General features: G+C 40.0%; 3 protein-coding genes across 16 annotated transcripts; 1 reads left to right on the top strand and 2 right to left on the bottom strand.

The window, feature by feature from the left end:
• Positions 1-1,362: 1,362 nt before the first annotated feature.
• Positions 1,363-30,302, bottom strand: ampd2a (adenosine monophosphate deaminase 2a). Of its 5 annotated transcripts, none has more exons than XM_077603522.1 (19): positions 30,168-30,302; positions 29,848-29,917; positions 14,937-15,067; positions 10,978-11,108; positions 10,550-10,618; positions 8,686-8,797; positions 8,388-8,574; positions 7,307-7,448; positions 7,144-7,233; positions 5,985-6,114; positions 5,489-5,683; positions 5,263-5,394; positions 4,765-4,928; positions 3,908-4,034; positions 3,672-3,835; positions 3,466-3,586; positions 2,543-2,716; positions 2,355-2,465; positions 1,363-2,265 (listed from the first exon to the last, which is right to left on the bottom strand). In XM_077603522.1, exons 2-19 carry the CDS (start codon positions 29,864-29,866, stop codon positions 2,050-2,052), a joined length of 2,415 nt encoding a protein of 804 aa, XP_077459648.1. In that variant the 5' UTR covers positions 29,867-29,917; positions 30,168-30,302; the 3' UTR covers positions 1,363-2,049. The 5 variants fall into 5 exon arrangements, with proteins under 5 accessions (XP_077459648.1, XP_077459650.1, XP_077459649.1 ...); XM_077603524.1 differs by having other exon boundaries at positions 29,848-29,901; positions 30,168-30,182; XM_077603523.1 differs by lacking the exon at positions 30,168-30,302 and adding an exon at positions 30,003-30,019.
• Positions 30,303-32,538: 2,236 nt separating this feature from the next.
• LOC144076015 (G-protein coupled receptor 61-like) lies at positions 32,539-41,876 on the bottom strand. 10 transcript variants are annotated; one of them, XM_077603535.1, is made up of 5 exons: positions 41,819-41,876; positions 41,249-41,530; positions 37,795-38,075; positions 36,094-36,180; positions 32,539-35,977 (listed from the first exon to the last, which is right to left on the bottom strand). In XM_077603535.1, the coding sequence occupies exon 5, from the start codon at positions 35,781-35,783 to the stop codon at positions 34,395-34,397; it is 1,389 nt and encodes a 462-aa protein (XP_077459661.1). In that variant the 5' UTR covers positions 35,784-35,977; positions 36,094-36,180; positions 37,795-38,075; positions 41,249-41,530; positions 41,819-41,876; the 3' UTR covers positions 32,539-34,394. The 10 variants fall into 10 exon arrangements, with proteins under 10 accessions (XP_077459661.1, XP_077459655.1, XP_077459659.1 ...); XM_077603529.1 differs by lacking the exon at positions 36,094-36,180 and having other exon boundaries at positions 37,711-38,075; XM_077603533.1 differs by lacking the exon at positions 36,094-36,180 and having other exon boundaries at positions 32,539-35,896; positions 37,711-38,075.
• A 2,801-nt stretch (positions 41,877-44,677) lies between these two features.
• Positions 44,678-48,204, top strand: LOC144076181 (amphoterin-induced protein 1-like). The gene is made up of 2 exons (XM_077603825.1): positions 44,678-44,876; positions 45,799-48,204. Exon 2 carries the CDS (start codon positions 45,837-45,839, stop codon positions 47,325-47,327), a length of 1,491 nt encoding a protein of 496 aa, XP_077459951.1. The 5' UTR covers positions 44,678-44,876; positions 45,799-45,836; the 3' UTR covers positions 47,328-48,204.
• Positions 48,205-51,370: the final 3,166 nt, after the last annotated feature.

The raw sequence follows: 51,370 nt of genomic DNA, 5'->3' as shown, positions 1-51,370 counted from the left end.
AGGGGTAATGTAATGATTATCTAATTTCACTCTATTGGTCCAAAGGATAGGGAGCGCTATAAATTGACCCTAGATATGAGTGTGGACGTGAATGGTAGTCTGTCTTGTGCCCTGCAATTGGCTGGCCACCAATTCAGGGTGTCCCCCACCTGGTGCCCATAGTTAGCTTGGATAGGCTCCAGCACCCCCCAAGATTTCTTGTGGGGAAAATGAAGGATCCAATAATTATTTACTCAATACTGAATGTTTTTCAACTTAAGCCATCTATGTATAAATGATGATTGGATTAGACATGCATCACCGTGAATGGCAGCCAGTGAATTAATTAGCTTTCACTAGAAGTCAGATCAATTAATTGTGCATTTAGTTTTTTCAAATATCAATAGTGTGAAGCATTACAACACCGCTACAGTGGTGCTATTGGTTTAAATGTCAATGACGTCATAGCTCAATACTAGCGAAGACTAAGCGGAAGCCCCATCATTTTGGTTGTGAGAGTATTAATAAAATAGCCTTTAGACTTATTTGTTGTACCTCCAAAGAAACGCTTGCCTCTTCTAAAACGTCAAAGTCAGGTCACTCGTATCTCATGGCATCGCTGCAGTTACTTTTCATCCTTCACATAGCTTGAATTACACTGAGCATGATTAGGGTTACGAGCCGGTGCGGCATACTTATACACGGTCAATGGTGTCATGGTGTCCCAGTCCACAAACTACAGCCTCCAGGTCCACTTCACCAACACATTTTTCCATTCAAAAGTGTGGTCATCACACACAATTATAGAAGGAAATGCAGCATCCTCATTTTCTTGTCCAGGGCTCTCTGAACAATTCCACATAAGACCACAGTGGGTGCAGGATTTCATTCTAATAAATAACCATCTCACTAGTCTGGTGTTGTGCAGTTGAAGAAGCACCAGACTGCCGTGACCAGACGTTTCGTCGAAAGACGTTTGGTCGACCGGACGTTTGGTCGACCCGACGTTTGGTCGAACGGACGTTTGGTTGAACGGACGTTTGGTAGAACATACGTTTGGTAGAACGGAGGTTTGGTCGCCGGGTTCGCTCGCTGTCAAATTATGACAGAGAGTTTACTGTTGATATTTTGATATTAGATATTTAGATATTAAACTCACTCTCTCTCTCATGATTATAATTTTAAGAGCTGGTTTCAACAGTAACAACCCGGCGACCAAACATCTGCTCTACCAAAAGTCCGGTCGACCAAACGTCCGGTCGACCAGACGTCCGGTCGACCAGGCGTCCGGTCGACCAAACGTCCGGTCGACCGGACATCCGTTCTACCAAACGTCCGGTCGACCAAACGTCTTTCGACGAAACGTCCAAGTACCTCAGACTGCAATCCACCGATTGAACTTGTAGGACATCAGATTGGTGAAAAGGTGCCCTTTCTATGGGTTGGAATGAAAACCCACACCCACTGCGGCCCTTCGTGGAATAGTTTGCCCACCCCTGGGTCATAACAAAAAACAGGACCCACAGGAGCCTTTGAAAACAGTAATTATCCTTCAAAAATAACTTTGAGAAGTGAGTCCAAACTTTAGACAGAGAGAGAGACCTCTCTTTAGGTTACAGCTTGTAAACAAACAAGTGGTTGACTCAACGTGCAGGCATGCAAAGAAGTAAATAACTGCTTCAGGTGGGTGCATGTCACTAGGTGGCCTCAGTTTGAACAACCAGCTCGCTGTCTACAAACAAGGCACTGAACTCGTGGTGCTTATGGGCAGCGCGATCGACGCATGCAAAGGAACAATAATAGAGCTTTAAGAAGAAAAAAAATCCTAGTCAATGAGGAATGAGCATTCTTCTCTCGCAGTGGAATGTTTCGAGGAATTCTGCCAGAAGTGCCAAAGGAATCGTAATTGTCACTGTGCTTTGAGCCACAAAACCTTTGCTTGTGCAGCGTTTCCGACATTGACGCAGAACGTAGATATACTAAGAGCGCGATAAAAGCGTGGATGGATCAATGGATGGATATTGCAGGTGGGACGAGTTCCTTACAACAAGCTGGCACGTCGAGCGCTCTTCAGCGGCACCCGGGGAGAGGCCCCATGCACAGGGAGTCTTCCTCGCTGATGGACTCCAGCTCCTCGGTCCGCACGGCGTGCGTGATGAGCTGCAGCTCTTCGGAGAGCGTCTCGCCACGGTACGCCACCCGGATGTCGGGTAGATTGGTGCGGCGGATGTCGTTGCTCTCCGGACCCTCCTTGTAATAGCTGGGACCCAGCCAGTCGCTTTTGACCTGGGGAGAAAGCAGCACTTTAAAAAAAAAAAAGACTTTCTGGGGCGTACGAAAGCCGCCGATTTCTTCGCGTGCGGAGAATCGTTTACTTTGTGTGAAAAGCCACTCATGAGAACACTGTTTCTTGCCAGCTCACACATGTCACAGGAGCTCAGCTTCCACACTTGAGTCGCAATGCTGTACTCCTCCATGAGAGGCTCCTGGACACACACGCAAAGACGCCAAACACCGTTAGTTAGTCCTGCTCATTTCCTGCGCCAACTGTACTCGTGCTGACCTTGGTAAAGTGGAACTGGAGAGGGTCGTCGGTGGACAGGGATACCATAAGACCTCTTGACAGATACTCTGGCAACGGATTACGGTGGTAGCTCAGGAACAGGCTGTTGTTGCTCAGAGGCGACATGGCGATGCCAATCTGGGCCAGATAGTACAAATACTGCAGCACAGGGGCCTGCGGGGTCAAAAACGTTTGTTAATACAGCTGTTCAACCATTTTTTCCTCCCTTTGCAGCCCATCACACAGTTTTGCAATACATCTGCATATGCTCAGCTTGCCAACAATAGTCCTATCAAAAAAAAACATACAACAACAAACAACAATAAATACTCTTATTTCAAATTGCATTCATTTTCAGAAAAAAAACCCTGTAAACTCTTGTTGGTAATTTATCTTTTTTTTTAAAATTAAAAACAAACTAACTGAATATTCTTTTAATGTATTTTATCATTTTTATTTAAAATTGAAAGAGGAAAAAACAGCATTTTCAGAAAAAACACCAGTAAATTCTTGTTGGTAATTTGTCTATTTTTTAAAATTAAAAACACCAACTGTAGCTGAATATTCTTTTGATGTATTTTATCTATTTTAATTTAAAATTGAAAGAGGAAAAAACAGCACATCTTTTTTTTCTTTTTTTTTTCAATTGAAACACGTAAATATTCACATATTTCTGTAGGTTACGACCCTTTATTGAGGACTACAGACTACATTTTTATTTGAGCTAAATTATTCTATGCAAATGATTAACTTCCTGGGCCACAGAAAGTGACGTAGTGGGCCGGATCTGGCTCCAGAGTCCTTGGGTTTGACACCTCAAGTACATTGAGATATAAAAAAACAGCAAATGTCGACTTTCTCACGTTCCAATGACGTCATCGATACACGATCCAGACATTCTAGCATACTGTTGTGCAACTGACCTTTCTGAGCAACAGACCATGAGAGATGTTCTCCGACAGCATGAAACCCGACACCAGGTGATGGATCGGCCCCGCCTCCCCGCAGTGAGGTCGCAGCACAAACGTATGAAAGTTTCGTCTCCTGCGGTAGACGGATTCATAGAAATTAAATCAACACAACGTCTCGCGAGGTCAGTTTAAATTGCAACACAGAGGCAAAATGTCACCGGCGGAGGTGATTGAGCACGGTCATGTTGGCGTAGGTGTAATAGAGGTAGTAAGAGTAGGGCGGGTTGTCCTCCTCTGTCCAGTTGGCTGGTAAAGGACTGTCTTGATTGAAAATGTGGTGCTCAGGTTTGGACTCATCATCCACGCTATCGAAGCCCACCACCTGGAGAAGGAGGAAAGGCAATTAGCCTGGCAAGCTAAGAGTTGCGTCTAAGCGCTTAGAATGGATGCTTACGTGCTCCAGGAAGAGATGCAGCTCGGGATGACTCTGGGGGTCGATGGTGACTTCAAACAGCGGCAGAAAGATGTTCTCTAGCATCTCCTGGAAATTAGCCAGCTGCTTCTTTGTGTGATACACGTCACTGAGGCGTGAGAGAAGAAGAATACAAAGAACACTTGACTCTCCGAGTAACAGCAACAGTAACAACATTAACTCACTGGCTACCACTGACGGCGCAAGACATAGTTTGAGTATTTTAGAAAAAAATATTTCGTGTGCGGTCGATTGGTCGCCGGTCTTTTGGTCGCCGGTCTTTTGGTCGCCGGTCTTTTGGTCGCCCCGACCGCGACAACGGGTGACCAAAAGACCGGCGACCAAAAGACTGGCGACCAAAAGACCGACGACCAAAAGACCGGCGACAAAACAAGGTAAAACAACACGGTCTACACATCAATAAAAGCCAACAATGGCCATGAGCAGTTTCACTGAGCCAACGTGTGAGTGTATAAGAGTTTGTATGTGCATGCGTTGTCCCTTTAAGAAGCTACGTCAGTCAGGGTCTTAACAAGTTCTCCAACAAAAAACAATAAAAGTCCGGGAAATTTGGAGCTTTTCTTTAGCCTAATAATTACTAGGGCATTAAGTATGACTAAATAGTCATTCGCAGTTTGTATTTAGGGAATTTGAGCAACGATTTAAATGGTAATTATCAATAGCCTTCTGGGCGACCAAAAGATCGGCGACCAATCGACCGTGTACCAAATATTTCAATGCTAATGTACCACATTTTGTGCAACGGATCAGGACTAAAATAGATATATATGCAGTGGCAAAAATATATGAAAAGGGTTTTCCATTAAAGTCAGACTTACAAAAGGCGTGGCACCTGCACTAGCCAGCGCACGTTATCTGAATACACCCGATGTTTGACAGCCCACTGTGCCAGCTTGTCCCATTCATCTCTGGAGCGACCATAGATGGACAGCCGCAGCTCAGAATTTTGGTACTTGCTCTCCTCCAGGTCGTACATAACCTCCTGCATAAAATACCAAAATGTTCATGTGGCTGTTTGCATTGAAAGTCCTTAAAAAAAAGTCTTATTGGGTAAAGGCTGAGATTCCAAATAAACATTAAATTGGATGTTGACACGATAAAAAAAAAAAAAATTGAACATACTAATGAAAAGGGTAAAGATCGTGGAGATTACTATATAGTTAACTCATTCACCACTAAAGACGTATAAACAATGTTTATTGTTTTCGTCGAATTGCTCAATGTAAAATTACATTAGTGCAGCCATTTTCGTTTTTTTTTACGTGGTCATTATTTCACCTTTAAAAAAATCATGCTGTAAGAGACTTCTTGCAAACCTTGACTATGTGTGCAAAATATTTCCCTTCAACATTATTGTCAGTCTTGATGAATATCTCTCTAAGAATGGACTCTCCAATAGGGTTGTATTTGGCATTGAACTTGTCAAAGCGATGGAATGTGTTGCGGTCCTGAAAAAGAAAAAAAACAACAACAAAATGAGTCAGTCAATTATTATATTCTCCTAGACTGAGATTTTGAGAATCAGTCGTCTTGATTTTTCACCGCATGCATGTCAAGCGTGTCGACGCTCAGGTCGAAGGCCGTCAGGTTCATGGTCTCGAACACCTCCTTGAGGGTTTGACCCCGGCCGTGCTCAATGTGAACAATCTCCTCAGGGTATTTCTTCATGGCCCTCTTGATGAAGCGCAATAGGTGCTTCTGGTTCATGCAGGACGATGCATGTATGTGTGTGTCTACCTGAAGTCACATTCAGACGGCATTATTTCAATTATTGACAAGGAATAAATTCTAGCAAAAGAGTCACATACCTGTCAACCTCTGCCGATAACTGCCCTTATAAATGATTATGATTCCCCTTACAAACCCCCAAAAAACCTTACAAACACCGTACGACTCGTACGGTGTTTGTAAGGTTTTTTGGCGGTTTGTAAGGGGAATCATGATCATTTATAAGGGCAGTTATCGGCAGAGGTTGACAGGTATGGAGTCATTTGGTTACGCATTGTGGATTGTAGTGCTATTGTAGTACTGATCTTACCTTGCGTATGTTGTAAAAGTCTCTGTGAGGAACTTTCTTCTGGGCAGCCAGTTCTTTCATCTCATTAAGGAGGATGTGCATTTGAAATTTAGAGCTTAAATATTGTAAGCGACGGTAGCAAAAAGACTTCCTGAAATGGAGAAATAAAAAGTTCAAACAGACGCCAAAAGCGGTTAATACTTCATTGGGCAAGAAAAGACATTTAACGCATGCTACTTCATACGGAAATGCATTTTGATTGAGTAATTATTCCATTTTGATAATGGACTAATTGTTTATACTTAATTTATGTAATGTTATAATTAAGTCACTTAATGTAAATTTTATTTTACACTGTTTCTGATCATGAAATGTCAATACCAAAATTTCACATTACCAACATAGAGAATAAAATATCAATATTATGAGGCAATGAGTTCAGTTGCAAAAATATAAAAATGAATAAACACGAAAAGTACCAAATAATAATTATGCAGGTACTGTCAGATATTATATTGTATTTATATTATGAATGGATATACTATTCTTGAAATATTTAAATATTACACTTGTCACAAACTTTTTATGGAAGATTTGAACATTCATTCGTTATAATGTAAAGCAAGGGTGTCAGACTCGGGTTGGTTCGCGGGCCGCTTTAACATCAACTTGATTTCACGTGGGCCGGACCATTTTAGATATAATATTTAGATTTTTTATTTTTTATAAATGGGTTAAAATAACTGCATTAAAAGCCCTGAATATTCAGTTTTTATAGATCTAAAACAATGTTTATTTTAGCTTTTTTTAATATATTTTTAGATTTTACAAAATGATTTTTGAACTAAAAACACAGAAAAAATTGATTAAAAAATTACAATTATTGATTTAAAAGGGGGGAAATCAGGAAACTTAATATACATCTATACTCTTCATTTTAATTTGATCCTAAAACAGAAATTCGGCACTCATGATTTACTTTCCCGGGCCACACAAAATGATGCGGCGGGCCAGATTTGGCCCTCAGGCCGCCACTTTGACACATGTCATGTAAAGAATTTAGAACTCCCTTGTTAGAATGAAATTACACAGTACAATCTAATAAAAAAGGCAAACAAACACATATAAACCCTGAATTCTAACACTATACTGAATTGAAAAAATAACAACTAATACTTACACTGGGCCGTTTATGATGAGAGCCATCATTACATTCATGTCCCCGATATATTCCTTCAAGTCAGGATACGGAAGATCTAATAGTGTCCCTCTGAAAGTAAAGATGTTCATTACATTTCAAACCCACTATTGCAAGTGCACTTCCCATATTAAAGAAAACATACTTTTCCATGGTGTTCTTTTTAGTGTAGACATGCATTATACCATCTATCATTTTGCAACCATATCCCATATCTGAAGGCAGATTTTTGGGGTCCAGATTGTCGTAAGGGTGTGTCTGAGAAACGGGAGGGTGGACAGGAGCATCTGTAAGAAAGAAAAAAATATTATGGTTGAGTTGCTCAGTCAGCTACAGAGGATTGTTGATCATCCTGGGAAGTTTCCGGCTATAGGTTAGATGCATTGCACTCCATTAGCACATTATTTCTTAGCGCTCCCAAATAGCAGTAATGTCATTTTAGTGCAGTATCGGTACCGATACTAGTATCAGTGCAACACAAAAATAGGGATGTAGGCAATGTTCCCTCTAAGCTGCACGCGTGCGCAATTGTGCACTACTCTCATCTTCTCTGCGCACAGCAAATCATATGGAGCGCACAAAATAAAATCCCTTTTTTTTTTAGCTGTGAGGCCAACGCGCAAACCACTCATCTGCCGGGCCGCCCATTCATAGATATTAATCATTACATTTTATAATTACTAAATCATTTATGTGTAGTAGACATACACCTGCTTATGGCAGGTGTAATACTGGTGTGTGCCCATAGCGAGCAATGATGATGTTGCTCACACCGGTACTCAGTGTGCTCAGGGAGGTTGTCTTTCTGCCCAGACAAACAAAAAATTAGAGGGAACATTGGATGTAGATCTATATTTCCTTTTGCATTAGATGCAACTATAAGATTTTTAACAACCCTTTTAAAATGAAACAGAATAGAACAGTAAGTAATTAGGATGGCTTGCAAGATGTATAAAAGAAATAGAAAAGAAAACATTTTTTAAACTAATGGGGAAAGACTATTCTTTGTTAGAAGAAAGCGGTCATGCGGTGTGATGAATACAGATTTGGCGGAAAGAAATGAGGTCAGATGACTAGATTATAAATGATCTCCTAAAATGACACGCATATTTCAAGATGCATTGGAGTTTAGTAAAGAGGAGTTCACTGAAATATTACTTCACAGATTTACTGCCAGTGTCAAAACTGAAACCTCATTGATGAGTCTTAAAGTATTCATGTGATACCGGCATCGACGGGAGTCTCGGGAAATCTGTCGTAGATTCCCATGTCCAGCGGCTTCAGGCCGAGGTCTTGCAAGGCGTGAGCCGTGGTCTTGTAAAAGGACTGCAAGGATCTATTGATGTACTTCTCCCGAATGAACAAAGCCTTCACCACGCACTTGGCAGCATCAACCAGGTCAGTGAAAGGCACCTGAAGAGTGAAAAACTATATTTAGGAGCATAAAGGTTAGCTGGAAAAACCTGTACGTGACCATACTGGTCGATTTCTTTAAAAAATGTAATGCTGCAAAGCCCTCCTCACCCCACATTTTTCTTCTCCAGATATTGAGACCCGCTGATACTCTCTCTCCATTGGCATTTCCCGTTCCTTAAAGCCATTATCACCAACATCGACATGCTTCTCCTTCATTAACCTTAATAGAGTCAGAAAGGGCAGTTCTGAGTTCAAATGTATTAATGAGAGTCCATTGCATATTACAATTAATCTCTGACAGAAGCCTTTTCCCCCTTATCTCATCAGATTGTAATATTTCGAGTCGCATAAACAGGGTGTACCCTTACAGCGAGTAATACCATCTATCAAGTTCCTAGTGAAGGGCAATAGGAGGTCAAAGGCATTATACGTTCAAAATGTCCCCCAGTGGCCAAACACTGAGCTTTGTAAGTAAAGTGTATTCCAGTATATCTCCTTTTACTATCATAAAAGTTATTTATCGCTATGCTACTCTGACTTTATTGCATCGGCGCACTGATTCTACACAATAGAAAGCCCGCCATGACACACTATCATAGAAGTGCTTCGGCTTATGACACCAATTGGTTTATTTATCCAATACCATTGCATTGAAGCCATTTAACTGCAGGAAGGTTATTGATGTGTTTCCTCAAGTGTTGTAAGTGGTAATATACCAAAGGAATAGTGTGGTCAATGTAAAAACTGTTCCTTTTTAGAGGAATTTTGGGTTGTCAATCACCGTCGATGAAGTGTGCGACAAGTTTGACTAAGTGTGTTTCATGTTGCAAAAATGATTTTTTATATAATACTGACTTTAAAAAAATATGCAGATATGAACAAGAATCACAATTGATTCATTAATTCACTAGAATGAGTTCTGTCCTACCCATAAAGAAGAGGGAACATTTAAACTGCAGATATTTTGACAGCGAAGTTAAAAATAAACCTACGATATCTGCAGTCAAACATGTTAGCACCCCTCATTTTCTCACTTTTCTGTGTTTATTTCTATTCTTGTCATTCACTGGTGGTTTGCCCCAACACCCTGTGCGGTCGATTGGTCGCCGGTCTTTTGGTCGCCGGTCTTTTGGTCGCCGGTCTTTTGGTCACGGTCTTTTGGTCACGATCTTTTGGTCGCGGTCTTTTGGTCGCCCGGACCGTGACAATGGGCGACCAAAAGACCGGCGACCAAAAGGCCGACGACCAAAAGGCCGACGACCAAACAAGAGGTAAAACAACACGGTCTACGCATCAATAAAAGCCAACAATAGCCCTGAGCAGTTTCATTGAGCGGACGTGTGAGTGTATAAGAGTTTGTATGTACATGAGTTGTCCCCTTAGGAAAGGATGTCAGTCAGGGTCTTAACAAGTTCTCCAACAAAAAAAAGTCTGGGAAATTTGGAGCTTTTCTTTAGCCTAATAATTACTAGGGCATTAAGTATGACTAAATAGTAATTCGCAGTTTGTATTTAGGGAATTTGAGCAACGATTTAAATGGTAATTGTCAATAACCTTCCGGGCGACCAAAAGACCGCCGACCAAAAGACCGGCGACCAAAAGACCGGCGACCAAAAGACCGGCGACCAAAAGACCGGCGACCAATCGACCGTGTACCGTCGATGAACAGAACAAATTCAACTGCTTTACAGTAATACTACCTAGTTTATCATGATTAATAAGTTCCAAGACCCTCTGCAATAGGTGAATACTTGTGATGTAAAGACAGTGTTTTCATGGTGACTATTCAATGTTATTATGAATTTTAAAACAATCTCTGTATTTTTACTTAATTCCAGAAGGCAGACAGTGGCCAGTGCAATACTCTACAATTTTGACAACCCACATCTTACCTGATTATCCCTCATGTGACCTACAATCATGCCGGGTCAATGATAGAGCAAAATCACAAAGTGAAGCAGAGCGCACTCACTCGAGGTCTGTAGCACTGTCGATTTTCAGGAAATCCTGTTTGGCGCGGACCAAGATCTCGGGCTCAAGCCTTGGGCGTGCGAGGCAGCGACGCAGGGAAGCGTGGAGGAAAGGACGGCGAGGGACAAGGAGCAGATTAAAAGTTAAGCACACTGACTAAATCATGCTATACGCAGGACACCCGTAACCACACAGAAACAGAAACACCCGGTCTGCCTAAAGCATTTTAGCATTTAAGTAATCAAGGTGATTTTCAGAGACATGATGACCCAAATCATTAGATTAGCGGTGCAAATGCAAACAGCGGCAACTCATCTCATTGTGTTTACGTCCAAGCGAGTAAAGCAAGCACGAGTGGGAGCCAACACTCGTCTGCTATACTGGAGAATGTGATATACTGCTTTTGTACGCATGCTTTAAGTTCCTCACTTAATGTCCTGGCTGATCTGCCTCTCGAGACGGTGCCGGCGCTCCTCCAGCTGCTCGATGGGGCTGTTCTCTGGGAACTCATAGGGGGCGCTGCGCATCTCGCTTTCCGCCATGCTGCGCGTGAACAGTTCCTGGCGTCAACAGCAGAAACACAGTCGTCAATATGAGGAACAACCATGCTCTCTTTTTGGAGCAAAAATAAACAATATCTCTGGCAAGGCTAAATTATCTATCACTGGCCATGTTGATATTGCCCAGAGTCAAGAACTGCATATCTTAAAGTTATCATCTAGATCAGGGGTCTCAAACTTGCGGCCCGCGGGCCAACTGCGGCCCGCGGGACGATAATTTGCGGCCCTCGTCTTAATATGAAAGATCGATATTTTTTTTTTAATTTTTTTTTTTTTTTATTATTTTTTTTTTTTTTATTTTTTTTTTTTTTATTTTTTTTTTTACCCCTTTCCCCATGATGGCGCCGTTTAAGTGGCAGCCAGTGGCAGTAGCTCTGCCCACTCATGTTTTTCTTGTTTTACAGCATGTTTTACATTAAAAATTAGAGGGAACATTGACATGCACCTGCTTGTAGCAGGTGTGATACTGGTGTGCCGATAGCGAGCAATGATGTCGTGACCGGATGATTCGCCTAAAGACGTTTCGCCGACGGACGTTTGACAGACGGACAGGTCGTACTAGTATTTGTTAGTTTAATGATTAAATACAAATACTAGTATTTGTATTTAATCATTAAACGCTGTTTTCAGCTGGATTTGACCGAATTTGAGAGCATTTTGAGCCGTTTGGCGAATGGACGTCTATAGACGTTTTTTTGCCTCCATCGCGATATCATCCAGTATTTGTATTTAATCATTAAATGCTGTTTTAGGATGGATTTGACCCGATTGCTGTCATTTTACGGCTCGGTTCTGCTACATCTGCCTGCCCAAGAGTGCTTATTCCCGGACTGCCATTGAAGGTAGACGAACATTGATTTTTACTATAATTTGGACAACACCGGCGGCGGGCCGGATTAAAAATCCTAACGGGCCGTATATGGCCTGCGGGCCGAGGTTGAAAAACTTGTACACACACGATCCGGCGGGGCGAGCGTTCGAATCCCGTTTCGGCGAAACCTCCGTTCGGCCGAATGAACGTTCGGTGGAACGTCCATTCGGCGACCTGCCCGTCTGTCAAACGTCCGTCGGCGAAACGTCTTTAGGCGAATCATCCGAGTACCGATGATGTCGCTCACACTGGTACTCAGTGCGCTCAGGGAGGTTGTCTTTCTGCTCAGACCAACAAAAAATTAGAGGGAACTTTGGTTCGGAGCTGAATGAACCAATCACGGTGAGGTATACGGCTCTGGGGGGCGGGACATCGGCCGGGCTGTCCAGTGCCTCGCTCACTCACTCATTCATTCCTCCAATCAGCTGGGCGGAGGAGAAGCCGTGAGGCCGATCACTCCGCTCGGCGCGCACACTCCTCCGCTGCTCTCAGCATAGAACTGAATGAGGCGCTATGATCCGTGATCCAGCCTGTGTCAGTGTCTGTAGCCATCTCCGCGATTGAAACGGAGAGCGAAAGTGCACATGCGCCACAAACCCGCACGACTGAATGTGAAAGATCAACCCGAGACTCATTCCAAGTGGAAAAACATATTACAGAGCCCCAGAGATGTCTCTTTCAAAGCCTGCCGTGAAGAGAAAGGTCGGTGATGAGCACAGACAGTTTCAAGAAAAGTGGGGAGTGCAATATTTCTTTGTTGAACACAGGGGCACCCCGACGTGTCTCATTTACACTGAAAAAGTTGCGGTGCACAAGGAATACAATTTGAAACGTAATTGTACTATGAGACATGCTGAGGAGTATGAAAAATACCAGGGAGATGAGAGAGCCAACCAGGTTGCCAGTCTTAAAACACGTCTTCTGAGGCAACAGGATCTCTTCAAGAAGGCTACCAAAGACAGTAATGCAGCAGTCAAAGCTAGCTACGCCGTTTGTGAGTTGATTGATCCTGTGCTAAGTGATCCCAAATGGCTCATGGACTTGGCTTTTCTTGTTGATATCACACATGAGCTTAATGTACTGAACAAGAAGCTACAAGGCCAGGGGCAACTTGTCAGTGCTGCCTATGACAACGTGAGAGCATTCTGCACTAAACTTGTGTTATGGAAAGCCCAGCTCTCTCAGACAAACCTTTGCCATTTCCCAGCATGCAAGGCTCTCGTGGATGCAGGCACACCATTCAGTGGTGAGAAGTATGTTGAGGCCATTTCGAAGCTACAGGAGGAATTTGATCACAGATTTGCAGACTTCAAGACACACAAAGCCACATTTCAAATTTTTGCGGACCCCTTCTCCTTTGATGTGCAAGATGCCCCTCCTGAGCTTCAAATGGAGCTCATTGACCTGCAGTGCAACTCTGCACTCAAAGCCAAGTTCAGGGAGGTGAGTGGAGAAGCAGACAAGCTTGGGCAATTTTTGAGAGAGTTGACCCCCAGCTTCCCTAAACTTTCCCGAAGGTTCAAGCGGACCATGTGCCTTTTTGGGAGCACATACTTGTGTGAGAAGCTCTTCTCCACCTTGAACTTCAATAAGTCCAAGTACAGGTCCAGACTTACTGATGAGCATCTTCAAGCTCTACTGAGGGTCTCCACTGCTTCCTCCCTCAAGCCAAATGTGACTGTGAGAAGAAGCGCTGCCAGGTCTCTAGCAGCAAAGAGTAGGCAAGAGAAGCCGTGTTCAGAATATTTCATGTTCAATGTTCCATTCAAGTTCAGAAAGTTAAAGGTTAAAGAGCTGTTAATACAGACATTTGAAACGGAATAAAAATAATTCATTTTCTCTACTTAGCCAGCCAGTGTATATCTACTGTATGCTCATTAGTATTATTTGGTTTTGTATTACTGATTGATTTATTTTTTATTCATCTTTAAGTTAATTTATTTAATTCATTATTTTTTGTTAAAAAATAAAGATATTTGATAACGTTGGAATGTTTTATCAGTGCTTTTCTTGTGGAAATCCGGATGCGGCCCAGTCTCACCCAGACTCGGCCTCTAGCGGCCCCCAGGTAAATTGAGTTCGAGACCCCTGATCTAGATGCAGAATTTCACAATATGATGAAGATGATGTGAAGCGATTTAATACATTTCCTCTCAAAATGGGAACAATTCAACATGAGCATATAACTTGTTTGTGAAGGCTACACATGTATCCTTTGAAATTGTCATTGGATAATTTTGTAAATCTTTTTCTATTGTAATATTTTGATGTTATTGCCATAACTGCAATTTTAAGATTTTTTTTTTTAATTCTTGAAGGCTTAGATTTTCTTTTTTTTAAATGTTCCCTTTTTTTAAAACTTGATTCACATAATAACATGTGAACACAATTAAAGATTGTTGTCGACAAAAATATTGTGACATTACACATGCATAAAAATGCCATACTTGATAATACAATCTACGTTCACTAATCTATTTTATTGAAAACAACTTTATTCTTTTCAATTACTTTTCACTAAACTGGATTAATATAAATTTATAATATCAGGATGCCCTCCAAAAAAACATGGTCCTAATTTAGATCCGTAATTTCTTAATTATTTTTTTCCCTGAATAACAGACTAAAATAACTCCTCTTTTTATTATGATGTTCTAAACTAGTTTTAGCTGCAGTCTCATGTTAATCAGAGGATAACTTAAAAAAATATTGTAACATGATCCTCAGGAAATGAAATGTTTATTTTCATGCCAATTTTAATTATTATAATTGACTTACAATTGTATTCCTGTAATTTTCAGACTTTATTCGCATCATTTAAAAATAGACCATATAAAACACTTTTTTAAAGAAGTATAAACAAAGCAATGTTAACTCATTCAATGCCACCCAAGGTTGATAGACATGAAATGCATTTCAATTTAATGTACCTTGATATAACAGAGTTGGATTCTCACCTCTGCAATCTCTTTGTATTTCTCTTCCATGGAGGTTCGTAGGTCAACCGGCAACTGTTTCAAAGAGACAGGTGTTCCTGGGAGGGAACGCTGAGGCTTGAGGGGTTTGGACCCAGACACACCAAAAAGATCTGAAGAAATTCAAGCAAATTTGATTAAGAAGACTGCTTTTAAATAGCCATACCTTCTTTGGTAATGTTATATTTGTGATATTATTATACAAAGACTTGAGGATTATAATCTTTGCAAAAGCAGGAATTTTGATGGATAGGGTTAGATCAGCTGAGGACATGCAGCTTGAATAACTAATGTTTTGGTCAGTGAGCATAAATAAAACTGAGTGGACTAATGGGGTGTAACAGCACATGGTGTGTTACAGTCACTGCCAAATCCTTCACAACGACTTTAATCAGTTAAATCGTGTCAGTCTGGAGTTAAAACAGCTGAAACAGACAACCATTCACGCTCACACTCATACCTAGGGGCAATTTAGAGCAAGGGTGTCAGACTCGGGTTGGTTCGCGGGCCGCTTTAACGTCAACTTGATTTCACGTGGGCCAGACCATTTTAGGTATAATATTTAGATTTTTTTAATAAATGGATTAAAAGAACTGGATTAAAAGCCCTAAATATTCAGTTTTTTCTAGATCTAAAACAATATTTATTTTAGCTTTTTAAAATATATTTTTAGATTTTACTAAATGATTTTTGAACTAAAAACACAGAAAAAATTGATTAAAAAATTACAATTATTGATTTAAAAGGGGGAAACTCAGGAAATTTTATATACATCTATACTCTTCATTTTAATTTGATCCTAAAACTCATGATTTACTTTCCCGGGCCACACAAAATGATGCGGCGGGCCAGATTTGGCCCCCGGGCCACCACTTTGACACATGCGATTTAGAGTGTTCAACCAGCCAACCTGGATTTGAACCCAGGAACCCAGAACTGTGAGGCCGACGCGCTCACCACTCAGTCGCAGGCCATCTCACTTGCATCTTTGAACTACAAAAAACATTTTCTTTTACTTGCTTGTGTAGAGTGAGCTGTATTTTTATTTATTTTTTGCCCTAAAACTGCCTACAGTAATCGACGTATGAACAATGTTCATGATCAAATACGCAATTATATTTCCCTTTTAACAGAATTTCAAAAGCGCCCTACAATGAGACACCAAGGGCCACTCCAATACAGCCTGGAAATCCATATAAAGTGACCTAAACGGCACTTATTAGACAGTAGTCCGCACTTATTAGACAGTAGTCCGCACTTATAAAAGAAAAGTGAGGCTGAAGCTGACACAGAGGAGTTTTCCATTACCGAGAACTGCTGAAAACAGATGACGGAGTGCACTCTAGTCTACTAATGTCAACACAACAAAAGGATACTAGTAAATGCCTTCCAATTTTGGTCTTTGCAATTCAAGAGAAACAAATGTTTCAAGGAAAGTTCATCCTCAGATAACTACTGTGTTACTGTGTATAGCTAATGTCTAAAAAGATGAGTAGAGGACAGTGACATCGTAAAACATGTCAACACACAGATAGTCCTCCTCAGTTTAGCATCCAGTAATCCCCAACCACAGATGACTCTTAATCCAGCAACCGCAACACTATTTATCTTTGTCACATCATGTTACTGTACCAGTGGGACACATCCATCTCAGCAACAGGCACACTAACTAAAAAAAAAAAACTTATTTGGGTAGTCATAATGCAGGACTGGTTGAATTTTCCATCGAAAAACAAGCTGCATGGTTTGTAAACAACAGAGTGATCTCATTGTTTTTGGTTCCTCCTCTTGGCGAGGTCCTGACAGACATTTTTTTTATTTGGGGTGTTCATATGAACAGGCTGTTACAGTTCGAGGAAGGTTCTCGCCTCAAAAATGTTGTTGATTCTTTAAAAGGTTGTATTTTCGAACAAAATTATCCGCTCTGCTGTTCTGGCCCATCTTAACCCATCTAATGCTCAACCAAATTCTAGCAGCTATTTTGTTTTGTCATAAACCAGAAAAGTATTTAATGACTGTTGTCAAACCACATTTTACAGTGTCTACAATATCAATGCAAAACACTACCATTCAAAGGTCTAATGCTATTGTATGAGAAACTGTTCAACTTGGTAGTGTATAAATTAAGCATGCTCCAAATTGTTGGCACATAAAGTACACTCTTACTCAAGATGACAAACATACTTCTTATCAAAAAATCTGGCGGTTAGGCCATTTGCTATGATGGGAAAATCATTATTTACAAAGGGTAAAGGCCACTATAGAGAAGAGCAGTGCTTCCACTCCAGTCTCAGTTATCTTTTTTTTCAGCAAGTAATTAGTTTATTGCGACTGATTCAATCAATGATTATCAATGGCGCAACATTTTACGCAAGACCTGTGTTGAGACGTACAACAGTGAATGTGTCACTTTGCTTAAAGTAGAAAATGTAGCTTTTAATATTGCACCAACATGTCAAGGAACTATAGATAGAAAGCAGCCAATGGCTATGATCTGACCTTTTTTTTACATTAATTTGCATTGTCCCATAAAACAAAACCAGCCCAATGCTTTTAATGATGTTAATTAGAGTGGCATAAAAATAAAAAGCATGTGGGAAATATTCTTTTATACACATGCGCCACAGTGCACCTTGGCACATACTAGATCATATTGTCACACCCTGTTTTGCAATAATACGTTAAAATGTGCACAGCAAAACATATTATTGCCTTTGCCAAGTTATTATTTTGTCAAATGCACGTCAGGATAAGGAAGAAACAAATTCTAGATTTGAAAGTTCAAGTAAAAATGTGAAGCGGGACTTGTTTTTCTTTATATAAAGCAAGCTAAAAGGCTGTACATGTGCTTCCCTGCAAAATGGATAAGGCTGTAAAGACAAAAGAACAAGTTCAATTCGCTTTTTTGAATATGGTATAGACTGTTAAATTTCAACTAGATAAAAAAGGGGAACATATACACTATGATTGTCATTTTTCCCCTTGAGAGATTTCTCTTTTCTGGCAAGAGGCCAATGGTAGTAATGGATGCTTCTTAGCAACCAAAGATGAGAATAAACCTCCACTTTGGCTCTTCGTCCTGAACCTTGATCCTACAGGCGAACAAATAGATGGGCGTTTGCCTGAAATGTTTCCAAAATGTATTTGTTAGTAGCAATTTTGTTCACAGTCAGGAGTTTGGTATTGCCACAGCCAGCGCGAGGAAACAGTAGACCACAGTCTGTCTGATTTTATCAGACTACCAAATGCAAATCACATGACAAGCTGCTCAGACAAAAACACTGCCCCTCAAAAAAAAAATGATGCCAACATTGGTGTCATAGAGAGCTGACTGGCATGTGTGTTCACCACACTCTGAAGTGGTAAAGGTACTGAGGGGAAAGAAACTACAGCACCATAGCAGATGCCCTTAATGTCCACCCACTGCAATAAACTGAAGCCCCATCAAGCTTTGCTTCGATCAGCATCATAGCAACAGAGCGGTTGAGCAAATGCATGACGCAGCCGCCTCTTCCCTGTCCTTCTCCGTACGGAAAACAGATTGTCAGCATATTATACACCGAGAAGAGTTTCCTAACACCTGATCTGGGGCTTGTGTAACATTTCTTGAGTCATAAGAACCTTCAGTGTCCACCATAAAGAAGATGTGTAAACTTGTAGAACAGTCAACCAAGCAGTGGTCATGATCGAGTGAGTGTAAGTTACGGTACCTCCTCTGCTCTGTCTTGTCCTGCTCTCACAGTTACTGTCGCAGTGGCCTGGTCTGAGCTCCTGCAGGATGCCGGGACATTTAACTAGGCCTGGGACGGTCGATGTACCCTCCCCCGCCGGCCCGATGCACAACAGAGAATGACAGCGGATAGAGAGCGTCAGAAGAGGAGAGACGGGATATTCTCTTTGCCAGATCGTGTGTTGCTGTATAGCACTGGGATTGCAAAATGTGCCCTCCTTTTCCTTTCGGCTTCTCTTGTGATGCTCTCAGTGTGGAGTTGGACTGGGCATTCCCCTCCTTTCAGTCCTCTCGCTCTCTCACGCTCTCTCTCTTTCTCTCTCTTGCTTCTGTGAGTCCCTCAGCTGCTTCCCGGATCATACCGGTTAGTTGATCACAAACAGGACTGTCTTGAAGCTACTGCATTTAAATACTGGGCTGGAACATACCACGTGGCATCAAAAAGGGGAGGGTGAGGGACCCAGAGCAAGCAAACCAGGCTTCATTGTGCATTAAAATGGAGGCGGTCCTAGTCATGATACACTCCCACTTTCCTCCACTTCCTAGCCCCTCCCCCCCATAACAAAGTTGCCTCGGGATTGTATTGGATTTTCTTTCTTGCAGGAAAAACATTCGATAACTTATTCTATTCATCCAATCAAGAAGTTGACTTTCCTGATGCATTTCACTAGTAACCAAGAAACATTTGTTTTTCTGCCATCCAAATATATTTTTGACTGATTTCAACCATTCCAATGTCATTGTCATCTTTAGCTTCTCGGGGTCATAAAAAACATCGCCTTAGAGCAAGGGTGTCAGACTCGCAGTTATGCAGGCCGCTTTAACGTCAACTAGATAAATTTAGATTTTTATATATAAATGGATTAAAAGAACTGGATTAAAAGCCCTGAATATTCAGTTTTTTATAGATCTAAAACAATGTTTATTTTAGCTTTTTAAAATATATTTTTAGATTTACAAAATGATTTTTGAACTAAAAACACAGAAAAATTGATTAAAAAATTACAATTATTGATTTAAAAGGGGGAAAATGAGGAAATTTAATATACATCTATACTCTTCATTTTAATTTGATCCTAAAACAGAAAGTCGGCACTCATGATTTACTTTCCCGGGCCACACAAAATGATGCGGCGGGCCAGATTTGGCCCCCGGGCCGCCACTTTGACACATGTGCCTTAGACAATCATTATTTTTACTCAAAAATTCATCAACACGAAGTGACCCATAATCACCCTAAAATCAAGAGGAAGTGATTCAAAATAAATAGGTGACCCTTAAACACCCCAAAATCCCCCACAGTTTATTGACCAGCATTTAAGTGTTCCCATGCAATTCCTCTAAAAATTGCCTTTTCTAAAAATGTGTTTTTATCATTACATTTGTGATGGCTGAAATGTTCAAGATTAATCCTTATGCAAGCACACACTTGATTCAGTCCTTTGCATCTATATGTTCTCCAATTCGTGCTTGTTTTCGAGCGTCGTCTTTGTTCTCCTGCCACATTCCAAAAACATTCATGTTAAGTTCATTTGAGGCTATCATTTCTCCTAAAATGTCAAGACTTGTTTGTCAATATGTGCCTTGTGATTGGCTGCCGACCAGTACAACCATAATGCAACCCAGCATGCATGCATAATCCAAACCAATGTTTAGATAAATCCCAATTATTTTCATTACTTGAATGATTAGACAAGAATTTTATTTTCCTTTGCATGTATTCAATGAAAACAAATGTTTCAGACCTCCAAAGTTCAATTTAATTATTGGTGTCAAGGTTTAAAAACATGCCATGCAACTGAAAATAGCATATAGTCAATAAACAAGCACCGCTTCTTTGCACATTAGAGGAACAAATATTTGATTAGCCCTAAGTTTGCAACTCAAACCATGTAACGCTAAAATACAAAAACTGTTACATACTACCTCCAATCTCTGTTATAGCCAAAAGATAACAAAAGACTGTTATAGTTAGATGCATTGCTAAACTATCTTACAAATTATTTCATGTCATTATATTATCAATAACGTTAAACAGTTTTACCTTGACAGTGATAGCAAACGCTTTATATATTATTTTTTATATTATTTTATGTTATTCCGTTTTGAAGGCAACCTCCAGTTGGCATATCTTGTAATGTGGGGTTTTAAAACACGTCCAGAGATGAGTTTTTTCCATGCAAGAGGATTCTCCTGGATGAAGTTACATTTATTTTACATTTAAAAACTCCCCTTGTGCACATTTGGAATGACATGCATGAACTGATGCCTCTTAAGATCACATAAACTAGATCAAGTCCAAGATATAGGCCAGTATCTCTCTGACATTCATTTGTTGCTTTGTATCTTTATGTCTATGATCATGAATCAATAAAATACTGTTGTCAAGAAGGCCATGTGTTATGTGACTTAAAATACTGTCCATCTCTGCTTTTCTTACATTTTTTTTGTAATAAGAATCGGCTACAAAATAAAATTGAACAGAGTATCTGTGCATCATGAACAATGAATCCCAAGCAGCATGCAATAAGAATTAATTCATGAAATAAAGCATTGCAAATATACTAAGAACAAATAGGGTTGGACCAATGCTCTTTTTTTCAGGCCGAGAAAGAGTAACAATTCTTACATTTTTGCCCGATGACATACTACACTTGGTCACAGGTACTGTTATTGTTTAAAATGGTAGAAATGAAGTTGAGCCGAGTTGGCTGCTTAGTTGGCTTATGTAACCAGTTGACAGACAAATAATCGCCTATTTTGACTTTTAATTCCTCAACTAAAAGTGTTGTGTGTGTGTGTCTTAAAAGTATTCCCACAAGGCTAACATTAGTAGTGGAACATTTTTACGGGTCCTCAGTGCTGTACTACATATGCTTACCTGCAGAATATGCATATTTGTTGAATTATCTATACTCTTAATGTATAATAGTCGACAAAATAGTTCATTTTCTTTCACTGGATCAAATAAGATCAATTTAACGTCATACCTTTAGCTTTGAGTTCAGCTCATGAATAGTTAAATGTGAGAAAAATCTTCATTTGGTGCCATTTTTATTTTGTCTTGTACCATGAGAATTTTCAAAGGTATGTGCCTTGGTTCAGATAAGGTTGGGAAACACTAATCTAGACCTTGTTTTGCCAGAGAGCTAATCAGTGGCACATGGGAATATAGCTGTTCTACTTCGTCTTCCAATACAAGGAACAAAAACAGGCATTGCAGCAGTGAGCTAATCTGAAAACTACCACAAAATCAGTGTGAATTTGCTACCAAATAATACATATTCTTTCCGGAGACGTGGAGTTTGCATTTAAAATTTTGGATCCAACACATCCATATGGCTCCCCCATAAAAAACAGGAAAGCCCCAAGTGTATTTACATCCAAATTATCTGAACATTTAGTATTCACAAGTTTGTTTGTATACAAGCCTGACACTTTTCAAAGGGCCAAAACAACAAACAGAGCAAACTTTTTCACATCACCATTCACACGATTTGGATGTATATACTGTCATATTACAGCTAAAGTCAGCAGTTAAAAAAATATATTTGTTGTTTCACTTGAAATTCATGTCGGAGGTGTTTTGAGCCAAAAAGGTGGTAATCGTGTCAAGGTCCCAATATTTATAGGCCTGGCACTATACTACACACACAAATTAACACTAGTCACACTGAGGGTCATAAAACCTTTGTCAAAAGTTGCGAGACCCTCATTAACTAAATGGTGAAATATCTTAATATTTATGACCGTGAGTGTACATTTTCTTGGTAACAAGTCAAATACCTTCTGCTTATGTTAGTGCCTCATTCACCACACCAGCAATTACAACCATGTTATATGACTTTCATTAAGTATGTGAAGGTACAAAGGTGGAAGAAATAAAAACAATGGTGCATTACAGCAAAAGACCAAGACTTGCACTTCTAATACACTTAATAAAGAACAGATTTATTAGTGGAATAATTATTGGAGGTGATATCAATCCAAACCTCAAAAACGGTGATACAAAAAAGTGTTTACTCATCTCTTATTTTCTGCGTCACACCTAAATGTCAACAGATTAAAATCTTAATAAAAGACTGGATAACACCCCAAAAATGTTTCACAACTATTTAAAAAAAGAGAAAAAGGATGCTTTGTAGGTTCCAAAGAGCATTATGAACATTGACCCTCCAAGAAAACCCCCAATCATGCAGCTAAGACAACAATGGAGTGGCATCAGGACAGCTATATTAATTTCCTTCGGTGGCAAAAGCAGAGCCCAAACTGAAATTCAATTGGGGTTTCTGAAGAAATCTGAAACTGGCTGTGTACCAACGCTCGATCTCTTTTCAACCTGATGGCGCCTGAGAGATGCTGCAAATAGGAATTCGACAAACTGCCTCAAAAAGATAAGGTGAGACATTTTAGAGGCATCATAAGGCTTTAACGCTCAAAGTGCATCAACAAATTTTGGGTAAAGTCTGAATTATTGATGTTGTGGTAAAGCAGTATTTATTTTATTATTCAAAATAACTTTTCCTATTCTCATTATGCTTTGGGGGAACAAAAATTAGGTGACATCACAACCTTGGTAGAGTAAATAGATTTAAAAAAATGTATTTTATTCATTTTGATCATTTTATAAAGGTTATTTTGTGAAAAACTACTTCTTTGCCATTTTTGTGCTCTATTTTTAACACACTAAAATGCTCTGAAACCTTTGGTTAATAAGAAAATAGTAATTGATATCAATGACGTTTGTTGAAGTGTTACATTTAAATAATTTAGCTCATGGTCTAAGTGCCCCATTGATTATGGTTATAATCTAATGGGGATATTTTAGGCATAGCAGTTATTTAGATCGAACATTTACTTTTACTAAGGAGTTATTTGTATTGCAACATCCCAGGTTTAAGAGGAATTCTATTTCAGGTATGTTGTATGTCTTTTATGTATAAAGTGCTGTAACAATTAATTAAATTGAGTATTATGGTTGTAAAATGTTTTGAATTAAATTTGTTTATTAAGAGTGCCTAATGGTTTGCTTTGAAAGTGTTGTATTTTGTTTTGAGAGTATACACTGCGCTCTGGTGGCAACAGTAAATATCACATAACTCGTCTACCATGGCTACATTTGAGACTCCTGTGATGATTGTTAATGAGCAGAACAATTTTTCATTTGCATATTGGATAGCCAGTATTAGTTGTACTGTATATGTGGTGAAAATAATGCCCACTTAAAGCTGTCCGTATTAGTTTGAGTGCTTTTGAAAGTACAATCTTGGCGCCAATGGATGTGCAAGTCAACATAACGGTTATTACAAGCAACACTTCTTTGTTCACATCTAAAATAATTGCAAAAGGCATTAAAGGTTTGCCCGATTACTTGATTAATCAAATGGATTCATCGCTAGATTAATCGATGACTTCAATAATCGATCGCTGCAGTTGCATTTTTACATTTCATGTTTATCTCCACAAATAATTTAGAATTAATGTTTTTTACGTTTCATGCTCTTTTTAAATTAGGTAGTTACTAAATTTCAAGCTAATTATGCTCTGAAGGGGACACTTTTACAGCATTTGCATGACTGTTGAGTGAAGTATGTGTTTGTTATAAACAGGGTGGTGTTGTCGGACATTCTTTAACCTGCGAAGGTGAGATAAAAGGGCATCCTTCAGCTGACACGGCTTCATTTGGGATTAAACGATATGCCAGTAAACTGAAAATTGATCTCCAAGGGGATCAAACCAAGCAAAGTATTGGGCTTAACCACACTTAAGCAATACGACGCAATCAATCATATTCATGAGTGCTGAAAAAGAACTCTGTGACATGACCTGATTTGTACGGTGAGTCACTCCTGGGACCAATGGTGAATGTTCGTGTTTGTTTTGACGTGTGATCCAGCAGGGGACATTCTTTCAAATCAAAGTATTTATAAAGATAGAAATTCATGATTTTCACTGACTACAGCCTGGTAATAGTAATTGGCCGTGAATTTGATCAGATGTTTTAACATGCCTCCAAGCAGTGTGTTGGAACTGCAGGACTGGTAAAATATGCATTGTATGGATGTGCAGAGGATCCACTCGACCTTGACTCCCACTCTTCCACCTGTTAGGGTAATTGCGCTTGAGGCCCTCCCAAAATCCCTTTTCCACCACTGACAGACCTCTTCAGTTATACACAAAGTATCCATAGCCACAGAAAGGCTTTGAATTTCCCATACAAACACAAGGAAAAGATCATGAAATGGAAGACCACCATAACCAACCGAATTAACCAACCATGGTCAGATTATACAGAATTAAGAATACTATAGACCACATGTGTCAAAGTAGCGGCCCAAGGGCCAAATCTGGCCCGCCGCATCATTTTGTGTGGCCCGGGAAAGTAAATCATGAGTGCCGACTTTCTGTTTTAGGATCAAATTAAAATGAAGAGTATAGATGTATATTAAATTTCCTGATTTTCCCCCTTTTAAATCAATAATTATAATTTTTTAATCATTTTTTTCAGTCTTTTTAGTTTAAAAATCATTTGGTAAAATCTAAAAATATATTTTAAAAAAGCTAAAATAAACATTGTTTTAGATCTATTAAAAAACTGAATATTCAGGGCTTTTAATCCAGTTCTTTTAATCCATTTATTTAAAAAAAATCTAAATATTATATTATATCTAAAATCAAGTTGACGTTAAAGCGGCCCGTGAACCAACCCGAGTCTGACACCCTTGCTATAGACAATAGATATATTTCATTTCTTAGCAAAAGTTAGATAATATTACAACAAAACATTCATGAGTGAAAAGCGTGTTATAGTTTTATATCTCTCTTTTATCGATTAATTGATCAAATAAAATATTGGGATGTAATATTATTTTATTTTTTAATACTTTAAGTTGAATATTGGTTTTATTTTCAGATCCCAATAATGATCTGATAAGACTCAAATCTATGATATTAAGTTGATCCATAAATAAATTAACATTAATCGTGAAGTAGGTTAACGCAAAGACAAAAGAGGTTGATGTTAGTTTTTAATCGTCATGGCAGGAAGGGTACTTTTTAATAATATTACTTTTTTTCAGTAACATGCACTTACTTGTAAGCCATTACTCTTGAGTAAAAAATAATGTTACAGTTTTACAAGTTACTTGCGTTATATTACTAGTACAAGTCTCAAGTACCCTCGTTGCCATGACAGAATCCCATCACTTAGAAAAATTCTGCCCAGTAGCGGTGATTCGTGTCGTTTAGTCATCTATGAGCCTAACCGGCATTAATATTTCATGGCGGAGCCTGCATTTAAGTGCTGTAACCCCTAAGCTAAGATGTCGTGCAGGCAGCCATCGACCAACCGATGTGAGGGTACGGCAACCTACAGGCATTCTCGCATTGGCTCGGGAGGAAGGGGGTCGTAGATCATTTTAAAAGCTCGAAAAGGTAACTTTTCTGATATACGACATGACGACCGGGATGCGTAGCTACAGTACAACATTACATATTCTGCTTCATGGGGTGCCAAGGGGCTCCGGTGGGAGGGAGACTCCTGCGGATGTAGATAATGACAAGCCAAACCACGTTTCCATCCCCCCCCCAAAATAAATTATTATTTTTTAAAAAAAATCAACACTCACATTAGAAAAAATATTTCAAATGCAATAGAGCATCCAAGATAGGAGGTGCTTAGGTTTTCTCCAGGGAACTTTATTTTGATACTAGTTAAAGTTGGAAAAATAAGCTTCTCAAGAGATAATGCTGTAGATGTTTCCAATGGTAGTCATTTTTTTTCCCTCCAAAAGTAAAGCAGGATTTACAAGGACTTTTTGCTTCTCCACATGTGGCTCTTATGATGGACCCAGGATTCAGACGGTTCAGCCAAGCGACTAATTGAGAGCATGGAAATGGCTGCAGAGACCTCTAAGTTATTTATTACTGCAGCAAAGATGGGCTTCCTCTGCAAATATTGTACAAAATCTACTGCAGCAGACATGCAAACACATATTTGCACTTGGCTAAAGCGGACAATGTGAGGATATGGTTGCATAATTAAATCAATACTAACGTGTTATCGCTTCGAAGATGCATTTGCTGCTCTAGTTTCTGTTTCAAATTTCTTAACCATAGCGTTGTCATGCCTCCATTTGATCTATGATAAACTAATAGCGGTAACTAATCAAAAGGCATGCACCATGCCTTGCATTTGAAGCTTAATACAAGCAGCCATAATATTGTATTGTTACTGAGGATGTGCTGCAAAAAATGAAAAAGCATGTTGTCCTTTAAGAAATAGTAGAAATTCAATCCAATTAAGTCTAATGGCCGCCTCCTTTAAACTTTTATGCACTGCACAGGAATCATTTTAAATAAAATTTGAGTACAATATTAAGTTAACTAGGGCAGCCCCCAGGGCTGAGTGGTTAGCGTGTCGGCCTCACAGTGGGGGACCTTGGTTTAAATCCAGGTTGGTCCACCTGTGTGGAGTTTGCATGTTCTCCCCGGGCCTGCGTGGGTTTTCTCCGGGTACTCCGGTTTGCTCCCACATTCCAAAGACATGCATGGTAGGCTGATTGGACACTAAATTGCCCCTAGGTATGATTGTTCCCTGATGTATTTTGAGAATCTAAAAAATAATTTAGATTTTAGACTTTTAATATTATTTAAAACGCATCTTTTTCTTAAATATGGGAAGAAGCTAGTGTATGTGGAGAAAGCTACTACAATAATTGGAATGATAATTTAGATTTTTGACTTTTAATATTATTTCAAATGCATCTTTTTCTTAAATATGGGAAGAAGCTAGTATATGTGGAGAAAGCTACTACAATAATTGGAATGATAATTTAGATTTTCGACTTTTAATATTATTTAAAATGCATCTTTTTCTTATATATGGGAAGAAGCTAGAATATTTGGAGAAAATTACTACAAGCACGGGGACGACAGGCAAGGCTGGACCGAAGATTTGAAACGAAAAGTTCACAAACATGATGCCACTCAAAACATTTTAACGTCAATTAATAGTATTCATTTAAAAATTATTCGTATATTAAAGAATATTTGTTACAGTGATAAGAAATTAAATTCAGTATGTTGAAAATGTAATAAAATGTGATGATTAACAGTAAACAATACCTAAAAGAATTGCAATTTTTCCTGAAAAAAAATTGAAAAAAGTGTGATCCCTTCATGTTGACACAATGACAAGTAAATTGACAAAATAGACTACTTGCACAGCTGTGCAAAAGTGTAAACAGAGATAAGGACATAGCTTATCCTCGCCCTCAAGATAAAATTGTCATCACTACAAGACCAGAATAGGTGTGTCCAAAGACCTACTCTTAAAAAAATCCAGCACAATTAATCAACCAGAGCAAAAAAAACACTTTCCACATGTCAATAGACAAACAACATTCCTACAAACTTTTGACAGCTTCTTGCATCAGCAAACAATTTCTTCCCTTCATCGTCCTGAACAACAGCACTAACTATTTGCCCGTTCTTATTTTTTCTAAAGGCTCCCTACCTCAACCTCACTCACCAGGGCTTGTAGTGCTCTGCAGGCTCCCCCTCTTGCAGAACGGGGATTTGGGCTTCCCCGAATTATCGTTGGTGGAGAAGGATGCCGACATCTTGCAGCCTGCACTAACGCAGCTAGTAAAAAATAGCCAGCCAGAGCTGCGCAGTGGCCAACAGAGGGAGGGAGGAGAAGCTCCGACACTGGAGTTTTGCCTCACATTGGGGCAGCGAGGCAGCAGGACCCACGCGAGGCTGCGAGGGGCTCCTCTGCAGAGTTGGCTCCTCCTCCCAGCCAGCTGCAGGTCAGGCGCAACGCTGCGCAACGGCGAGCTAAAAGCACGGATCACCCAGCTCCTGCTAACGGCCATCCTCCTTGGTTGTCCTGGCAACTGGAAAAGATGCTTCAAGCAGCTAATGTAAGGAGATCCAGCCCCAAGAGGACACCATAGATACGGGAGTGTGGCTAGTGTGACAGCTGGAAAACCACTAGATGGCCTGAGCAGGAAGGTGACCGAAGGACAAAAGTTGTCGCCCCCCCTCACTGGTCTAAAAATAGCAGCTATACACAAGCAGACCCCAAGACCGCAGATACCACTGCATTATTGAGTAAATGTAATAAATGACATGAGCTTTATAGAAGCTCGCTTAGATTATTGAGTTGTCTTAGCTTGTGTTTCTTGATGAAATGGATCCAGGTTCAAAAAGCACAAAGGAAAGGTCACAATCTGAGCAAAAAACATCTATAAACAAAAGAAAAACAGATTCTTCAAAGATAAAAATTGTATTAACTATATTTTGAAAGGTCAACTGCTTTTCTACTCTGAATGAATCAGGAAACACAGCCAACAGCACTATCTAGTGAGGAGAAAGATTTATGCAGGTAACTGTTCAACGGATGTACGTTGAAATTTAAGTTTTAATAAGAAGGTAGAAAACCCTGTCCTGATAAACAAGATTTTTTGTGGAAAAGCTACTTTTATAATTACTATAAACCTCTTTGTGCCTCATATGAATTAATATCAATATATCGTAGCCAGACAAAGCACTGTCATAAAACAATTTGTTTAAACATGCACAATATTGATGAATGCAGTTTTCAATACTACCAATTGAAGTACATTTACTGCATTTTGAATGAGTTCAAATATTTTGGATGGCTTGAAAAATGACCACAAGTAATTACACAAAATGTGACTATTTTCATTTCCCACTCAGTGAACTCTGAAGCCAACACGCCAACCACTTTGTCATCATAATAAAAAAATACTTTAAATCACAACTGAAGCATTAATGGATCCCTGACAAACATCAACATTGAAAATTAAACAATAAATTATCTGTGGGCTCCAAAAAATTTCTCATTCAAACTCAACTGTGATGGGACCGTTCCATCACACACTCATGATCATAAGCGGTATAGAAAAATGAATGATTAAAAAAAATAAACGGACGTCTGTCTGTATTTGTGCGTGTGTGCGTACAGTGGGATAGTCACGTGACATCATAACAATAATGTAAACGCAAACACAGACCGAGAAAAATGTGATCCGGAAACAACTTCAATAGTTTCGCAGCTGAATTACTCCCACATTGAAAAAAAGAATAACACAGTATTCATAGTTTATGTAAAAGTATAAGAATTTTGTGACTTACCACCCCCTGGCCCGGACATGGTTGCAAATGAATCGACGGTCGGGAAACAGTTCACTAAAACAGGAAGTCTCTGTCAAAACACGGCGAAACAATATTTGATCTGACTGTTTAAAACACATAAACATAACACAATCCCGTGTAAGTAAATCAAACACCTCGAAGTTAGTCTGCTCGAAACATTAGATGCAATAGTTTAGCTTTGTTCTTTAATTATCCATCGGCTAGAGTTCGCACGTGACTAATGGTGAACGCACCGTCCAAACAATTGTTACAATAACGCTGGAATAAATTCTCACGCAGATCCTTCTTTTTTCTTTTACCTTGAGTGTAGAAAGTCTCACTTTGCGTAGTTAAACTTAAACGGATGCCATCGAGACGTTACTGATTGGTGTTTCCTGTTGTAACGCTCTTATCTTTTCCCCACAAGACACTTCTACTTTGTAGCTTGACGTCAGTCTCCACAAGTGGATGATTAAAAAAAAATAAAAAAATAATAACAGAAGCTGACGTTAAGGCAACGATGACACCAACATAATAATAATAATAACAATAATACTGATGATAATCATAATAAAATAACTTTAAAAAAGGTCCTGAGATGTGACAATAAAATTATGTATAAAGAATCGCTGACACATTGTTCTTTGGTGATTGAAGTCCATCACCATAAACTGTCACTCATTAACAAATTAATACAATAGAAAGCAGTGTGCTTTTGAAACTGCTTTGTATATAATATATACAAGGCAGTTTCAAAAGCATGATCACTACTATGAAGTTTTCAGCACAAACAATGACAGGTTATCGGGGAGTCCCCGGTAACCTGTCATTGTTTGTGCTGAAAACTTCATAGTAGTGATCATCTTTAGGGTTTTAATGCAGTGTGTACATATTTTAATTTTCTATCATGATCATGTTCCGGTCAAATCTGACAGTTTTCCTACTTTCATCAATCGTAAATATTGTTTCACATTTATTTCTCTTGAAGCCTTATGATATCTTCCACATGGTGCATTTGAACAGATACTACAACTGATAATCACAACTTTCATTGAATTTTGAGGAGTTTAGTAAACTTTGCAACACCTGGTATTCATCCACCCAGGAGAAAGGACGCAGAGAAAGAGTGGAAAATATTCCTAGGACGATGCCAGGGTCAAAAGTCTACCCAGCGACAATTATTAACACAGACCTAGAATGTCCTCTTGTGGTTCCGTGAAAAAATAAATTGTGAAATGGTATGATAACCTGTGAATAAGTTCACATATAAATCACACAAGAGTATAAATTATATACTGGAACGCATTTGCTGAATCGTCCTTTCTGCGACACATCTTTTATAAACTGCGGGGAGCTACTTCATATGTTGAAGTCATGTAATTGGTACTTTAAAACTGGCTATATAACGTGTCATACAATAGAACTCTTCAGACAAAAGGAGCAACCATGGTTATTTGCAAGGCCCCTTGGAACTGGAGTACTTGGGAGAAAACATCACATCAGTATGGTGGTTTGTTGTGGAACACTTGCCCCTCTTGAGAGCTGACCCTGACTCATAAACCAACTAGGATGTTACATCAGTGGAAACCATGAGCTTTTTCCAAAGCACATGAAACATTTAAACGCAGTGGGAACAGATGTCAGCAAGCCTGACCTTTGCTCGCTGTTTGTGTTGTGCATTATGGGCAGAATTTCGATGCGTAGAGCTGTGACCTTCGTTGGATTACAACCTCGAGGTTGTGGAACCTTATGTATCTTATTCAAGAAGGAAGTGTCAAGAGACCAAAAGGTGGATCAGTACAGTAATGGCTTTTCTGGTCATGTTGACTTAGGGGTCTCATGCAGATAAAGACACTTAGTTCATGTGGTCTGAGTGTTTTGCCGGTGGAAGGACCCTGTCAGAGAGGCTTTTCCTGCTCCTGCACTTAAACACAGAAGGAAGTGAATGGACAAATAACAATTCTGATAATAGCAAGTAAATCAGATTGTGTAGGGATCAGGGGTACACGGTCGATTGGTCGCCAGTCTTTTGGTCGCCGGTCTTTTGGTCACCCGGAAGGTAAGTGATAATTACCATTTAAACCATTGCTCAAATTCCCTAAATACAAACTGCGAATTACTATTTAATCATACTTAATGCCTTAGTAATTATTAGGCTAAATAAAAGCTCCAAATTTCCCGGACTTTTATTGTTTTTTGTTGGAGAACTTGTTAAGACCCTGACTGACGTAGCTTCTTAAAGGGACAACGCATGTACATACAAACTCTAATACACTCACACGTCGGCTCAGTGAAACTGCTCATGGCCATTTTTGGCTTTTACTGATGCGTAGACCGTGTTGTTTTACCTTGTTTTGTTGCCGGTCTTTTAGTCGTCGGTCTTTTGGTCGTCGGTCTTTTGGTCGCCGGTCTTTTGGTCGCCCGTTGTCGCGGTCCGGGTGACCAAAAGACCGCACACAGGGATCAGGTAGCAAAATGTATGATGTAAACTTATCAGCTGCTTTGGCCTAATAAATTCAACATTATGAACAACCACAATAGGATTACATCAAATTCCCAGTTGTGTCATTAAAACTGTACAGTCTATAAGAATAGTCGGATTCCCATTCTCTGTGTGTAAGCAGTTGAACAAAAAAGAACAAAAAGGTGAAAGAAAGAGAAAAAAAATATACATATGATTAAACGCAAGTGTTCTTTTAAAAACATAGAAACGCTTTATTACAACCACAGTTCTGAAGGAACCTTGAGCTTTTTATGTTCTACACACGTGCAATCCATTCTTTATTTTGAGGACAATATTTAAAATAAATCAATGAAATACTGTTTATAAAGCTCCACATCATCCACCATTTAGGATATTTATACTTAAGCTCATTCTCAATTTTAGATCTCTCACTTCAAAACAACATAACTTTTAAGTAACCCTGTGTCCGTGGTAGTAAAGCACCTGCAATCTAGATCATTTCTTCATGTAGTAGTTACCAAGGTTTATCATGTACATAAAACCTGATGAGGCAAAAAAAACTAAATATATTTGTCATCCATGATGACAATCTGCACGACTCACAATGAAGGCAGCAACTGGTCAAAGCATTCCAGGCTCCTTGCAATCAGGTTTAAAACATATAGTTGACACCCACAGATTAAAATGAAAAAACAAAAACAAAACAAAAACAGCTGTTTAAACAGTACAGTACACACAGCACACTTACAAGTCTACCAATTACATAATTTAGCAGTTAAAAAAATAAAGATATGTAAGCATACTGATCAGATCTTGACTATCAAGGGTGTATAGATTTCCATCTTCAAGGAACAAAAAAAGTTGCAGAGTTACTGTGCAATCCTAACAGGTCGCTCTGGCTCACTGTTGAATCAAATAAACAAAAATATCCAACAAAAAAGTCCACTGTAGAATTTCCATGAGAAGTAGCTTACACAATGGGTGTCAAACTGACTTGATGAGTTTAGACAGGCTTTATTATTGATGAAAACGCAACTGTCAAACTCATCAGTGAGAGAAACAAATACTACATTTTGAACAAAGCGTGTCGTTTTCATACGCAATTTCCAAAGGCAGAAGATCACTGCACAATAATTGACTAATCTGTTAAAAGTTAGTAAACAAAGGCAAATATCTCAGCTTTTTATATACCAGCATAAGATAAGAAATTAAATAATAACATCATTTCACTGTACAGAGCTGAACGTTCAGGAAAAAAATCATTTTTTTCTAATTCTCTATCCTTAGACAAATTTTAAAAATGTTGAGTTTATGTCTAACTCATTTTTTAATATAACCTAATTTTCACATATATTCAGAAAACAGGAAAAAATTATGAAGCAAATTGATACAAATAGAGAGCTACAAGACACAAGTTAAAGACCCAGTAAAGTGAATTCTGCTTTTATATCCAAGTACATTTAACATTTAGTAATTTATTAAGATTTTGAGTGACTTATTTGCACTGATAGGCACTGGCTTGCCCCCCCCAAAAAAGCAACTTCAACTAATACACACCAAATTAGTTGTCGGATGAATTAAAAGAAATAATTTTGACAAGACTACCAGTGTGTTCAGGTGATTGACAATTGAGATTTGAGTGGTTTTTAAGGCTTTCCATTTTTTTTATATTCCTGTTTACATTGAATTAAATTGGTTTGCAAAATGACTGAATATAACACCACCTGTGTAAAACCTAGCAGACATTTTCACTTTACAGGGACTTTATGGGTGTTAATTAAGAGCAGTTTTAAAAAATCTGTCTTTTCAATCAATAAAAAGCAGCTTTGAGTGAAACTGTTATTAAAGTATTTATGTAACACCTTATGTTTATAAGGTGGTTGTAATTCGCTGTGTTTCACTACATTATACCAAACCAAAATACAAGTCAAACCTCACTGACAATGGTCAAAACTGAACATTGGCTTCAATGTTAAACTATGCAGAACATGGTCTTCCACTTGCACTTATTTGACAATAATACTGTGGTGAAAACTAGTTACCCCTGAATGCTTAAATGATGATGATATCGTGATATTAAGAGTTAAGCGTTTGTATCGACGTGGTTGTTTTTTGCCTGTTCGGTCTCAATAAACTCGATGGTCTCCTCTGCAATTTGTCCGGGTATACGAAAATCGGCAGGTAGTGGATGTGCTGGCTCAGGCGACTGAGGCGTTGGGCGGCAGGATTCCCCCTTGGGACTGGAGGTGCTGTGCGAGTTCTGAGGTTCCAAGTTGCAGCCGGTGCCCTGAAGAAACTGGAGGAAATTTTCCTCTATGGAGCCTTCACGGCTGGGCAGCCTGTCCTCCACCTCCAGCCCCGCTCGACGAAACAAACACGGCAGATGTTTGCCCAGCTCCTCCCGGATCTGTCTGTTGAGACAGCCGTAGAAGAAGGGGTTGGAGGTGAAGCAGAAGTAGCCAATCCAGGTGACCGCCTCCTCCAGAGAAGCCAACGCGGCCGGAGGGCTGGCAGCCAGAGCGGAATACAAGTGGAAAGAAAAGTAGGGCAGCCAGCAACAGAGAAATTGGCCGCCAACACCAGCCAGAACCGCCGCCGCTTTCCCTCCGCCCAATGGCCGCCCCGGGGTCTCCCTCCCGGTTCCGGTGCCCGTCCCGGAGCTGGTAACCATGGTCGAGCGGCTACTGAGAGACTCGGACCTGCGACGACGGGGCGTATCCGTCCAAGTGGGCAGGGGGCCGTGGTGCATGGCGGCAACCCGAGCCACTTTGAACATGTTGCAGTACACGACAAAAATGACCAGCAGCGGACACAGGAAGTAGAGTAGCGTAAAAAAGATCATGAATGCCAATCGGTTGGAGCCGCCCCCCGTCCAGTGCAGTGAACAGCGCCTCTGACCCTGAGCTGGGGGAGATGAGACACCCCCACTTCCTCCGCTACCCTCCAAGAGGGGAGCCCTGGCGCCTTGCAGGACCCAGGCAAGTAGTGGCAAAGCAGACATGGCCAAGGCTTTCACCCATATCCCCACCAGCACAGACGCTACCAGGCCGACGGTCATCTTCACCTCGTAGCGCATGGGGTGTATGATGTAATAATAGCGCTCCACGTTGATGACCGAGATGGAGAGGATGGCGGCGCTGACCAGGAATACGCTGAGGAACAGGTAACTCCGACACATGGCCTCCCCGAAGAAGGCCCGACTGGAGACCATGCCGAGGGGCATCAGAACCAAGGCCGCCAGCAGGTCCACCAAACACAGGTGGAAGACAAAGGCAAACTTGTGGAGTTGCGGGACTTTTGCGATGACCGCCATGACGGCCACGTTGCCCACCACGGCCAACAGATCCATGAGCAGCATGGCCGTCAGGGCAAGCCACTGGGACGGAGGCCAGCTCTCGGCCAGAGTGGAGGTAGACGACGTGTTGGATGGGAGCTGTGGAGGCGTGTGGGAGGCGTTCCATGCTGGCTCCATTGGAGGGTGGGACGAGGCGGGCGGGCGGGGTCCGTCACTGGCCCATCACCCATTCTTCACGGCCAGGAAGTACAGCCAGAGGTCAGAGGCTACAAAACAGGTAGGGAGGTGCCCTGCAGTCAGACAAACGCGATGATTTTATCAATCTGTTTCATTTACAGAATCCTGACTTCTCCTGTCAGTCATCAGGTCCCCTGAGGAAAGAGAGTAAAATCAAAGTCAATCCTCAAATGAACCAGCAATTGCAAGAGATCTCATTTTAGTGACACAATGGCAGTGAGAATGAATCACACATTTCACGTTGACTCACTTATCTATTCACATTTTTGGGGCTGACTTCTCCCATTCATTTGCCGTTGATCATGTAAACACACCGAGCCCTATTTTCATACTCCGTCTAAATTTAGACCAGCGGGAGAGGAAATTTTAGATGAGACATTGGTAATTGCCTGCAAAGCCTCTAGCCTGGGATTTGGAAAGAGGGCAGATTGCACCGGTTATGGGAATGTACTCTACCCACTCCTTCCGCAACAATCAGCAAGCTGTCTTCAATTCCCTTTAATGGTGGAGGGACTCACCTTTCACCTGACAGAAGAAGTATTTGGCCTGATCAATGGAAGTTTTACACCGACTTTGCATGAGAAAGTGCCGCAGACCTCCCAAAGGAGATCTGCAGAGCGAACGGGGCACTTGGAGACCATCTTTCTCGTAGATATGTTTCTGAGGTGGCAAAAGTAAACGGTATATTTGCGTGGAATTCTGCAGTGGTGCAGTTTATAAAGGTAGGGCCATCCATTTAACCTTTATCCCAGGGGTGTCAGACTCGGGTTGGTTCGCGGGCCACTTTAACGTCAACTTGATTTCACGTGGGCTGGACCATTTTAGATATAATATTTAGATTTATTTTTTACAAATGGATTAAAAGAACTGGAATTACAGCCCTGAATATTCAGTTTTTTATAGATCTAAAACAATATTTATTTTAGCTTTTTTATATATTTTTAAATTTTACAAAATGATTTTTGAACTAGAAACACAGAAAAAAATGATTAAAAATTACAATTATGGATTTAAAAGGGGGAAAATCAGGAAATTGAATATACATCTATACTCTTCATTTTAATTTGATCCTAAAACAGAAAGTCGGCACTCATGATTTACTTTCCCGGGCCACACAAAATGATGCGGCGGGCCAGATTTGGCCCCCGGGCCGCCACTTTGACACATCTGCTTTATACTATACAGCCGCAAATGAGGCAAAATCATATCCAGTTTAGGACAGAGGAGTATTTTTTTGGGTAGTGAAGTATTTCAAATATGGTCACCATGGCATATGCAATGACTAAAAACCACATACAGACCACTTCAAACTAAAGGCACAATGAGGAACACAGTATTGTTAAATGATCCCTAGTGAGCTGTTAACACTGTCATGGTTGTAAAGGCATAATATGGCTCCTGTATTGCATCTTATTAGAAAGTGTCTAATGGTATATCTGGTCTGTATTGGAACCACTTTCCATTTCATGCCAAGACAGATCTGTCTCCAACTTAGCGAGCACAAGGACATACAACGATATACTGGTGTGTAGTAGGGGAAAAAAAATGTTGACCGGTTTATGTTTAACGGGAATCAAATGAAGAAATATGTCCCTAAATTGCCTCCACTAACCACTATACACTATGAAACAACATGATACCCCAATTCAGTTTTACCCTCCTGCCAGGTTTAGTCATGTCTTACCACCCACTCATTTATGTTAATCATTAATACATTACACCCACAGTATGAAGCAAGGCACTATTTTTGTCATCGTGAATTTAATTTATTCTCTCCCGGCCATCATTTTAATATCAGAGGGGAACAAACGAGAGTCGGGGTGTAAAGGAAAGGGGGGGCAAAGGGGTTCTTTAGAGCATCATATACCTGAATAAGAATATTTCCTCTCACTGCTGCTTTGGGGTTTGGACGAGAATATGGTGCATCTCCCCTTCAAGTTGCATCATGTACCTGCAATGAACGCGGCCCACTTTGCTGGTCTTCCCGGCCTTTCTTTGGCTAAGTCCATCCTGCTTGACTACAGATGTGGTTCCGTCCAAAAGATGCTGATGGGAATGTGTGCAAAGATACCAGGCAGGCAACCCACTCTCCTCCCTCTCCCTCCTTTCCTCCTTCTCATGGTTGCAGGGAGGACCTCAGTGTTGTGTCTCCACAGGGTCTCAGTTTCCGTGGTGTTTGTATTAAACAGTCAAGAAAGAAACTCTGTCTCTACAGGTGAGTATACGCTGGTTCTTTAAATGCAAGATGAAAGGAGAAGAATTACAAATCTTCAATTGTAATGAAAACATCTTTCAGATAGATTCATGGTGTCACATTATGTCAAGTGCTAGTGAATCAAATCCAGAGTGATACACAAACTGGACACCAATAGACAATTGAACAATTTTATCCAGTGACTTATAATAGTTAAGTCTTTATTTGTCTTCATTAATATGTTGTGCTGCCTTCTAGTGGTTGATTAAGTGAAACTCTTTGTTGAACACTAATTCATCCATCATTTATGTATTAAAAAAATTAGATTGACATCTTGAGATACTTGATTTATAGGATATAACTGTAAAAAATAACTAAAGAAAACAAACACAAGTTTGACTAAGTGTGTTTCATGTTGCAAAAATTATTTTTTATATAATACTGACTTTAAAAAAATATGCAGATATGAACAAAAATCACAATTGATTCATTCATTCACTAGAATGAGTTCTGTCCTAGAGGGAAAATTTAAACAATGCAGATTTTTTGACAGCGAAGTTAAAAATAAACCTTCGATATCTGCAGTCAAACATGTTAGAACCCCTCATTTTCTCACTTTTCTACGTGTTTATTTCTATTCTTGTCATTCACTGGTGGTTTGCTCAACACAGCCTGCAAAAAAGGGGGTGAATGAGGGAAGTCATGAGATCAGCCTTCATTCTCCACCATCCTACCTTCTCAAAGTGGGGCTCCTGTTGCCACGGTGATCTTTCTCATATAGAGTCCATCTACTTGCTATTTTTTTTACGAAGGGACAATGAAATCTGAGCGAATGTGGATACAACAATCGTCCTACCAACTACTCCCCCATCTATTTGCATTTGTAAGATCACCGAAGCATTTGCATTTAATGATAATTGCACCTCTTTAACCATGCATGTAACACTTCACATGCACGGAATGATTAATCTAAATCACTAATAGGTTCATTAGAATAATATCAGACTGACAACTGAACGCTAAAGGTTCAAATCTGACACACTTTCTTGGCTTTGAATAAACAGCAGTCAAAGTTTGCAATATCTCAAAAGGATCAACCATTTAAGCATTTAGTCTCAGATTTAAAGATTTGACATTGCATTAATTAATTTAATGTCATTCATGTTTATGAGGAGCAGTTGCTTTCCATTGATTGTTAGTTGTTGGAGTTATTTTGGGTACTATTATATGTGTGTGTGTACAACGAATAAATATTAATCATTATATGTATATGTGAAATATTAATCATTATAAGCTTGACAAACGCTTAGTATAATTTTTAGCGAAGGACACTTCCCGCTGCAGCTGGCTCTGAGGACTTTTAATTGTTTTGCCCTGATCCGAGGACTATTGACTTTACAGCTCACCCAGTCCCTGGATCCGAGGACTGTTGATCTCAATTAAAACCTCGACCCTTTACCCAGTCGCAAGTTCGCAATGAAGATCTGTGAAGGACTCTTAAATTGCTTTGACTTGGATTCCGGAGCAGATGGCGATATCGAATCGACCTCCGAAAATACTCGCAAATTGTTTTAAAATAGTGTTGCTCGGTTCACCTAATATGTAATTGTTTTGCTGAATGGAGGCTTGCTTGTTTAAATTCTTATGCAGTTGTTTTTGGTTTCCGACCTTAATTGTTGTTTTGAATACCTGATATGCAATTGTTGTTGCAGTGGTTTTTTGACCTTAATTGTGTTATTCGGTTAGACGATTATGCAATTGTTTTGAATAAGATAAACTTAATTGTTTTGATTCTAATGCAACTAAATGGACAGGAGAGGATGTCTTTCTTGAGAATAATCTGTGACGAGGACGAGTCAGGATTGATTCTTACTTGCAAGTAAAGCTGGATATATGTGCTCCGATATCTTTCTTTTATAAAAGTATAACTATTAATGAACCTATCATTAGTCATCCGCAGAACTCATGCTATTTTGTCCACGACTGAAGCAACATATGAATGCACCACATTTAAAGGGAATGAGAAGTACCACTTTGATTAGTTGCGGCTGATACTAGCATCTTTAGTTAAACCATTCTACTTCAAATGCCCCTGCTTGCACCCATCGGCGTACAGTACGTTGGACTACATTTGCAATAGACTAAAGAAAAGAGTGCCAAAAGTCTGCTTTTATCCTTTTTTTCTAATGATAATTACTGTTGGGAGCATTACGACATCAACCGCTGCTGTGACAATGAGCTGCACATAACATCTAACGTGAAACAGAACAAGAAACTAACTCATATTCACATAAAAATCATTTTTCTGGCCACCAGCGCTCCCAATATTAGTGGTACAATGCTAAGCCTCTGTATACGACCGCACGTGAGTGAGTGCGAGGTGTGCACTGTTGACTCCTGACCAAAATAGCAGCTAGATCCCTAGCTCCCATGGCAGCACTCATCACCGCTACGACAAATACAATGGTTACCATGGCAACCGACAAGCTAGACTCCACGCTCACGCTCAAAAATAGCAAAAAGGACGCCAGAGTGCCGCTACTCTCAATCCCATATCAGCTGCACTCACGTCTGAGCTCGTGCCATTGCATTTTCACCAAAGCAGATTTATTGACGCCTACACAAACAAACAGTCAGCCTTGATGCGGCAAAGGTGCCCTGAGTGGGATAATGCTGACCTGATGATAGCGTCAGTCAATTGGGGGACCACAACTCGGGCGATCACTATGTGGGTGGTATAATAAATGGGACGCAGACCCAAAACCAGCTAAATAGTAGTCACAAAGATGAATGTGATGCCTTGCTGCAGGAGTTTGGGAAGCTTTTTGACTGAGAGAGCCAGAAACAATTCATATTTTTAAATGTTATTCCTTGAGAACCTCACAAGCCATAGGTTCCCTACCCCTGCCTTGGTCAACATCCAATCACAGATCAGCACTAGTGTCTTCAATAACCCTATCATGTATGTTTTTGAATTCTAGGAAGAAGCCAGTGTACTGCGACACGAGCAAGGGGGCAACATTCTAACGTCACAGTTGGGAGTCAAACCTTCAACTTCTTGACTATGAGGCATGCTAAATGCTATGACTGTGCCAAAACAACACAAATGTATAATGTCATGTTATTTTCAATTCTCCTATCTCTGTATGGATCTGAATTTACTTTTTGAAGTTTCTTATTGAAAACAAGAAAAAAGCTGATAATTTCATACCTTACATCCTTTTTGGATGGTGGCCCGGCGGATGAGTGGTTAGCGCATTGGCCTCACAGCTCTGGGGTCCTGGGTTTAAATCCGGGTACTCTGGTTTCCTCCCACATTCCAAAGACATGCATGGTAGGCTGATTGGACACTCTTAATTACCCCTAGGTATGATTGTGAGCATGAATGGTCGTTTGTCTCCTTGTGCCCTGCAATTGGCTGCCCACCAATTCAGGGTGTCCCCTGCCTCTGGCCCAAGATCAGCTGGGATAGGCTCCAGCACTCCCCGCGACCCTAGTGAGGATCAAGCGGTTCAGAAAATGAAAAATAAAACATCCTTTTTGGGCAAATATTACCAAAACTTCCCTAACCTAACGTATGGGGGCAGTGTCTCCTCTATATTCAGAGTGACAAACTGCAGTCATATATAAATATATACTACTATAATGTTAAATGTATAAGAAAATCAGTTTTGATTGAAAAATAACCATTTGTGGTGGTGTACAAGTTTACAGGATTTCAGAGAAATTTGTCTCTAATACTTAAATAAAGTCATTAGAATTTTACAAAAAACTCTCTTACCTTGGTCCAATATAGTAGTATTCATACAACAAGGGTCTTCCCTACTGTGCACGAGACCTATGAGGAGAAAAAAAGGTGTATTCATGTAGTAATATAAAAGAAAGTATCATTAGGACGGTAACTCTGAGTGGAGTAAACCATATTGTGCCTCTAAAAGGGAGCTCCTAGAATCAATCGATGAGCCAATCCCATTTTATTTCTAACCCTATATGGCCAAACATCATATTTGGTCCATGAATTTTGATCATTCTGATAATTATCCCCTGATAAAAACATAAGATGTGATTGATGACAAATTATATCCGAAATATTGTAGTCATTTTGTTCCAGGCAGGGCAATATTAGAGATGAATTTTAATTTTCTGTCAATTATTTAGTGTTTTTGACTTTAAAGGGCTAAAGCACTTTCAAACTAACAGTTTTTCACAGGTTAAATTTATGCTTATTCACCCAGGCTCCCAATATTATTTAAAACATCATATTTAGCCTCCTTGCTCACCCAGAATGTTTAATATGGAAGGAGGCTTTGATTCAAAGTTCCTTTTCTCATTTTTTTGTGATGAGCATATTTGAAATGATGTATTATTGGACATTCACTGGAGGTCTCGATTAATTTCAAATGAAAAACATTTAATAAATAATAGAAAATCTGGATTTTCTTCCCGCCTATGATTACAACCACAATTAGGTAACCCTCAATTGGCAAGTGAGCTGGGAATAAAATGGTCAACACCTGTAAAGTTCTTCCAATCTGGGTGCGGATCATCCAGAGAGAAAAGCCTTGACAGCACGACCGCATTTGATATTACTTTAACCCGCTTGGCCAAGCTCATTTATAATTGAGGAGACGAGCATAAATCTCCTGACAGCCTTGTGTCCTTCTACAAGGCCGTTGACTAAATCGACCCAGCGACGCGGGAGGACACATTACAGTAAATGTCTCCGTGTGGCGGAAGTCATCGGCAGACAGGGTTCACAATGAAGGGCTTGTATATGTCACAGATGAACAAATAAGTGAGATTTGTTTTCTCCAAGGCTACAATAAATTTTTCAAAAGGAACACATATTATTCAATTTTTTAAGTGGAATTTTCAAGGATTCAAAAATTAATAAATTAAATATTAATTTACAGCCCACTGCATACAGATTAAGAAATAGTTGATTTGACATTATACATACATTTTTATCAAAAAAAAATTTTTTAAATGTTAAGGCAAGATCTGTATTTTTAAATGTTTGTCTCTACCTGTATTTCAATGTTTGTTACCATAGGGTTAACTATCTGGGAATTAAAATAAATTTTAAAAAAGCACACACAAAAACTGTTTGTACTAAATTTGGAAATCTGCATAATAGAAATTTATGAGACCGACAGTATCTGTCTTGATCAACTTCAGTACAAAGGAGCATCACCTGTCTATTGTGATTTAATTAAATTTCCCACTACCTCATTGAAAAAGTCATTTTAAATTCCCACGCATAATCTTATCTTCAACCAGGAGCAAATTCAGCATTCTAATTTCCTCGCTACATAATCTAAAAAAAGCTTTTATCTGAATGATGTGTTGAGTTCGCCTGTTTCATTACATTAACATCCAGCAACAGTGAGAAAGACATCTTGATCCATTAATTAAACACTTTGCTACATGGAGCCTTCCTCCCCAAACAGTCATGGTGACACTTTCTTTCCTCCTTCCTAATTACTGCAGGGCTTCAGGCTTTGACCATCATTCAATTGGTTACTATGTCTTGTTAGAGACCACTCAGAATCTACACAAATCCATGCAAACAGTTGCATGCACATCACGTCCGGCAAAAAGACTGCTGCAGTCAACACGCACACACACTTGGCCTGTCCTTCACCTCAGTTGAGAGACGGGACAGTGGGAAGTTCATCATCATTAGGCTGACATCAATGCCCACGACATAATGGCAGTACAAAAGGATTCAAAGACCTCTGCCCACCACCCCCACGTGATTTTTTTTTGCATTTCGCAATAACAGCACCATGCCGTTCCATAATAATTAATTCCTCCCCTTTGCACAGATCATGACGATTCGTGCTACAAGGGTGTCCTCAATATACGATGAATTCTCACTCCTAGAGTCGAATAGGATAGAACAGAACAAAACAGAACAGATTAGAATAGAATACTTTATTCATCCCTCATGGGGGAAATTCACTTGCCAGAGCAACATAGACAAAAACAATAATATAAATAGATAACAGTCCACATACTGGCAGAAAAAAAAATCCAATGGTGTCCGACACTGGCATAAATAATCGTACCGGGCGTGATATTGATATTGAGTATCGGGAAATCACTACTTTGTACAATTTAAACTGGTGCTAAAATGTTGGCACATTTGCATGAAAGTGGCCCGGCTGTTGAGTGGTTAGCGCGACGGCCTCACAGTTCTTAGGTCGTGGGTTCGATACCGGGTTGTCATCCTGTGTGGAATTTGTCATGTTCTCCCCGGGCTTCTGTGGGTTTCCTCTGGGTACTCCAGTTTCCTCCCCCATTCCAAAGACATGCATGGTAGGCTGGTTGGACACTAAATCGCCCCGAGGTATGAGTGTGAACGTGAATGGTTGTCTTTCTTCTCGTGCACTGCGATCAGTTGGCCACTGATTCAGGCTCCAGCACCCCCGCGACCCATGAGGATGAAGCGGTTCCAAAAATAATTGAATCAAAGCATTGTAAAGTGCAATGACGACATCCTTTCAAGGTTTTGACTTGGATTAAGATAAATGGATGGAGAGAGGGGGGAGGGAGGGAGAGGAGGCTGGAATGAGGGAGGGAGGGAGGGAGGGAGGAAGGGAGGGAGGGAGGGAGGAGAGCGGAGGTGACGCGACACCATTGCATCAACAGTATCACATGGTGCATTGGCTCCACTGCGGTGAGGGCGACTCACTTTTTCAGTGATGGACTCACTGCAGCGGACGGGAGGAGAACCACTGCTCGGTCCCGTCCTGCACGGGTGCTTCACGGGAGATTGGACCCAAGATTGAAGCACCAGGGAGGGTTTTATTGTGGTCTACTTGCTGCAAGGAACGGTAAAATCTCCTCTGGCTGGCCGAGCACTTCTATTTTATTTCAGTCTTCAATCGCATGTGGTTTTATTTATACTCTTGAATATCAATGGGGCAGTGGCATGTTTTTTGAGGCACCTGAACTTTGAGGCTGTTATTATTATCATTATTAATAAATTATTGAACATCTGAAGAGATTTACTGTTTATCGTGCAAGTTTTCTCTTATGACCACATGGTTTTGGGGCAATAAATATTGCTGTTCATAAATAAAGTTCCGTCTAAATAAGGTCAACTGCTGAAGCATTTTGGTATCTATTTAAGCAGTCTTGTCAGAAATATGGTTTTGTGCCAGCACACTTTAGAGTTTGGAATTTAGGGGCATTTCTGGTTAAAATCAGGGCTAACTCTGCATAACAAAACCTAACATTAACATTAGAGCCATCTATGGTCGTCCACGGCTCCAAGCAGCAAGAAAAATCAGCAATCATAAAATTTAAATGAATAAAAACTAAAATACACTCTCGTCACAACTCCAACTCGCATTATAATCCGGTTTTATTTCGCAAGGTAACAAACCTGTACAAGCCATTGAAAGTGAAACATTCAATCAATTTAACCTTGAAATGAATGTGAATTTAATATGTATTATGTTATATATAGTAATCCCTCGAATATCGCGGTTAATATAAACCAGACATGGCCGCGATAATCGAAAAGTAAGGTCACCCCTTATTATAACTACCTTTTTTTTTTTTTCCAGTGCTGCGTCCAATCAATTTTGACCGGCAAGGGCGAATGAATGAACGTGCATTCGTCCCTCCCAGTCAAAATGGTTTGGACGTCTAGCGCCGTCAAAAAGTTGGATGTGTGCATACGTATTCAAGCATATGAATCTGTGGACAAGATTCATGCGCATTCCTCAGTCATCACTCTTTTCTCCTCAGCTCTATGATTCTTCTACACAGTGAAGACTGCTGACACAATGGAAAGATTTCCCAATCCTGCTCCGTCAAAATTGAGAAGGAGCATCTTCCTCCTGCTCCTCCCTCTGCTTTTGTCGCGGCGCACCGGCGGACAGTTCATGCTAATCCCGTTGGACTGTCAAAAGACATGCGTGTGCGCCAGCAACATCATCGGCTGTTCCAAGGTCAATCTCACCAGCCCCCCTGTCCCACTTCCAAAGTACACATCGGTGCTGGACCTCAGCTTCAACTCCATCACGAAACTGCGAGCCAAGTGGACGAGTGAAGTCGTACTCGATCGACTCCACACGCTATTGCTCAGCCACAACGGGCTCAACTTCCTCTCCTCGGAGGCTTTCGCCTACGTGACCAAGTTGCGTTACTTGGACTTGTCCTCCAACGAGCTCCGCCTACTGGACGAGGACATGTTCGCACCCCTGGAGAAGTTGGAGGTGCTGTTGCTTTACAAGAACAGCATCTCACAGATAGACCCTACCGCCGCTTTCTCGGGTCTGGACAGCCTAAAGAAGCTCTACCTGAGCCAGAACCTGATCTCACGCTTCCCCTTGGAGCTGGTGAAGGAGCGAAGCCGAATCGAGACCCTCACGCTACTAGATGTCTCGTCCAACAAGATCAAAACGCTGGCGTTCCATGAGCTTGAAGCTCTGCCCGCCTGGATCCAAAACGGCCTGTACTTCCACAACAATTCTCTTCCCTGCAGCTGTGATCTTTTCCAAGTGGTGGCACGCTGGAATCTAAAAGATCTGAGCTCAGTGGTGGACTTCAAGGACGAGCACACTTGCATCCTCCCGGGTCAGCCCAGACAAAAAGTAGCCACGTTGGAACTGGACAAAGCCTATTTGAACTGCAGCGAGGTCAAGACCATGGACAGACAAGCCTACCTGGAGCAGGTTGTGGCGCTAGACTGCGACACCAAGCAGAAAAACGTGATAAAGATCTGGACCCTGCCGGGCGACGTACCAATCTCGGCAGCGAACAAAAGCACGGTCATACTAAAAGACGGAAATCTACAGATCGGACCTTTAAAGGAAGACGACTCGGGCGTGTACACCTGCTACGCCGTTGGCGACACCATGAATGAAACCCTTTATGTCACCGTGGTGGTCTTTAACACCACCTCAGACGTTGGATTGGAGAACCTAAAGACGGCCTACACCACCCTTATAGCGTGCCTGATTAGTATCGTGATGGTTTTCATCTACCTTTACCTCACACCTTGCTACTGTTTCTGCTGTCCAGGTCAGGACCTGGAGAAGACCAACCCAACAGGCAGTTTCCATTCCTCCACTGTCAGCATCACTCAATCCCACCAGCAAATGGGATCAGAAAGAGGCGAAATGGCCGGCAAGGACTTCCCGTACGACACCAAGGACTCACTTGAGCAGAACGGGAGGTTGAACCCCAAAGGTGAAGAGGATAGAAAAGCGGGGAACAAAAGGAGAAAGGCATCTGTCACCTCCGTTAGCTCAGACACCCCTATGATGGTGTAAAATATTTGTGAGGAGACCCTGCGTAAGCCCTGTGCATGCATTTTAAATGACCAAATGAACCTAAACAAAAAGACTTGGACTCTCATCACTGGCTCCTAAACTAAGAGTGATGATCCTTCAAACAATGGGCTGTTAATGGCATCCTGGAAGCTTTTTTTTTCCTGCCCATGGGACACGAGTGAGAGAGAGGACCTGAAAGGTTCTGGGCATTAGTGCCCAACCCTGAATAAAGCAGACAGCCACAACAACATTAGTGCAGGCCACACACGGCAGATCAGACAACAATACAGTTAGAAGCAGTCAGATTAGTAGATTAGTAAAACCTGACACAAATAACGTCCTATAATGAAGACGTTTATCTTAACTAAAAAGTCATGTGAAAATTGTGGAAGTGGTTTACATTTTTAGGTACTCAATAGAAACAAAGCTGTCGTGTTAAAAAAAAAGTTGTAGCAATGTAGCAATCTTTTCTCTTAATTTGCTGTACTTGCACTTTGTGAGGACCACACTGAAAAGGACGAGATATGTACTGGTAATAACAGGATAAAGTACTATAATTAGAAAAGAAGTTAGAAGTTTACAACTGATTTGAAGTACTATTTGCGGAAATAAAAGGCATATTTCACAAGAGTAAATAACTTGTTAAATACAAAAATGTATGACATGTCAATAGAGGCTGTTAACTTGTGTGGTAATTAATTTCATTATCTTAACATTACAATGTCTGTACTTTTTTCAGCGTGGCCCTAATACTCCTTTGTAACATTTCCATGAGTTGAATTCCCAAACACCAGCAATGTCTCCAAGCACTAAGACATTGAAACTATGCTCGCACTAATTATAATGTAGCAACCTTATATTAAAGCCCTCAACAAATCTTCTGAATGTATACGTGTTGTGATAATTACAGTACAGGTTGTTTCAGTATTCATCATTATAATATCAACGTTATAAGCAAACTTCAAATACTACCTCACTTCTTTTGCTTGACGGTATCCATAAAATGCTCATAAGATGACATCATCAGCTCTCTTTAATGCTGATTTAATGCCCGTGATATTATGTGACCTTGTGGGTAAGGCTAGAGGTTCTATAGAGGCTCGTATAAATAGAAACAGGGCGCAAGCTTGGCAAGTAGCGCATAGAATATTTAAGAGGTCACTGACAATTATCCTGCTGAAGCTCAGCGCTGTGGTATTTTATCTGGCAACATTATTACTCTTCACTCCCACTGATCACTTCAGACATTCTACATTAAAAGAGTAACGTCACCATGTAGGACGTTGAAAATTCTCTTCGAGGTATGTAGTAATGATTCCTGTTTCCTGGAATTTTGCTGCATGGGGAGAGGAATTAGATGCAGTAATTGATCCACGAGGTTGCCCTTCAGTGTTATCAAGTACTATATACGGCTGTAAGACATTAAAAGGTATGCACCACCACTGTCAGATATATATTTTTTAAAACACAAATGCCTGAACTGGGACAATACTGTTAAATATGCAGATGCCACCTTACTTGACAAAATCTTCCATCACATAGCTCCTCCTCCACTGCAACATTTTATACAAAAAAAATCCAACACATCAACAAGGTTGGCTCTAGAGGTGACTGTGTAGTTCCCTTCAAAAAGGGTGCTAAATTAGCCAAAGCACCTTCCTTCTATGTCCGTGCCGCACATACCTGATCTAATCTAATATACCGTATTTTCACGACTATAAGGCGCACCACATTATAAGGCGCACCTCAATGAATGACACATTTTAATTTTTTTTCCATATATAAAGCACACTGGATTATAAGGCGCCCTGTCCATTTTGGAGAAAATGTAAGACTTTTAAGTGTGCCTTATAGTCGTGAAAATACGGTACATGTTCATTAAAATGAATATGAATATGTTCATTAATATGTGCTTTCCCTTATTGAAGAAATCAAACTCAAACCGTTAAACAATAAACTTATCATAGCATACACAGTGAGATTTTGTCATAATAGGAAGACATTTTTGAGAATAGCACTGGGCAAAAGATTATTTTCTCTTCCAGTTTGTGCCTCTTTACATGACCTGAGTTTCAGAAAAGGCATTTTATGGTGAGCAATGATTTGGCCTGTTGATTAGTTTAATCATGAGCAGATGATTTCATAAAGTCGCTTTGTGCGTCAACAATCCTGACAGAGTGGCACAGAAGTAGCAGCACAATAAACGGCGTCAGGTTTCACATGAGTAAAGCTAACCTGATGCGCGGGTATCTCATGATTCAGTCTGCAGTGCTCGGGAAGCCGACTGGCTCATGTTACTATATTTCGTTGATATAGACTATCTTGATTACTTGTGAAATTGGATACCGCACCATTGCCAAGTACAATCAAATTACTGAATATGCTTCCTTTAGTGTCCTTATTTGGATCAATACAATATTGCTGTTATATTGTAGTGCCATCACCTCTTCACGGGCACCTCCATTTTTTGTACTGGGATGGCCACACAAGGAGACTTAAAATGTGGGATGGCACACCAAAATTTCAGGTTATTATGCATTGGTTGTAGTCAACTGGCCAGTGAAAAGCTATCAGAAACTCTTAAAGTCTGAGGACTGGTTTATTGTGTTGTTTTTAATGTTGCTAATGATGCACAGATTTAAAAAATATATACTGTTAGCATTTTGAGTTCCACAATAATTATGTTTAATAATTGTGTATTGACTGTATAGGGCATACGTAGTTCTCTGTTGTTGAGATGTCTTCGGTAAACGAGGAAAAATCATTTATTCATACACTAAATTTATAATACCAGTGGTGGAAGTAATTAGAATTATTTAGATCCTCCCTAGAGTAATTATCAATTATAGCTGTAATAACAGCTTGTGTAGGCATTTCTTTTCAGGCTACCAAAACTCAACTACAACATGCATGAATTAGAATGTTTTTAACATTATATTATGATTTGTAATTCAAGCCTTTGATACAGTACTTTTTTTTTAATAGCTAGCCACTAATGTACCTTGAAAAGGCCAATGAAAACACAGTAAACAAATCATTCATTTATCAAGATATTAAAATAATACAAGAATACTTATACTAATATATTTTTAATGACCAAAAAGATTCACTTAACCTTAAAGAGTATTAAAAATAGAAAATGTCTTATTTATCATCCACTGGGGGCGCCATTATACAATCTCTGGGGGAGATGGGGTGGGGGGTCTTTTCAGCAATAACCTATGACGTTATAAAGGGTCAGTGCGGCAAATGTGCAGCAATGTAATGTTTCAGACTGAAATAAGAATTCAGATCACAAAAAAAGAGGAATCCCCTGGATATGAAAGAACAGATGAACTAGCTAGAAAAAGATGTAACAGCCTGAGGCAGAAGTGGCATATGTTGTCAGTGAACAATTTAATTTGGATTTAAAGGAAGATGACTCATCCTTTCCTCTAAGGTCCTTTTTGGGAATCTTCCATGAAACTGAATGGCACTTTAAACGATGAAATGCTTCCTCAGTGCGCGTGCTCCCACCTAGCGGCGACCCTCTTGAACTACACCAAAACCCTCACATTGCATTATTCATGGTTTTTGACAACACTATTGCGGTGCAATATACTACTGCACGAATAGTTTTTGCATGCTTGTTATTCATTTAATTACATGAATAAATCTTCTTTTTTTTCATTTTTGTCTTTTTCTCGCAACTTTCATACAAAAGCTGGACACTGATCATTTTTAAACGGTTTAGTTGGTGTTTTTTTCAGGACCGTGGAACGAATTACAGAATTTACATATCAAGTACTGCTCTACTTACAAAATATTCAAGTTATGAAAAAAGTCCTGGAACCAATTAATTTCGTAAGTAGAGGTATGACTGTATATATTAACGTGAAGCATATGTAAATATTTTTGAGAATCCCCCTTAATAATTTAGTATAATTAGTTATCCCTTTGGATTATTTCGTTACTCGTCACCCATACCTCATTAACCGGGAGATATTTCACTGCCAAACAGCAAAAAAAAGTTAATACTTAAAAAAATAATGTTTACATTTAAA

The sequence above is a fragment of the Stigmatopora argus genome, chromosome 6 (assembly GCF_051989625.1).
Source record: "Stigmatopora argus isolate UIUO_Sarg chromosome 6, RoL_Sarg_1.0, whole genome shotgun sequence".
In the NCBI taxonomy this organism is placed as follows: Eukaryota; Metazoa; Chordata; class Actinopteri; order Syngnathiformes; family Syngnathidae; genus Stigmatopora; species Stigmatopora argus.
Note: the sequence above shows the minus strand (reverse complement) of the source record. Positions and strands in the feature narration are given on the sequence as shown.

Excerpts from the sequence above, each read along its gene's own strand:
- ampd2a (XM_077603521.1), bottom strand. The coding sequence starts at position 28,562 with ATGGCCGTTAGCAGGAGCTGGGTGATCCGTGCTTTTAGCTCGCCGTTG. Across the intron at positions 8,798-10,549 it reads GACAGTGCTACAGACCTCGA|GTTAATGAAGGAGAAGCATG; the intron begins GTGAGTGCGCTC and ends GACTCTATTAAG. Across the intron at positions 7,449-8,387 it reads CGAGACTCCCGTCGATGCCG|ATGCTCCTGTCCACCCTCCC; the intron begins GTATCACATGAA and ends TCTTTCTTACAG.
- LOC144076015 (XM_077603529.1), bottom strand. The coding sequence starts at position 35,783 with ATGGAGCCAGCATGGAACGCCTCCCACACGCCTCCACAGCTCCCATCC.
- LOC144076181 (XM_077603825.1), top strand. The coding sequence starts at position 45,837 with ATGGAAAGATTTCCCAATCCTGCTCCGTCAAAATTGAGAAGGAGCATC.